This window comes from Silurus aristotelis (assembly GCF_946808225.1).
Source record: "Silurus aristotelis genome assembly, chromosome: 5".
NCBI lineage: Eukaryota > Metazoa > Chordata > Actinopteri > Siluriformes > Siluridae > Silurus > Silurus aristotelis.
Genome location: NC_139578.1, coordinates 33546424 through 33603315, shown reverse-complemented (window position 1 = coordinate 33603315; position 56892 = coordinate 33546424). Strand labels below are relative to the sequence as shown.

The following is a 56892-nucleotide window of genomic DNA, read 5'->3' as shown; positions in this document are numbered from 1 at the left end:
GGTGACAGGTTGCTGAGCGAAACATGAAGTCTGCAGTATAGATGATGAAGAGAAACAGGGCAGGAACAGTTCCCTGCGGGGCTCCAGTGTTGCAGACAATCATGTCAGACTCACAGTCACGAGTCCTCACATACTGTGGTCGGTCTGTGAGGTAGTCCAGTATCCAGGCTGACAGATGATGATCCACTCCCATGTACACCATCTTATCCCTCAGGAGCACAGGTTGGATGGTGTTAAAAGCACTAGAGAAGTCAAAAAACATGACTCTCACAGTGCTCCCAGCTTTTTCCAGGTGTGAAGTAGCCCAATTTAGGAGGAAGATGATTGCGTCTTCCACTCCAATGCCAGGTTGGTAGGCAAACTGAAGTGGATCCATTGATGGAATCACCAGAGGTCGGAGATGGCCGAGCACCAACCTCTCCAATGTCTTCATCAGATAGGAGGTCAGTGCTACTGGTCGGTAGTCCCCAAAGTCTTTTGGGTGCGACGTCTTTGGAACAGTCACCACGCAGGATGTTTTCCATAGCTGTGGCACCTTCCCTAGCTTCAGGCTCAGGTCAAACATGTACAGCAATATGCCAACATGTACAGCAATAAGCAATATGCCAGTTATGATCTCATCAATGTGGAGGCGGGATCAAATCATGCTATTTGAAATACTGGCATTTTAGTTTGATATCATTTACGTTCTCATTTCTGAGTGGTCTGTTTTTAAGGTGACTGGTGCCAAGCTCTTCTGTCACAAGACTGCATTGGAGAAAATGCAATGCGGGAAGGAGATAGCTGCACGTGAAAAAGGGTTGACTCCCATGATGCCAAAATAAGTGGTTCTCTGTAATGGGGAACCATTTTTTTTTTTGTGTTCAGCCAAAAGCCCAGCTCCTTCATGTGAGCAAGAACGACATTCCGATGCCAGATGCTAACTGCTCTAAATGAGTTAATATCAATCAATATTGTTTAAGAGCAGATGCCCTGAAGTCTCAGGGAAACCAGAGCCACATCCACACATTTTCTAAAGTTGCGGCGTGGAAGGGCAAGACCAAACGGAAGGACCCAATATTAATTCGCTTCAGCCCCAAAAGCTAACCTCAGGAACTTCCTGTAAAAAGGGAGAATGGATACATTAAAGTATGCATCCTTCAGACCTCGGATCAGACCTGAGACACGCACTGCATGAGGGTCAGCATCACGAACCTGAGTCTCATAAGTTCAGTTCAGCTGACGTCGATCTAAGATAGTATGCAACCCACAGTCCTTTTTCGGAACTATGAAGTACCGGATGTAGAACCCGGACTCTCTGTCTGATGGAGGGACCACCTTGATGGCCTCCTTCCCCAGTAGAGTGTCTACTTCTTGTTCTATGACCAGAGCCTACTCGGGCCCCACCAAGGTGGGACACACCCCGCCGTACTGGGGCGGGCGAGACCCGAACCTAATTGTGTAGCCTCTGTCTACAGTACGCAGGACCCACTAAGACATGTCTGGCAGAGCTTTCCAGGCTGCCAGGTAGTCTGCTAAAGGTATCAGTCTCTTGAGACTGACCTCTAGTATGCCTAGAGCTGGGGCTATGCCCTGATGCTGCTCTAGGAGCTTCGAAGAAGGCTGCGAGTTCTCCAAGTCTGCTACGATTCCGTGCGGAAATCAAGTGTGCTTGCTGGAGCTGGCAATGCCCTGAAGCACCGAGCATGGCAGAGTTAACAGACTAGGTCCCTGGGGGTGCTGGGGTGTGTGCTGGTGTGTTGTGGGCACCGTGTAATAAAGTGCAACATGCCCTTTCCCAGCAGGGTCCCCAGAACTTCCTATGCCAGGACTTTTTGGCTGAAGCCCTCTTATTGAAAATGACAGTCCTCAGATCTTCCATCTCTTGGGACTTCAGCTCTGTTTCTGTAGCTCCGAATGACAGGAGGTGCTGGGTTGTGGTTGTCTAATATAAGTGTAGCACAGTCATAATGAGCAGACATGCAGCGGTTTAACCCGCTGAGGCGTACGCTTATCCACCATCACCGACGATTTATGCAGGGGCTTGGTCTTAAGGGCCTTAAGGGATGATGCCACCCCTAGGGGAGAGATAGCTGGCCAGCGTCTGCTCAACCAGGGGCATCGACCCACGTTCTTTCAGACCTATGACGTTGGAGTACAATGTCACCTTGGGGCTAAAGAGGTGGGCTGAGTATAGTTTCTCCAGGACCTGGACACCTCATGATTTCGAAACTGAGACCTGGCAGAAGAGGCAGGAGAAAGGGACAAGTCCGTCTCGAGCCCTCTGCGAGGTCCATTTGCAAGCCCCAGGAACTAGGGCACCGCTCCGCCTTGGCAAGAGTTGGGTCAGAACTGCCGGGAGCAGGGGCACCCTCCTCGATATGTGCCCACCAGGAGCAGAGATTCCCCATTGACATGCGAGCACAATGTGTTTAGTCTTCTTAGAAGCTTTATTTTTTTTCTATTTGACAAACTATTGACAAACAATGACGGATTACACATGTGATTCAGAGCGTGGACAATGCACAAGTGTTTTCACACAGTGTTTCCCTTCAGGGGAATTCGCTGAAGGGAAACATCCAATGCTGGACCATTGAGTTAGTTCTGTATATAATTCTGTTCCTAAAAAGGTCATGTGTAAATTGTATAAAGTAAATCAGTACAGTTTATACAATTTATACAGTTTATACAGTATAGTAGATTGCAAAATTATTTATTTAATAGAAATCATTTAGTTCTATCAAGGTGTGGATGGAAAGAGAAATGGTGTAGGGGTGATCCTGAAGGAAGAGTACAGTAAGAATGTAGTGGAGGTGAAGAGAGTTTCTGATAGGGTGATGAACGTGAAGCTGGAAGATGAAGGGATGATGATAAATGTCACCAGTGCCTATGCTCCACAAGTGGGCTGTGAGATGGAGGAGAAGGAAAGATTCTGGAGCGAATTAGATAAAGTGGTGGATGGTGTACCTGGGAATGAAAGATTGGTGATTGGGGCAGATTTAAATGGGCATGTAGGTGAAGGGAACAGAGGTGATGAGGAGGTGATGGTAGGTATGGTTTTAAGGAGAGGAATGTGGAAGGGCAGATGGTGGTAGATTTCGCTAAAAGGATGGAAATGGCAGTGGTGAATAATTATTTTAAGAAGAAGGTGGATCATAGGTTGACTTACAAGAGTGGAGGAAGGTGCACACAGGTGGACTATGTTCTATGTAGGAGATGCATCCTGAAGGAAATTGGAGACTGTAAGGTGTTGGCAGGGGCCAGTGTAGCATTGGATAGTGGTCTGTAGGATGGTTTTGGAGGTGAAGAAGAAGAGGAGGAGAGTGAGGACTGAAAGAAAAATAAGATGGTGGAAACTGAAGGAGGAAGAGTGTAGTGTGAGGTTCAGGAAAGAGGTCAGACAGGAGCTCTGTGGTGGTGAAGAGGTGCTGGATGACAGGGTAACTACTGCAGGAGTGATAAGGGAGGCAGCTAAAAAAATGTACTTGGTGTGACATCTGGAAATAGAAAGTAGACAAAGAGACATGGTGGTGGAATTAGGAAGTGCAGGAAAGCATAAGGGGAAAGAGGTTGGCAAAACAGAAGTGGGATAGACAGAGTGATAAGCATAAGGGAGATGTTCAGACCTGCAGTAAGAAGTATAGATAAGGACAGAAGGAATTGCATTGTGTATTTGTAGATTTAGAGAAAGCATATGACAGGGTGGAGAGAGGAGTTAAGGTAATGTATGAGGAAGTCAGGTGTGTCAGAGAAGTATGTGAGGGTGGTGCAGGACATGTATGGGAACAGTGTGACAGCAGTGATGTGTGCAGTAGGAACGACAGACTGGTTCAAGGTGAAGGTTGGACTGCATCAAGGATCGGCCCCGAGCCCTTTCCTGTTTGCAGTGGTGATGGACAGGTTGACGGACGAGGTCAGACAGGAGTCTCCATGGACTATGATGTTTGCGGATGATATTGTTATTTGTGGTGAGAGTAGGGAGCAGGTGGAGAAGATCCTGGAGAGGTGGAGGTACACGCTGGAGAGAAGGGGAATGAAAGTCAGTAGTAGTAAGACACAGTACATGTGTGTGAATGAGAGGGAGGGCAGTGGAGTGGTGCAGTTGCAGGGGGAAGAGGTGAAGAAGGTGGAGGAGTTCAGGTACCTGGGGTCAACAGTGCAAAGTAATGGAGAGTGTGTTAGGGAAGTAAAGAAAAGAGTACAATGTTTTCTCCGTGATCATTTTAGTCTTAAGGGGAGCTCCATCATCTGGAGTATAATGTAACGCAGTTATTTTAACCAAAACCATTACAATCCCAGTTATTACACCCAAAACCATTACAATCCCTATTATCATTTTCAGGTTCAATGACAAAGCAAAACAAGGAAAAAGTTTACATTTTTATTTAAAATTAAGTAAGACACTTAAAAACAGAATAGAAATTGATTATACAAAAAATACAGTGGGATCAGTTCAGACATAGCACAGTGCTCATTTAGGAATGCACAGCTAAACAATATGCTAATTGTGGCCGTTAATGTTAAAATTATGCCAAGTTGTCCCAAATAAAACACTGCATGGGAAACGGCTTTGGCGTGTTAGTGTTAGCTGCAGTGCATTATGCTACAAGCTATTGTAAACAAGCTAACGTTAACTAGAAGTCATATTCTAATCACTAATAGAGCAGATTCATGGAAAATTACATCGCTAATCAGCATTTTTGCCGCAACTAATTTATGAATGAGTCTGCATCTACTACATTAAAGAGAATCGCTTTATTGAAAGTGAATAAAATACCCTAGTTAATGGAGTTGAACATTAATTGAGTAGCAGACACACACCTGACTCGTGTGTGTAGAATAGGTAAGATGAACTGGGAAAGCAGGCAGTAGGTCAAACCACTGTGAGGAAGGGGAGGGGGAACTCAACTGTTTCTAAATGCATTTTGTGTTTTTTTTTTTTTTTTCTCTACTTGCACAATTATTTAGGTACATACATATATTTTTCACAATAGAAAGTGCGAAATTTTTTTTTTAATTTTTGTCCCCTCCGTCCCCCCCGGGATTTACACCCATGTATGTAGATCTCGGAGGTCCCCTGGTGGTCTAGTGGTTAGGATGCGGCGCTCTCACCGTTGCGGCCCGGGTTCGATCCCCAGTCAGGGAACCGACCCCAGCCATTAGGGTTGCACAAGCCTTAGTGCCGGTCCCAAACCAGGATAAATGGGGAGGGTTGCGTTAGAAAGGGTATCCAGCGTAAAAACATGTACCAAATCAAACATGCGGATGGTCCGCTGTGGCGACCCCTAATGGGAGAAGCCGAAAGAAAGATCATGTAGAGATCTCGGAGGTCAAAGCTCTTCATCGAGTTGAGATGATTTCACATGTGTATGGTGTTTTACCGCCATCTACTTGCCTGGGTTTTAGGTAAAATGTTAAAGATCTACTCCACTTCCTTCTAATGTTCATGAAAACTGTTTAAAACGCTTCAGTTCCTGTTTCTCTGAGGCTTCATCTCTCTGCGTGATACTAAATCCATTTATTAACACACATTCCACCACAATCTCCTCTTTTAGATCATTCAAGAAGAAAATCACATTTTGTTCTCTCATTGCTATACCATGATGTTATTTTTGGGTCTTTCAAAATACCTTACACATGTTGTAGATTTTGTGATGGTGGAAACACATTGGTTAATGTGAGTGAAAGGAGCAGTCAATTAGATTTTGAGGGAAAGGTTCTACTGCTGGAACTTTAAGCAGGATGAGTAACTTTCAGCTTTTGTTGTAAATGTTACTGACCATAAATAAAAGTGTTTCTAAGAACTATGAATAAATGCTGTAAACTAAATCAGTATAAACTGCAGATTACAGAGAGAATGTTGGTGTGAAACTGGTTCTATAATCACTAGACTGGCGTTGATCTGAGAGTAATTCCATTAAAAGGTTCATGTTCTCTCAGTATAAATGCGCAGTTCCTGGAAGAACCCAGAGGTTGTGAGAGAACATCCCAGAACATCCCAACTATAGAAACAGTATTAAGAAGTGATTATTCAGAGACAAACCAAGAGGTCATGAGTTATGAATGTGCTTTCATTTGTCTGCAGTTACAGGTGTATTTTTTATATTTTTCATTTATTCTTCATTTCAATCATAAAAATTAAGAATTCTGGAAAAAAGGCTGATTCATGGAGAGACATTTTTGTATGTGTCGTCTGAGTCTATACTGTTATTTTCTTGTGTTTTTCATGATCTGCTTCACCCAATCCACCTCAGGATCTGCACATATCCTGAAGCCCTTTTTTGTTGTAAGACTGCAAAAGAAAGAAGATAAACATGAGGAGAGAACCAGAATCTGTAAATCTCCTCATTTAGATTATATTTTAAAATCATCTGAGAAAATTTAAAATTAATAAAAAAAATAAAGTAAGAATGATAAATCGTACATGACTCCAGGAAGTGGGCAGTCGAATCTGGTTTCCTTCACAGAGATGATGTTCACTGCAGGAACTGGTCTTCTATGAAACTCAAAACAGCACAATCCTGCTTTATTCACTCCTGTGATATTCAATGTCGTTATCTTCTCTTTTATTTCAGACTTACTGATGATCTGCTTCACCCAATCGTCCTCAGGATCTACACACATCCGTGATCCCTTTTTTGTTGTAAGACTGCAGGAGAAAGAAGATAAAGATCAGGAAAGAACCAGAATCTGTAAATCTCCTCGTTTAGATTATATTTTGAAATCCTCTGTTAAAATTATAAAACAAATCAAAAATAAGACAGGAATCACAAATCATACATGACTCCAGGAAGTGTGCAGTCAGATCTTGTTTGTTTCACAGAGACGACGTCCGCTGCAGGAATTGATGTTTTCTGGACCTCAAAACAGCACAAATCTGCTCCACCCACACCTGTGTCAGAACATTTTATTATCTTCTCTTTTATTTCAGAATGAAGGCTGGAGTAATACAGAAGTCATGAGGTATTTTTTAATGAACACTGATTATTTCAGACCTATTACTATTGATACTACTACTAATAATAATAATACCATTAATACCAACATCCTCAGGGTCCACACATATTTGATATCCTTGTTTTGTTGTAAGACTATAGAGAAAAGAAGCTCATGGTATATCTGTAATCTGTGAGTCACTTGATTCTAGTATCTAAACAAGAAGCAGGTTGTATATGACTCCAGGAAGTGTGCAGTCAGATCTTGTTTCTTTGAAAGCGACAATGTTTTCTGAGGGAAAGGGTTTTTTGTGAAACTCAAAACAGCACAATTCTGATCCATTTGTAGCTGTGACAGAACATGTGATTTAACATTTAAGACTGAAGACTGATGATACATTTAAGTCATGAGGCAATTTAGCATTTTTTACACAAAGCTGGTGTAACAGATCAATTTTACAGCAGACATTTGGTGGTAATCAGGGTTCCACTTCATTTAGATTTACGAGATCCAGGTTCCTGCTATTGCTCAAGGTCACACTGAATATTCTCCATGTATCCTATAGAAGCTCTTTTTTATTTGTTATACTGTATACAAATGACTTCATTCATAAATTGAATTATTGAATGAATTAATAATTATTGATTATTAAACTAATCCTTTTTTTTATTTAGAAATTTGATAGAATTAAAACATATGTGAAAAAAATGAATAAAATATCCTGACATGTTGACTTAATATACAATATACTAATGATTACAATTATTTAAATATTAATGATTATCCACCAATCAGTTCTGGGATATTTGAACATTTGAAATGATTAAATCAGGATTTTAATTTTATGTTTAAATGTTGTATGAAATCTCAAGGCAGTTATTCATATTTTTCAGAAAAAAAACCATGTTAGAGACCTGCTGATCTTAACAAACATCTGACTTCATGCCTGGGTTTGAACATGATAGATTTCATTTTATGAAAATGTAAAAAAGTAATAAATATATACACACACACACACACACACACACACACACACACACACACACACACACACACACACACACACATTTTTTAAATGATAATCTTCAATAAGTTAAAACAGAGTTAAATTTAGACATGATAATCGGTTAATCGCTAATTTCCTTTTAATAATAAAGAAAGAAAGAAATCAAGGGTGACCCTATGACAAGTAAGAACTAATACACTACCAGAGTCTTGCTGTTTTAGTAAAATAATCAATGGTAAGGTCGGCACTGTGTATCTGCAGTCATAAACATTCCTTTTGTACTATGACATGTCCACAAGGTGGCACTTTCACATTTAAGTATTTATATATTTTGGTTATTTTCTTGTTAGTTCAACTTGTTTATTTTTATAATTAATTTTTTTTTTATAATATGTATATTTGACTGTTTTTTTTTTTTATTTTTCAAGTTTTATGTGATATTTTTTTTGTCTTGGGTTATATTAATACATATCCCATCATACTTGGTGGTACAGGTCACTTCCTGTTCACCGCATGCAGGAGAAAGCCACGATGAGCATTGAAAAGCTGCTATGCTTATTGTAAAGAAGATATGTTTAATTAAAATATAAGTTTGTGCAAGAAGTTACCACTCTTAGTCTACAAGCAGGCAAAGTGGTATGTAAGTTTATTTTCTGTTTTATGTCTAAATTTGATGTTTTTCTTTGTAACTGAATGTATTTTGTATATTTATCCTTTTTATTCAGTTCTACGGTGTAAATTCTACGGTGTTGATGTCCGTATTGATGTCGGTGTTGATGTCAAGCTTAATAAACATCAGTAAAAGAACCTCGGCCTTCGGATTGTGACTAAGGGCGGCATACACTGGACTGAGACAAAGAATCGGCCTTGGCATTTTGGCCCAGACCGGCCCACCACATACGATCACAAAAACAACCCCTCTTTACATGTGCTTGAATATGTAGACCAACTCCTATTAAATAAAAGCAGTAAAGGTAGGAAAGAGTGAAAGTTGACTCATGAAAAACTTTCGCAGTGTCTGTCAGTAAGGCCCGTTTTTTTTTCTTCGCACATTTTTTCTGCCCCTCCTGAATATTTTTCACATTTTATGCAGTAATTATTGAACATGGAGTTGAGAATCATTTAGAAGCGTTATATTTTAAATGTACAATAATAACATAGATAAGATCTCCACACTGGGGGCACAAGCCAAAAAGTTTCCTCTTTGAGTAAGGAAGAACAAAACTGCCACCCTCACCCCCACCCACACCCCAACCACCACTTCTTCCATCTGAGTCAGAAACTCTTCATTCTACACCAATTTACACTGAAGGCAGACATCTTCACCCAGAGACATACAATACAGTGAAAGAACATGACATTTTACATTTAGACGTCCGAAGAGCTAAGTGAAAAGTTAGAACTTATGTTACTCCAATAAACATTACTCCATAAACCCCTCTTAGCAGTAGTCAACAAGTGTTTATTGTAGTCACATATCACATACCTGAAACTGAACCTCTAGGTGTTTGTAGAGTGTGTGGTTCTGTGTGATTCTGTTGATCTGGATTAGTTGTAGCTAAAATAGAGAAGGTTGTCCAGATTTCTTGACTTTGCACTGTTGAGGAATCCATGTATACAGGTGTTTCCGTGTTTAAACAAAAATCGGTCATGAGTTTATCTAAAAAAAACAAACAAAAAAAAACAAACAGAGAAAATGTATAATAATAATAATAATAATAATAATAATAATAATAAGTTCATTCTGTGGGTAAAATAGGAAAACACGTGAGCAGCTTTTGTTAAACTTACCATCACATTCTGCGTAGTAATGGAAGCAGGTGATCACCAGTAGAACCAGCAGAACCGAATGACTAGTGGAGAACATTGCTGATGCTGATAGTGGAAAATGACTGAGTAAATAAAGCCACCGGTGATGAAACAGTTTTATACAGGAAACTCGAAATAGGAGCACCAGTCATGATGTCATAAATGTGGAGGCGGAATCAAGTCATGCTAGGGCAGGCTGAAAACTCTGTTTGGAGAGTTGAACCTGCACACAACACACACACACACAGAATACAGTCACGGGGTCTCAAGGGTTTTAAAATTATGCTTGTTATTTTCTATGAGCGTGGAGAAATATGCTGATCAGCAGCACTAAAGGCTTTTCTGCAGCTCGGGAGATTTTCATTCCATGCTATTTAAAATACTGGCAATTTAGTTTGATACCATTTACGTTCTAATTTCTGAGTGGTCTGTTTTAAGGTCCGCATATGAGCAATATACCACAAATCTTTTTCTCTGTAATCATTTTAGATTAATGGATGCAGCAGAAACTTTGACTGGTGCCAATTTCTTCTTTCACAAGCATTGGGGAAAATGCAATACGGAAAGGAGATAGCTGTGCGTGAGGGTCGACTCCAATACAACGCCCAAATAAGTGGTTCTCTATACTGGGGAACCAATTTTTTTGCGTTCGGCTGAAAGCCCAGCTCTCGATGCCGGACTGCTAACTGCTTAGATCGAGCTAATATCAACCAATCGTCAATATTGTTTAAGAGCAGATGCCCTGAAGTCTCAGGGGAACCAGAGCCACATCCACACACTTCCTGATGGTGCGGGGTAAAAGGGCAAGACCAAACGGAAGGACCCATTATTAGTACGCTTGGGCCCCAAAAGTAAACCTCAAGTATGCATCCTTTATATGTATCATGACAAAGCAGACCTCGGATCAGATCTGAGACACACCCTGCTGGAGGGTCAGCATCTTGAACCTGAGTCTCATAAGTGAGTGGTTCAGCTGACATAGATCTAAAATAGGACGCAACCCACCGTCCTTAATGGGAACTATGAAGTACTGGCTGTAGAACCCGGACTCTCTGTCTGATGGAGGGAACACCTTGATTCCCCTTCTTGCTCAGGAGAGTGTCTACTTCTTGTTCTATGACCAGAGCCTGCTCAGGCCCCACCAGGGTGGGACACAACCCGCCGTACCGGGGCGCGCGAGCCCAGAACTAAATCAAGTAGCCTCTGTCTACAGTATGCAGGACCCACTAAGACACATCTGGCAGAGCTTTCCAAGACTGACCTCTGGTATGCCTAGAGCTGGGGCTATGCCCTGATGCAGCTCTAGGAGCTTCGAAGGACGCTACGATGTCGTGCAGTAATCGAGGAGTGTGCTCGCTGGAGCTGGCCATGCCCTGAAGCACTGAGCATGGTAGGATTAATAGACCAGGTGAAGTGGATATAACCCTGGGAGTGCTGGGGCGGGTGCTGGTGCTTGTGTGTCACAGGCTCAGTCTAATGCGAAACGCCCTTTCCCAGCAGGGTCCCCAGAATGTCTTATGTCAGGACTTTTTGACTGAAGCCCTCTTATTGAAAATAACAGTCCTTAGATCTGCCATCTCTCGGGACTGCGTCTAAGACTTCGGGACTTTGGTTCTGTTTCTGAACCTCCCAATGACAGGAGCTTCTAAGTTGTGGTTGCCTAATACAACTGTAGCACAGCCATTGTGAGCAGACATGCAAAGGCTTAACCCGCTAAGCCGTACGCTTGCCCACCAGGGCCTTAAGGGATGATTCCACCTCAGGGGCATCGACCCACATTCTTTCAGCCCTATGACATTGGAGTACAATACCACCTTAGGGCTAAAGAGGCGGGCTGAGTATGGCTTCGCCCAGGACCTCGACACCTCATGATTTCAAAGCTGGGACCTGGCAGGAGAGGCAGGAGAAAGGGATAAGTCCGTCTCGAAGACCTCTGCGAGGTCCATTTGCGAGCCCCAGGAACTAGGGCACCGCTCCGCCTTGGCGAGATTCCACATTGACATGCGAAAACAATGTTCACATTTGGCTCCCTCGAGAACCCGACTTCGCCTGCTCTGCTCCCGTTGGAAAAGTGTGCTTAGTCATTTTAGAAGATTAAATTAATTTTTTATTTGACAAACAATTGACAAACAATAGAAAAAAATACAGAGTGCTTCATGAACAGACTCATTATGAAAAAAAATAATGATTTAGTTCCATCTACTGGACTGGGTCTTTGGCAAAAATGTTAAAGATCTTTAAAATGTGTGTAGAAAATGTAAATAAATCAGTGCCTGCAGACACAGTTTTATTACATTAATATAACATCAATTTGCTTTAAGTAATGTGATACAAATGAAGCATTTATGAAAAAAACTTTCTTTCGGCTTCTCGCCACAGCGGATCATCTGCATGATTGATTTGGCACATGTTTTTTATGCTGAATGCCCTTCCTAATGCCCTCCCCATTTATCCAGGCTTGGGACCGGCACTAAGAGTGGCTGGGGTCGGTTCCCTGACCGGGGATCGAACCCAGGCCGCAGCGGTAAGAGTGCCGCATCCTAACCACTAGACCACCAGGGAAGCATTTATGAACAAATAAAAGCTAATTCATGGAAAATTTTTATTGTGTTGTATATTGTCTGTATTTTATTGTGTAAGTCCATTCTGATGGTTCACTTTTGCTTTCAATGATCTGCTTCAGCCAATCCACCTCAGGATCTGCACATATCCAGAATGCCTTTTTTGTTGTAAGACTGCAGAAGAAAGAAGATAAAGGTCAGGAGAGAACCAGAATCTGTGAATCTCCTCATTTAGATTATAATTTGAAATCCTCTGTTAGAATTATAAAACAAATAAAAAATATGACAAGAATCATAAATCGTACATGACTCCAGGAAGTGTGCAGTCAGATCTTGTTTCCTCCACAGAGATGATGTTCGCTGCAGGAATTGGTCTTTTATAAAACTATAAACAGCACAAATCTGCTCCACCCACACCTGTGTCAGAACATTTTATTATTTTCTCTTTTATTTCAGAATAAAGGCTGGAGTTATACAGAAGTCATGAGACATTTTTAATGATCTACATCAGGCATCTCCATGTTTTTTTTTTTTAGTTCTGCTCCCTGAAGTGGTTTATCATCACTGATTATTTTTACAACCTGATACTATTAAAACTACTACTAATAATAATAACAAGAAAAAAACATAACTAACAATAAGGTGAACTTTATCTTACTCTGAGCCATCGTGAAGGACTGAAGGCAGGCAAGAACCAGCAAAACCATCAGGAAAGAAGAAGAGGTCATGACTGCTGATGGTGAGAGTGATTAGAGAGTTGATGTTGATGATGGTGTTGATAACTGCAGCGGAAACTCAGAAAGAGGTTGATGACGATGATGAACACCGTGGTGAAAATTCACTAAGAAAAGAGATGAGAGGAACGAGACTTTATAATTCACACAAAATCAGAATCAGAATCACTTTATAAACAGAAAAGATAAACAGAAGTGTGATTTATTTACTCATGTTTTAGAGAAAACATCACACTCATCAAGAGTCAAGTCAAGTGGCTTTTATTGTCATTTCTACTACACATTGGTACACAGTACACAGCAAAAACGAGACAACCTTCCTCCGGAACCCTGGTGCTACACTAAACAACAACATAGAGCTACAACACAACACAAGCTTCATAAAGTGCATCGAATGCAACCTAGTACAGACAGTGCAGACAAAAAACAGTACAAACAGATTGTGCAGACAGACAGGCAACACAAGACAACACAACACTAAACACAAAACCTGAGATAGCGCCGACCAGTAAACCTAGTGCATACTTTAAATATACAGTACTGTGCGAGGAGAACTGTAAAAACTTTACCCGGGAGTGAATTTGAACAGAATAATGTAGTGCAAGCAGCAGTCAAGAGGTGCAAAAGACAGTATGTAAACAGTAAAGTATAATACAGTCAAAGGTGCAAAAAAACAGCAGTTAAAGAGTGTAGTACAGTCAAGTATAAATAATAATACATAGATGGTGGTGGAATGAATTGAGATGAGTAATGAGTGTGAAGGGAAGGGTTTTTTCTTAGCCTTTTCAGGAAGTAGAGACACTGCTGGGCAAAAAAAATGTGCTTTAATTTGTGTAGAAAATGTAAATCTAATGATTGGGTTCCGGTTGAAAGGGCATGCCGGGGCGTTTTGACTGCCACTCCTCTTTTTTCGTGATGTGGATTCATGCTTCGCATGTTGGATTACTTCTTTTATCTCTGAGTGCTGTTTACTGGACTTTACTGTTTTGTTGCCTGGTCCAGGACATACACTGCTTACACCGCTGTGAGGCTGCTGTTGGTGTGGACCCTCCCCGAATGGCTCTCAGGTACACTGCATACCAGCTGTTGAACCTGAACAGACATTTTGATTTGGCAAAAGATGTACGTGTGTTCTGCAGTCATGTTGCAAACCTGTCGCTTATCAGAGATTTCTGCGCAAACCCCATAGACTGCTGTTTATACCCACAGGGGTTAATTTTAATCATTTATCAGCTCTCAGGTGTGGGGAGGGTGCATCGGATTCATCTCCTCCCTCATGTCTGCTGAAATCAGCACTGTTTAACGCGCGCTCTGTCAACAACAAAGCTGTCATTTTATCTGACATTATTTTAAAACAAAAACTGGACCTTGTCTGATTAACTGAGATGTGGCACAAAGAATCTGACGGTCTTCTTTTTAATGAACTAACACCTGCTGACTATGAATTATTTGACCTTCTGCGTTTTTCTGGCAGAGGTGGGGTATCATTGTGTTACACAATCAACAGGTCAACATGCGTCTGGTGGCTGCCCCCAAATTTGACTCATCTGAGTGCCTTGTTTTGAGTGTTTCTGCCCCCCTTTCTACTGCAGTGGCTACAGTCTACAGGCCTCCTAAGTCAAATAAAGACTTTTCATTCATTCATTCATTTTCTCCCGCTTATCCGTAAGTCGGGTCGCGGGGGCAGCAGTCTAAGCAGGCCCCCGCCTTCGACTGCTGCCCAATCCTCACAGCACCGTCCCTTACAGTCCCTCCTGCAGGTGGTGAGCCTACGGGAAGGTGGCCCCACGTCACGGACCTCGATATTTCCCTCGTAAGGGACCCCCGGAGCATAGAGGGTTAAGGGCCTTGCTCAAGGGCCCAAGAGTGGCAGCTCAGAGATACCGGGGCTTGAACCCCAGACCTTCCGATCGGCAACCCAGCGCCCTAACCGCTGGAGCCACCACTCCCCCAAATAAAGACTTTTTATCTGAATTATCAGATATGTTGTTGTGACCGAATGAATGAGGCGCGGGTGGTGATTGACACTCCTGACCACCAATCAGTAGTGAGCAGGCACTATTTAGAGCGGGTTGGTTTGAGACTGGCATGCGTCACGTCCGTATCTTCCCCTTTTGTGGTTGCTATAGTGATTTCAGGTATGTGCTGTTAGTATGTAGCGTTGACTAATTAGTTTTTCTTTGCTCGTTGCACTAATGGCTCGTTTGTGTATCCTTAGCCTGTCTTTTCAGTGTGTGTCCCTGTTGGATGCTGTTTTGGATCTGTTTACTGCCCTCCCTGCAGGTAGGAGGAAGTTGTTTAGCTTTAACGTGGGTTGGGTGGCGTGAGTAATGTGCAGTCCATGAACTTCAGTTTAACAGCAGGTTATTTGAAGGCTGCGTATCCTGAGCGGTGAATTGATTCTCAGGAACTGATCTATCCGCGTTTGGTAAGTTGTTTGGGTTTGTTAGGGGGAATTACGGCATGTATGCGTGCAATTACTCGTATCATTTATATCTTTTATCATCGTTTGTATTATAGGATCCTCCCTTTTTCGTCCTGGGTGATTATTGCTGCGATTCGACTTTTCCCTCGCTGCGTGCCGAGTGAACAACCTCGGCTTACACCTATTTAAAAAGGGGACTTCTGCTGCTGCCGTTTGGATAATTAGTGCTGATCACTCCGGTGGGTAACCCCAGCCCTGTACTTCTATTTTGTTTTGCTTATTTGGAAATTGTGTAAATTGGTTGTTTTTAATATTTTGTGTCTGTTTATTTTTGTTATTTGTGTAAATTGTCATCGGACCGTTTTTCTTTTTGTTTTATTTTAAATCCAAGTTTTCAATAAACCATGTATTTTTATACGATGCCCACGTTTCCTGCCTACACTTACTGATAAGGGAATCGAACTTGTGATCTAATAAACTCTGGGGTTTACTTCTAATTCCTGGGTGTAACCCTCCCAGGTGGCGTAGTCGAATTGGTTAAGTAGATAAATTTGAGCTTGGGTGTGACGAGCTGTTCAGCTCTCCCCCCTAGGCCCCCACCCTCGCGCCACATTGTCTTTTCTCTGCCTCAGATTTGAAAGAATTATTCTCCTGGGTGTTTTCAACATCCATATAGATGTAAAAGACACAATAACTAAAGACTGTGTCCATATTGGAGTGCTTTGAATTAGACCAAATAATGGACTGTCCTAAGCATGACAAAGGCCACACCTTAGACCTTGTGATTTCCAACGGTTCATTTGTGTCTCATTTCTCAACTTCTCATTTAGGTCTGTCTGATCACCAGGCTGCCTTTTTTTTTAAAATAGTTACCTGACATGAACACTACCTCTTCTCGCATCATTAATTATCGCAAGTGGAGATCTATTGAGCCCACTGATTTTTCAGACTATATTGACTCTTCTTTGAGTTGTGATTCTCTATCTGATGATCTAGATGATAACATTTCTATGCTGAACTCCGTCCTCCTGTCTGGCCTGGACACATTGGCTCCCTTGAAGTCACGATCTGTTTCTTTTGCACGCTCTGCTTCGTGGTACAATGATGATTTGCGTACAATGAAGGCTTTGTGTCGCAAAATGGAGCATAGATGGCGCATTTCAGGTTTACCAGTTCATCACCAGGCCTGGAAAGTCAGCTTACTTGAATATAAGGCTGAAATAGTGTCAGCCAGATCTGTGTATTTTTCTTAGATAATTGTCATTAATCAGAAAAACCCTAAACAACTGTCTCACTCAAACAATAAGCTGCTTAAAAATCACAGCCTCTCTAATGTTCCAGCTTCAACACACCTATGTAATATGTTTTTTGGAGTTTTTTAGCACCAAAATTGAAAATATACGTAATCACATTGTTAACACTGCTACCTCATCCTTAGGTGTGTCTGCATTCTCTGTTATCTGTCTTTCTAACTTTGCTGTTCATGACTCCCAGTCATTACATAATATGGTTTCAAAACTGAAAGCCTCAACTTCCAGATTTGATCCGATACCATCTTGTCTTTTTAAATCTTGTTTTGATTCCCTCTCTCCTGTTGTTTTAAGAATTATCAATAACTCTCTGTATACCGGTGTTGTGTTATACTTAAAACTGCTGCTGTCACCCCAGTACCAAAATCTAACAACATGAACTTTGATAATTTTCATCCCATCTCCAATTTTCCATTCCTCACCAAAATTTTATAACAAACACTGGCTTCTCAACTACTTTTGGATCTCTCTACTAATGATCTTTTTGAGCCACTTCAGTCTGGTTTCCGTAAACTACACAGCACTGAAACAGCATTAGTTAAGGTCACTAATGACTTGTTAATGGCTTCTGATTCCGGCCGTCTATCTATATTGATTCTTCTTGATCTTAGTGCCGCTTTTGACACTATAGATCACGCAATTTTGATCAACCGCTTAGAGACTCTTTGGGTTTTCTGAATCTGCATTAGAGTGGTTTAAGTCCTACCTTTCTGACCGTAAGCAGTTCGTTGTGATGGGTAATTGCAAGTCTAAGGTTGGTGTGGTGCAATCTGGTGATCCTCAGGGATTGGTTTTGGGCCCATTACATTTTAGTATTTACAATTATCTATTTGGCCAGCTTTTAAGATCACTTGGTCTTAACTATCACTTTTATGCTGATGACACTCAGATCTACAGTGAGGAAAATAAGTATTTGAACACCCTGCTATTTTGCAAGTTCTCCCACTTAGAAATCATGGAGGGGTCTGAAATTGTCATCGTAGGTGCATGTCCACTGTGAGAGACATAATCTAAAAAAAAAAAAAATCCAGAAATCACAATGTATGATTTTTAAACTATTTATTTGTATGATACAGCTGCAAATAAGTATTTGAACACCTGTCTATCAGCTAGAATTCTGACCCTCAAAGACCTGTTAGTCTGCCTTTAACATGTCCACCTCCACTACATTTATTATCCTAAATTAGATGCACCTGTTTGAGGTCGTTAGCTGCATAAAGACACCTGTCCACCCCATACAATCAGTAAGAATCCAACTACTAACATGGCCAAGACCAAAGAGCTGTCCAAAGACACTAGAGACAAAATTGTACACCTCCACAAGGCTGGAAAGGGCTACGGGGAAATTGCCAAGCAGCTTGGTGAAAAAAGGTCCACTGTTGGAGCAATCATTAGAAAATGGAAGAAACTAAACATGACTGTCAATCTCCCTCGGACTGGGGCTCCATGCAAGATCTCACCTCGTAGGGTCTCAATGATCCTAAGGAAGGTAAGAAATCAGCCCAGAACTACACAGGAGGAGCTGGTCAATGACCTGAAAAGAGCTGGGACCACCGTTTCCAAGGTTACTGTTGGTAATACACTAAGATGTCATGGTTTGAAATCATGCATGGCACGGAAGGTTCCCCTGCTTAAACCAGCACATGTCCAGGCACGTCTTAAGTTTGCCAATGACCATTTGGATGATCCAGAGTAGTCATGGGAGAAAGTCATGTGGTCAGATGAGACCAAAATAGAACTTTTGGGTCATAATTCCACTAAACGTGTTTGGAGGAAGAAGAATGATGATTACCATCCCAAGAACACCATCCCTACTGTGAAGCATGGGGGTGGTAGCATCATGCTTTGGGGGTGTTTTTCTGCACATGGGACAGGGCGACTGCACTGTAATAAGGAGAGGATGACCGGGGCCATGTTTTGCGAGATTTTGGGGAACAACCTCCTTCCCTCAGTTAGAGCATTGAAGATGGGTCGAGGCTGGGTCTTCCAGCATGACAATGACCCGAAGCACACAGCCAGGATAACCAAGGAGTGGCTCTGTAAGAAGCATATCAAGGTTCTGGAATCTTTGTAGGGAGCTCAAACTCCATGTTTTTCAGCGACAGGCCAGGAACCTGACTGATCTAGAGAACATCTGTTTGGGGGAGTGGGCCAAAATCCCTCCTGCAGTGTGTGCAAACCTGGTGAAAAACTACAGGAAACGTTTGACCTCTGTAATTGCAAACAAAGGCTACTGTACCAAATATTAACATTGACTTTCTCAGGTGTTCAAATACTTATTTGCAGCTGTATCATACAAATAAATAGTTAATAAATCATACATTGTGATTTCTGGATTTTTTTTAGATTATGTCTCTCACAGTGGACATGTACCTACGATGACAATTTCAGACCCCTCCATGATTTCTAAGTGGGAGAACTTGCAAATTAGCAGGGTGTTCAAATACTTATTTTCCTCACTGTATATACATTCTAAACCTTATGTCAATATGCCTGTGTTTTTTCTCTCAATATTTTCAATATTTTACTGAGATAAAAAAATGTTGAAACATTGCCAAATTATGTCCCATGCTGACTCTCTCTGTGGCTGAAAAGTTGATCAACACTTTTGTATTTTCACGTCTTGACCACTGTAATGCTTTGCTGGCTGGAGTTCCTAAAGCTACCCTAAGTAAATTACAGTTGGTACAATATTCTGAATAGGACCAGTGCAAGGGAACACATCACACCTATCCTGGAAAAATTGCACTGGCTTCCTGTTAGTTTTCATTTCGATTTAAAAATTCTCATGCTCACTTATAAGGCCTTGACTAATTTGGCCCCTTAAATACTTGTGTGAGCTGTTAACCCCCTACACACCCTCACATGCTCTACGCTCTTCTGAAGCTGGTCTTCTAACTGCCCAAAAACCACATCTAAAAACAGTGGGTGATCGGGGTTTTTCTTCCCTGGCTCCCAAACTGTGGAATTCCCTCCCCTCAGAGATTAGGAATGCAGATTCCCTGGGTGTTTTTAAATCCCATCTTAAAACTTACTTTTTTAGGGTAGCTTTTATGTGACTTCTTTCTTTCTTTGTTATTTATTTATTTATTTTTTGTATGGTTAGTTTTATTGTCTCCATTATTATGTGTATCTTTTAATTTCAATTTTTATGTCAAGTGCTTTGAGAAACTTCTTTTAAAGGCGCTATACAAAATCAAGTTTATTATTGTTATTATTATTATTATTATTATTATTATTATTATTATTATTATTGTAAATAAATCAGTGCCTGCAGATACAGGTGTATTTTTAATATAACATCAATTTGCTTTGAGTAATGTGATACAAATGAAGCAAAAAAAGGGGGAGCATTCATGAAAAAATAAAAGCTAATTCATGGAGAATTTTATTGTGTTGTATATTGTCTGTATTGTATTGTGTAAGTCCATTCTGATGGTTCACTTTTGCTTTTAATGCTTTCTGCTTCACCCAATCCACCTCAGGATCTGCATTTATCCAGAATGCCTTTTTTGTTGTAAGACTGCAGAAGAAAGAAGATAAACATCAGGAGAGAACCAGAATCTGTGAATCTCCTCATTTAGATTATATTTTGAAATCCTCTGTTAGAATTATAAAACAAATACAAAATTAAACAGGAATCGCAAATCGTACATGACTCCAGGAAGTGTGCAGTCAGATCTTGTTTCTTCCACAGAGATGATGTTCGCTGCAGGAATTGGTCTTTTATAAAACTTTAAACAGCACAAATCTGCTCCACCCACACCTGTGTCAGAACATTTCATTATCTTCTCTTTTATTTCAGAATAAAGGCTGGAGTAATACAGAAGTCATGAGACATTTTTAATGATCTACATCAGGCATCTCCATGTTTTTTTTTAGTTCTGCTCCCTGAAGTGGTTTATCATCACTGATTATTTTTACAACCTGATACTATTAAAACTACTACTAATAATAATAACAAGGAAAAAACATTAACAATTAGATTTAAACTTTATCTTACTCTGAGCCATCGTGAAGGACTGAAGGCAGGCGAGAACCAGCAAAACCATCAGGAAAGAAGAAGAGGTCAAGACTGCTGATGGTGAGAGTGATTAGAGAGTTGATATTGATGATGGTGTTGATAACTGCAGCGGAAACTCAGAAAAAGGTTGATGACGATGATGAACACCGTGGTGAAAATTCACTAAGAAAAGAGATGAGAGGAACGAGACTTTATAATTCACACAAAATCAGAATCAGAATCACTTTATAAACAGAAAAGATTAACAGAAGTGTGTTTTATTAGCTCCTGTTTTAGAGAAAACATTAAACTTATCAAGAGTCAAGTCAAGTCAAGTGGCTTTTATTGTCATTTCTACTACACAGTGGTACACAGTACACAGCCAAAACGAGACAACCTTCCTCCGGAACCCTGGTGCTACACTAAACAACAACATAGAGCTACAACACAGATAGTGTCAATAGTACAGACAGACAGTGTTAAGTGTTAAGGCCAGGTTATACAATTCGGTAACACACATTTGAGACACATTTGAGACAGGTTGTTTGCTGCACACCAGGCAGTTAGCTGTTTCACCTCCTCTCTGTATGCTGACTTGTCGTTCTTGCTGATTAGACCCACCACGGTCATGTCATCGGCAAACTTGACAATGTGGCTGGAGCTTTGCATTGCTAAACAGTCGTGAGTCAGCAGAGTGAACAGCAGTGGGCTGAGCACACAGCCCTGAGGGGCCCCAGTGCTCAGTGTGGTGGTGCTGGAGATACTTTTCCCGATCCGGACTGACTGAGGTCTTCCAGTCAGGAAGTCCAGAATCCAGCAGAGGGAGGTGTTCAGGCCTAGTAGGCTCAACTTCTCGATCAGGTGCTGAGGGATGATTGTGTTGAATGCTGAGCTGAAGTCAATGAACAGCATTTGTACATATAAGTCCTTGTTGTCCAGGTGGGTGCGGTGAGGGTTGTGGAGATAGCATCGTTCGTGGAACGGTTTGAACGATACGCAAACTGCATGGGGTCCAGGGAGGGTGGAAGCTGGGTCTCAACGTGCCTCACGATGAGCCTCTAGAAGCACTTCATCACGATGGGTGTGAGCGCGACGGGACGATAGTCATTGAGGCAGGAGACAGTAGATTTCTTCGGCACGAGAACAATGGTCGTTGTCTTAAGGCATGTGGGAACAACTTTGCTGATCAGGGAGATGCTGAAGATGTCAGTGAAGACATCCGCTAGCTGTTCTGCACATTCCCTGAGCATTCTGCCAGGAATGTTGTCAGGTCCAGCAGACTTCCGTGGGTTAACTCTGCATAGAATGATGTTGTCTTGTAGTTAGTGATCGCCTGGATGCCCTGCCACATGCGCCGGGTGTCTCCGCTGTCTTGGAAGTGGTCGTGGATTTTCTTTGCGTGTGCACGCTTCGCCTCTCTAAAGGCACGGGACAGTTTGGCCCTTGCTGTTCTTAAGGTCGTCTTGTCCCCTGTTCTAAAGGCAGAGTCTCTTTGTTTCAGCAGCACACGCACATTTGCAGTCATCCACGGCTTCTGGTTGGAGCGTGTAGTGATGGTTTTGGAGATGGTGACATCATCAACGCACTTGCTGATGTAGCTGGTCACTGATGATGTGTACTCCTCCAAGTTGATGGAATCGCCGTTGGTTGCAGCCTTTCTAAACATGTCCCAGTCAGTGCACTCAAAACAGTCCTGAAGAGCAGAAGTAGCTCCTTCTGGCCAGGTGTTCACCTGTTTCTGAACCAGTTTAGAGCGTCTGATGAGCAGTCTGTTTGCTGGAATTCACATAACAGAGCAGTGGTCTGAGTATCCGAGATGGGGTCGTGTAAACAAGATCCAGCGTGTTCGCTCCTCTCGTTGCAAAGTCCACATGCTGATGGAGTTTAGGGAGCACAGTCCTAAGATTCACATGGTTGAAATCTCCAGCGATAATAAACAATCCGCTAATAGTGCCATAGAGTTCACACAGTGCCTCCTTAGCATTAGCACTGGGAGGAATGTACACTCTGAGCAACGTCTCCGTGAAAAGAATAATTTTTTTCTAAAAACAGCGCTTTCGACGTCCCCTCTCTGGGCCACCGGCATCAGGTCACACCGGGGGCTGGGGGCCTGGTTTTTGTGGTGGAGGTCGCAGCAAGCCGAGGTCGCAAAGGTTATTGATAACATCATAATGCAGATTATTGGTTGCATGATCCCTGTACCGTAGCAGTGTCTGATGGTCGTACACATGAACACAGCTGACTCTGGTGCCCATGTATCGTGAAAGGTTTAAATATGGGGAAAGCACCATTTTTTAATCCGGAGAAGCCGCTGCAAGCTACTGCCATGCCGCCATCTTGAATTAGTACTCACGATCACGAACACATTCATCTTCTATCAGCATTAAAATACTGACTGTTATCATTTTACAGCATTTCCATAAATCTTCTAGAAAAGCAGTTACATAAATATCATCATTGAACAATAATATAATTATTTACTAATGTTTATGAAATTTTTCTCCTCAGTCACAATGTAAAGAGAATTGTGTTAATGCAGGAATCAGCACATTTATCAGTTTATAAAGCTGTTAAGAGGAGGGGAGTGTGTGGTTTGGGTGTTTGGAGGTGACAAAAAAAGCCAATTTCTAAAGCTATGGATCTTATTTTCAACTATTTATATTATCAGAGTTTATCTTTTCCTTCCAGAGACTTCTCATTACTTCTTGCCAAGATTCACAGGGGGGGAAAGGACTGCAATACTCCATGGAGAGAACTAAAGAATTCTCTTGGCTTGGACTCTCATGGACCATCTGACTTTGCTTATGGTGGATGTTGAGATGATTATGTGAAACATGCTGCCTTCTTACCCCATTAATGGGAAGCAGGTGTTCCTGCTGATGTTCTACTACACACTTAAAACTGCAGCCTCATGCTGGATTTGTTTGTTCTTGTCCACAAACATGATCTCTACTCTCAGCAGTGCTTAGATGTATAGTGATAATACTCCTGATCAGATATAGATGTACTATGATACTGAACTTTATCACAAGCCCTATGCAGTCAGTACCATGGTGTTGCTCAGAAACCCAGGGGAGATTTACTAATGAACCCTATAATATTTTGAGAGGAATGGCTTGGTGGGAGAAACCATGCTCCTGCTTGAGGCTGATAGCACCATGCTCTCCCCATACCTAAAGCTGCCATCATATCCTCCTAGATCCTGCAACATGAGGTTGATTGCACATTTTCCCACAAAACAATAATGTTTTACTGCCATCTACTGGACTGAATCTTTGGCAAAAATGTTACAGATCTACTCCACTTCCATCTAATGTTCATGAAAACTGTTTAAAATGCTTCAGTTCCTGTTTCTTTGAGAATTATTTTCTCTGTGTGATAATAAATACATTTATTAATACACATTCCATTCAATTCATTTTTATTTATATTGCGCTTTTAACAATGAAGATTGTCTCAGAGCAGCTTTACACAAATAATGTGGTGATAAAAAAATTTATTTGTTTTTTATAAGTGTAAGTTCATCCCTGATGAACAAGCCGGTGGTGACTGGGGCAAGGAAAAACTCCCAGAGATGGCATAAGGAAGAAACCTTGAGAAGAACCAGACTCAACATCAAACCTATCCTGGGTTGCCCCGGATGTCCATTTATTGCAGATATACGAGGTTGTGGGGTACCGTGATGGTGATCAGAAACGAACTGTAGTCCTGAGTCAGTTTAGCAGACTGCTGACATTAACTACAGTCCAAATCCATCCTCAAAGCTCCCGTTCTTACTCCGGAACCACCCTAGGCTTTGATGAGAAACTGTCCATCACAGAGTGGCCTCCAATTGAAGAGAACACTTTTCAGATGCAGGCCTGGACGAAGTGGGAAGATCCCCCGAGGGAAGAGGGGCAGGACTCTCTATGGCAGCATAGGTAAAAGGGAGAACCAGAAGGTAACACCGACATGAGGGATCTCTGGGATAACAGACGACCCACCACACCAACATCAAACCCGAATGAACGTGTGAGAATGAGGAGACGACAGCATACAAGTATCCCAGTTCACCAAACACTCGATATTCATGATCCCTACAGATCTGCTTCTTTACCTAAGAAAAATATACTGACAAAAGACTTGACTAAATAAGTACGTTTTCAGCCTCGACTTGAACACTGAGACTTTGTCTGCATCCCGAAAACACTGATTGGAAGGTTGTTCCATAACTGTGGGGTTTATAAGAGAAAGATCTGCCCCCTGCTGTAGTCTTCATTATTCTAAGTACCAACAAATAGCCTGCACCTTTTGATCTAATTAGGCGTGGGGGATCATACTGGTACAGAAGTTCACTCAGATACTGTGGTGTAAGAGCATTAAGTGCTTTATACGTCAGTAGTAGTATTTTATAATAAATGCGAGATCTGATTGAAAGCAGTGTAGATGATAAAAACAGGGCTGGTGATCATATTTTCTCGATCTAGTGACGACTCTTGCTGCTGCATTCTGAACTAACTGAAGCTTATTTATGCACTTACTCGCACACCCAGACAGTAAAGCGTTACAGTAGTCTAAAGTCTAGATGTAACAAAAGCTTAAAGTAGTTTTTCTGCATCCTGTAAAGACATCATATTTCTAATTTTAGCAATATTTCTAACGTGAAAGAAGGAGATCCTAGTAATATTATTCATGTGAGCCTCAAAGGAAAGACTCGGGTCAATAATCACACCAAGGTCTTTGACTGCTGTACACACTGAAACAGAAACACCATCCAGAGATGCTACAGAATCGGAAAGTTTGCTTCTAGCTGCATGTGGTCCTAATAAAAATACTTCTGTCTTATCTGAGTTGAGCAGAAGGAAGTTATCAAGCATCCACTGTCTAATGTCCTTTACACACTCCTCAACATTGTTAAGCTGATCTCTCTCATTTGGCTTTGCTGAAATATACAGCTGTGTATCATCAGCATAGCAATGGAAGCGAATACCATGTTTATGTATAATTTTACCCAGAGGCAGCAGATATAAAGAGAAAAGCAGTGGGCCTAAGACAGGTCTTTGAGGAACACCAAACTTTACCTCAGAGAGTGTGGAGAACTCACCATTTACATCAACAAAGTGATAGTGATCAGTTAGATAAGACCTGAGCCAGGAGAGAGCTGTTAACTTTATTCCAACAATGTTCTCAAGTCTAGCAAGCAGTATAGTGTGATCAATGGTGTCAAAAACTGCACTGAGGTCGAGCAAAACAAGTAAAGAGACAAAACCCTGATCAAAGGCCAATAACAGTCATTTACCACCTTAACTAGCGCCGTCTCTGTGCTATGATGAAGCCTACCTCCTGAATGATACATTTAAATTTTTTTATTCCTCAGTAGATGTGAGCAGAACTGCTGTGCTACAACCTTTTCTAGAATCTTGGAGATAAAGGTGATGTTTGATATTGGACTGTAGTTAGACAGCTGACATGGTGATTGTCAGGTTTCTTAATTAGGGCTTTGATAACTGCAGTTTCAAGGATTTAGGTACATAACCAGTGCTAATGGAAGAGTTTATTAATTTAAAAACAGGTTCAGTTTCCTCTGGAATGATCTTTTTAAAGAAACTTGTGGGCAAGGGATCGAGAATGCAGGTTGATGATTTTGATGAGGAAATTAATGAAATTAAGTCATTCTCATGAATAGGAGTGAAACTTTGTAATTGATGGTCTGGTATAATTACACTGCTGTCTACAGGGTTACTTGTAAAATAGTTTGGATTTATTTTAACCGTCTGGATTTATTGCCTGATGTTTTCAACTTTATTATTAAAAAAGTTCATGAAATCATGCATGTGAGTGCAGTGCTTTTATTTTCTGTTCATTTTGCAAACCGTGCTGAATAAAAATCTAGGATTCTGCTTGTTATTTTCTATGAGGGTGGAGAAGTATGCTGATCAGCAGCACTAAGAGACTTTCTATTATTTAGGAGGCTCTCCTTCCATGCTATTTGAAATACTGTTAATTTTGTTTGACGCCATTTACGTTCTAATTTCCGAGTGGTCTGTCTTAAGGTGCGCGTATGATCATTATACCACTGTGCAAATTTTTTCTCCCTGATCATTTTGGTCTTAAGAGGAGCTCCATCATCTAGAGTATAACGTAACGCAGTTATTACACCCAAAACCATTACAATCCCAGTTATTACACCCAAAACCATTACAATCCACGTTATTACAACCGAAACCTTTAAAATTTCCAATTATAACCATTAAAACCATCACAACTCTCATTATAAACATTCAAACCATTACAATTCCCATTATAACATTAAAACCATTAACCAACACAATTTCAAACTTCTTCTTCTTCTTACCGCTACTCCCATTAGGGGGCACCACAGCGGATGATCCGTGTCCATACCCCCCTGTCCTCTACATCTGCTTCTTTCAAACCAACTACCTGCATGTCTTCCCTCACCACATCCATAAACCTCCTCCTTGGTCTTCCTCTTTTCCTCCTTCCTGGTCGCTTCATCCTCAGCATTCTCCTACTGATATACCCCAAGTCCCTCCTCTGCACATGTCCAAACCATCTCAATCTCGCCTCCCTCACTTTGTCTCCAAAACGTCCTACATGCGCTTTCTAATAAACTATGAGTGTTTCCTGCATCCTGTGTCACATCCTCGGCACCAGGGCCTTCCGTTCTTCCCCGACTTGCACTGGGAGACCCCGTATGCCATGCGTACTTTTTCTCAGCACTCTTTGCGAACGTGGTTGGGGCTAAGGAGTGCGGCTACGGGGTGACGCCGTGTGTAGAAGAGACACTAGCTAGCTACCTCTCCCCTAGCATAGCATCATCGCTAAAAGCCTCAGTGTTTCCTACTAAGCTGTTGCGTGCAACATCAGCCTTAGTAGGGAAGGCTTACACAGCAGCAGGCCAGGCTGCGGGTTGCCTCCACACCATGGGTGTGTTGCAGGCATACCAGGCTGACCTGCTACTCTCGCAAAGTGCCGTTGGCTGCGGGGCAATGCCCCAGCCGCTCTGAGCGGGTTAGAGACCAGCCCCGAGGGGCTGGTTCCCCTGAGGGACTTTCTGACAGCTTGGGAGGGGATGCCAGAGGTACCCCAGTGGGTCCTGCGGACTGTAGAGAAGGGCTACGCGATTCAGTTCACATCTTCTCCTCCTAGGTTCAGAGGGTTGTATCCCACCCTGGTGGGACCCAAGCAGGCTCTGGTCCTGGAACAGGACGTGCACACTCTTCTGGGGAAACGGGCGTTTGAGGTGGTTCCCCTCTTGGTTCGAAAGTCGGGCTACTACAGCCCGTACTTTGTTGTTCCGAAGAAGGATGGCGGGCTGCATCCTATTCTGGATCTTCGCTCCTTGAACCGCTCACTGATGAGGCTCAGGTTCAGGATGCTTACCCTCAAAGAGGTCGAGACTCAGATTAGGTCCGAGGACAGATTCATCACGATAGATCTGAAGGACGCATATTTAGCACTCTCGCCCTGTACCTTCACAAAATGTCTGACCCCGCTGCGGCTACAGGACATCCGCATTTTGAATTATATCTATGATTTGTTGATATTGGCTCATTCAGAGCACCAGGCAGTTTCGACATCGAGATGTCGTTCTCGCCTGCATGAAGGAACTGGGGATCAGACTGAACGCCGCGAAGAGTGCGCTTTCTCCAGTACAGAGAACCACTTTTTTGTGTGTGGTGTGGGCCTCGGCCAGGTTGCGGGCATGGTTGTCTCCCGCCCAGATCGAAGTGTGAGAGAGGTCCAGCCACTCACTGTAAAGCAGTTCCAGAGGCTGCTGGGTCTCATGGCGGCAGCGTCCAGTATAGTCCTGACTGAGGCTACGCCTGTATGCCTTTCCCCCTGTCGTGCTGCTCTCTGGAGTTGTGGAGAGAATTCGCCGGGAAGGAGTCCGTCTGCTCCTGGTTGCGCCTCGATGGCCGGGCAAGCCATGGTTTGCGGACCTGGTGTCCCTACTGTACAGTACGTACCTTAGGTGCCTATGGCTCCCACACAACCTGTCATGTTACAGGCATTCTGCCTTCCTCCATTTTAAACCAAGAGCGACAGAACCGGCTTACCTCCACAGGACGAGGCCGTGAAGGAAGTCGGAGCAGCTGTTCATCTGCTATGGCACCAATAGGAAGGGCTTTCTCTGGTCTCCCCGCACTGCTTGGGGTCAGGGCTCACTGAGTGTGGAGTGTGGAGTGTGGCGGCCTCTATGGCCTGGTTCGCTGGAGTGTCACTCCAGGACATCTGTGATGCTGAGGGTTGGTCCAACCCACTGACCTTGTCTGGTTTTATGACCTTGACCTTAGATCCAATCCGGGTTCCTCTGTCCTACATACAGGTGCTGAGGCCTCACACGCCAGGCAGGGTCTGGTTAGTGTGGCATGATTGGACACTTGTTCCCAAAGCGTTACACCGCAGCTCGAGTTCCTGAAGGGGAACGTCTCTAGGTTATGAATGTAACCCTATCTCCCAGATGGAACGAGATGCTGCAACACTACCTGCGTCCCTGCGGCGTTTACCTTCTCTCTTGCAGAAACTAGCGTCGCTACCATCTCGCAGCTATTTGTCGCTTCCTGGTTTACGCTACATCGCCCGCTGATGATGTCACGACTCGCCTATTGGTCAGATTTCACATGTGGTTCAGATCCCGGACAATGTGGGGGCATTCCCAAAGCGTTACAACGCAGCGTCTCGTTTTCTCTGAGAACTAGGATTACATTCGTAACCTCGAGCTCTTCATTGAGTTGAGATGATTTCAAAGATGTATGGTGTTTTACCGCCATCTACTGGCCTGAATTTTAGTTAAAGATTTTGAAGAGCCACTTTAAATTTCTTCTAATGTTCATGAAAACTGTTTAAAATGCTTCAGTTCCTGTTTCTCTGAGGCTTTATCTCTCTGTTTGATACTAAATCCATTTAATAATACACGTTCCACCACAATCTCCTCTTTTAGATCATTCAAGAAGAAAATCACATTATGTTTTCTCATTGCTTTACTAGGATGTTTTTTTTGAGTCTGTCATAATTTATTACACATGTTGTAGATGTTGTGATGGTGGAAACACATTGGTTAATGTGAGTGAAAGGAGCAGTCACTTAGCTTCTGAGTAAAAGATTCTACTGCTGGACCCTTGAGCAGGTTTAGCAACTTTCAGCTTTTGTTGTAAATGTTACTGACCCTGAATAAAAGTGTTTCTGAGAACTATGAATAAATCAGTATAAACTGCAGATTACAGAGAGAATGTTGGTGTGAAACTGGTTCTATAATCACTAGACTGGAGTTGATCTGAGAGTAATTCCATTAAAAGGTTCATGGTCTCTCAGTATAAATGCCCAGTTCCTGGAAGAACCCAGAGGTTGTGAGAGAACATCCCAGAACATACCAACAATAGAAACAGTATTAAGAAGTGATTATTCAGAGAAACAAACCAAGAGGTCATGAGTTATAAATGTGCTTTAATCTGTGTAGAAGATGTAAATAAATCAGTGCCTGCAGTTACAGGTGTCTTTTTAATATAACATCATGAAAGTATGAAGTAACATTTTGTGATTTTCATGATCTCCTTCACCCAATCCACCTTTAGAATCTACACATATCCGGTATCCCTTTTTTGTTGTAAGACTGCAGAAGAAAAAAGATAAACATCAGGAGAGAACCAGAATCTGTGAATCTCTTCTTATTTAGATTATATTTTAAAACCCTCTGAGAAAAAGTAAAATGATTAAAAAAATTAAGTAAGAATGATAAATCGTACATGACTCCAGGAAGTGTGCAGTCGAATCTCGTTTTTACCACAGAGACGATGTTCACTGCAGGAATTGGTCTTTGATGAAACTGAAAACAGCACAAAGCTGCTCCATTTACATCTGTAAGAGAAAATACTATCTTCTCTTTTATTTCAGACTTACTGATGATCTGCTTCACCCAATCCACCTCAGGATCTACACACACCCGTGATCCCTTTTTTGTTGTAAGACTGCAGAAGAAAGAAGATAAAGATCAGGAGAGATCCAGAATCTGTGAATCTCCTCATTTAGATTATATTTTTAAATCCTCTGTTAGAATTATAAAACAAATAAAAAAATTAGACAGGAATCACAAATGGTACATGACTCCAGGAAGTGTGCAGTCGTATCTCGTTTCTTCCACAGAGACGACGTTCGCTGCAGGAATTGGTCTTTTATGGAACTCAAAACAGCACAAACCCGCCGCTTCATTCACTCCTGTGATAGAACATTTCATTATCTTCTCTTTTATTTCAGACTAAAGGCTGAATTTATATTAAAGTCATGAGGTATTTTTAATGATCTACATCAGTCATCATTAAATGTTTTGTGAGTTTGGGTTAATGAACACTGATTATTTTTACAACCCATTACTATTGATTGATACTACTACTAATATCAAAAATAACTTTAATGACCACATCCTCAGGGTGCGAGCGAAACAGAAGCCGGAAGCCGGAGTACAGCTCGCTCGGGTTTTATTGACAAGTGTGAGGGAGAGAGATACACACAAGCACACACACACACACACACACACACACACACACACACACACACACACACACACACACACACACACACACACACACACACACACTCACACAAGCACACGGCAGTCCTACGGTTGAGAGTGTCTGACGTGAGCTTTAGGAGAAGTGTAGCTGACCCGGAAGGAGAAGCGCAGCCGGTACGGGATTGTGGAGTCTGAATGGAACGGATAAAAGAAGTCCTGTGCGAAAACCTGAACACGAACACATAGACCGCACGTAACGTCCAACACATACAATAACGAACAGGAAGTGAGTGTGAATGAGGGGTTTATGTAGGAGCGGGGTGGAGTGATGATGAGTCCCAGGTGTGCATAGTTAAGCCTGGGGCTCCAGAGAGAGCGAAGGCATGAGAGACAACGAGCCCCAGGTGTGCGTGGGTAGACCTGGAGTTCTAGGGAGAGCGGGGGCATGAGAGCCACAAAAGGGGGCGTGGCAGGTGGATCTTTGTTGTAAGACTATAACCTTTATTTTTTAACCTTTATTTTTTTTTACAGGCAAGTCATTAAGAACAGGTTCTTATTTACAATGGCGGCCTGACAAGTGGAAAAACCACTTAGGGAAAGGGAAATAGGGCTAAAATAATTACAAAACATTAAAAATACATACATGATTAACAATTACATAAATACATTTTAAAACAAAATTATGAAGAGAAGCAACTGCATATATCCGTGAACAAATATGATATAATATTTTTAAAGGTTGAAATTGGAATTAATTTATCCAGTTTGAGAGTATTTTGAAAAGCATTCCAGTCTCGAGCGGCAGCAGATTGAAAAGATGCAAGACCAAACGCAGAGTTGGTTTTAGGAATGCTTAATTGAAAATGAATTGAGGACCGGGTGTTATATGTGACAAGCTTAAGCTGCAGCAAGTGACCTAAGTAAGGAGGTGAGTGGCCGAGAAGGGTCTTATAAATGAAGGTGAACCAGTGAATTTTACGGCGATTGTGAAGGGAGGGCCAGTTAACAGATGAATATAAAGCACAATGGTGTGTATTGAAAGGAGCATTTGTGGCAAACCTGATAGCAGAATGGTAAAGAGCATCAAGTTTTAATAGGGTGGACTTGCAAGCAACCCTATATATAGTGTCTCCATAATCTAACATGGGTAGAATGGTCATTTCAATAACAATAAGTTTGGCAGAAGTGGTGAAGGAAGAGCGGTTTCTGTAAAAGAAACCAAGCTTGGCTTTGACCTTAGATTGCAGCTTTGATATGTGGATAGAGAAAGAGAGTGAAGTTTCCAACCAGATGCCCAAGTAGTTATAAGCAACGACTTGTTCTAAAATATCCCCCTTGCAGGTGGTGATGTTAAGGGCAGGAGGAGGCGTACTACCCGTACGGCCAAACTACATGCTTTTTGTTTTGGAGGTATTGAGAGTGAGTTTGATTTGTGTAAAAGACTGCTGTAGTTGGTAAAAGCTATGTTGCAGGGTAGCTTGAACAGCATCAGGGGAGGAACCTATGGCATAAAGGATTGTATCATCAGCATATAAGTGAATGAGTGAATTACCAACTGCCTGGGAAATGTTATTAATATAAATTGAGAAAAGGGTGGGACCAAGGATGGAGCCTTGGGGGACACCCCTGGTGACCGGAAGAGAATGGAAGAAAAGGTTTTCAAATCTTACACGTTGAACCCGGTGAGAAAGATAAATTGAGAACCAAACCAGTGAGTGATCAGTGAAACCAGTGCTGCTGAGTCTGTGGATAAGTGTGTTGTGGTCCACCGAGTCAAAAGCTTTTGCAAGATCAATGAATATAGCAGCACAGTTTTGTTTGTTATCTAATGCAGATGTAATGTCATTGAGCACTTTAGTGGTAGTTGTAACACAACCATACCCTGATCGGAAGCCAGACTGTGCCCCGGAGATTATACCGTTCACATTTAGATAATTGATTAGTTGTTTATTGACAAGGTTTTCCAGAATTTTAGACACACATGGCAAGATGGAAATCGGCCTGTAATTATTCAGGTCAGCCTGATCACGGCCCTTATACAGAGGAAGCACAAACGCTTTTTTCCAAGCAGGTGAAATCTCGGCTGTATAGAGGGAGAGGTTAATGGGGGCTGTTAGTGAAGCCGCAATGACAGGGGCAGCAATTTTAATAAAAAAAGCAGCAAGATCATCTGACCCAGCTGCTTAATTGGGGTCCAGAGCAGTCAGTTCGTGCAAGACTCCCCCCACTAAAACAGGCCGGATGGAAAAACTGTGAGGAGGTGCTAAAAGGTTGCAGGTATTAGAGGCTGCAGGGGCTGTAGAAATAGGGTTTAATGTCTTTGAAACAAAGCCAGCATTTATGAAGTGGTGATTGAATGCTTCAGCCATGGAGTTTTTATTAGTGACAACTATGTCATCCAATTTTAGGGACAATGGTATGGTCCGGGGTTTGTTTTCAAGTTTTTTTACTGTATTCCAAAAAGCTTTTGGATTCGACACCACAAAGTGTGAGCTGTTTTTTAAAAAAGCCAGCTTTAGCCTCCCTCACCGCTTGTGTGGCCTTGTTCCTGATTTGACGAAATAAAATGTTGTCTTTAACAGAATGTGTCTTGCATGCTCTGCGCCAGGCTGTATTTTTTTGCTGAAGCAGAACCACTAGATCACGATTAATCCATGGGCTGTTGCGGTTTTTTATACGCATATTTTTGTTTGGGGCATGTTTGTTGATCACAGCAGTTAAAAGACCTTTAAACAACAACCATGCATCATTCACTGTAGGAATCAGACTGACTCTATACCAACTTACATGATTCAAATCATGTAAGAAGGCTTGAGCATCAAAATTTTTTTTAGAATACGTTTAGTAGTGATTACGACAGGCTGTTTGACAGAAAGTTGTTTTCTAACACAGGCAATGAAACAGTGGTCGCTGAGATCCTTGCAAAAAACACCCGATAGGTACATGTGTGGGGCATTTGTAAACACAACATCTATCAATGTGGCGTTGTCACAATCTTTTGGGTTATATCTAGTAGGTAGGTTTATGATTTGATGAAGGTTTAAGCAATCAAATTGTTGTACAACTTTCTCTGGGGGCTTAAGCATGTCCCAGTTTAGATCACCAAGTATGATCAACTCGGACCTAGTGAAAGGCGCAAGAGCATTGCTCAAGGCCTCTAGGGTACATGCTGGTGCAGGAGGGCGATAGCAGCCAGCCACAGATAAAGAAAAACTGTTTGATAATTTCATGTTAAGAACAAGAAGATCATACTGTTTGGGTATAGACTTTGCCAGGGCTATACTACATTGAGGATATTCTTTAGTGAAAATTGCTACCCCCCCACCCTTAGATGACCTATCCTGCCGAAACAGGTTGTAACCAGATAAATACAGGTCAGGATAAGTGCGGAGAGAATGCAAAATAGTTTGAGTATATCCATGGTTCAACAGAGAACAAAGAAAGTCAAAAGGCCAACGAAAAGACCTTATTCCAGAGGGGCGTGCACTTACTTCGATGCAATGAACTGTCAATTTTCCCAGTAGAGCCACACAGCTAACCAGCTAGGCATCCATATTAGCACGCAGTTAGCTAATGTCCTTAGCTCCCATCAGCCCCCGAATATTGGCCTCAAACCAGGTGGAATAGGCCGAGATCCTCACAAAGCAAGCAGATAGGCAACGGACCAGGTGGAGTAGGCCGAGATCCTCTCAGAGTAGTTTGATGCAATGAACTGTCAATTTTCCAGGTAGAGCCACACAGCTAACCAGCTAGGCATCCATATTAGCCCGCAATTAGCTAATGACCTTATCTCCTGTCAGCCACCGAAATATTGGCCTCAAACCAGGTGGAGTAGGCCGAGATCCTCACACAACAAGCAGATAGGCAACGGACCAGGTGGAGTAGGCCGAGATCCTCACACAGCAAGCAGATAGGCAACGGACCAGGTGGGAGTGTGTTTCGATGCAACGAACTGTCAATTTTCCGGGTAGAGCCATCTCTTCTTTCAACTCTTGGAAGAACATTTCTCTGAACTCTGTGAAAGTGTTTTGTTTGTTGTATAGAGAAGACAAATATTGTTTCTTTGGAAGCAACAATGATTTCTGTGAGAGTTTTTTTTTTGTGGAACTCAAAACAGCACAATTCTGCTCCAACACACACACACACTTTTTTAAATCATAATCTTCAGTAAATTACAACAGAGTTAAATTTAGACACAGTAATAGGTTAATCGCTAATTTTATTTTATAATTAGATTAGATTAAACTTTGTCATTACACATGTACAAGTGCAAGGCAACGAAATGCAGTTTGGGTCTAACCAGAGTGCAATAACAGCAAGTACAGGATACAGTGTTTACATGATTTACATAAGTTAAATAGAATGGCAATATAGGACTATAAACAGTAATTTACAGATGTATATGTACTATTAATATAATATACAGATTATATATATATATATATATATATATATATATATATATATATATATATATGTACTATGAACAATAATATACAGATGAGTAAATATGTACTATGAACATGATTTACAGATGCCTTTTAATATAAACAGGAATTTACAGAGGATGTGAACGGTGAACATAATATATTGCTATTACTATAAACAGTAAACGGGTGTATATATATATATACACACACACACACACACACACACACACACACACACACACACACACATATATATATATATACACACATACATACATATATATATATATATATATATATATATATATATATATATATATATATATATACACACACACATACATACAGTGGCAATTAGGTAATGGGGAGCAGCAAGATAGCATTAGCAAAATAACGAAGTGTGAGGTGTGGGGGAAATGTAGTAGTGTATCAGCAAGGGGCAGAGTTCAGTAAAGAGACAGCTCTAGGAAAAAAAGCTGTTCTGGTCCAGAGGCACCTGAAACGCCTGCCGGAGGGCAGAAGAGAGAACAGTCTATGGGTGGGATGAGAGGGGTCCTTAAGAATGCTGCGAGCTCGACGCAGACAGTGTTTCTTCCGGATGTCCTCCATGGCTGGGAGTGGAGTCCTTGTGATGCGCTGGGCAGTTTACCACCCGCTGCGGTGCCTTGTGCTCTGCAACAGAGCAGCTCCCATACCAGACTGTGACACAGCGGTGCAGCGGTAGAAATTTACCAGGATATCCAAGGAGAGCTGAGTTTTCTTTAGCGTCCTCAGGAAAAAGAGGCGCTGGTGAGCCTTCTTAACCAGGGTGGAGTTGTTGATAGTCCAGGACAGGTCTGCCGAGATGTGGATCCCCAGGAACTTGAAACTGGCCATCCCAACTCAACAGCCATCCCATTGATGTGGGTGGTGTCGTGTGTGCCTCTTGTCTCCTTCCTGAAGTCAACAATGAGCTCTTTTGTCTTGGAGGTGTTAAGGAGCAGGTTATTGTTGTTGCACCATGTGGCTAGGTGCTGGCTCTCTTTTTCCTGTAGGCAGTCTCATCATTGTTGGTGATGAGACCGATCACGGTAGTGTCATCTGCAAACTTGAGGATGGAGTTAGATCCATTCACAGGCCTGAGGAGAGGGAGTAGAGGAAGGGGCTCAGCACACAGCCCTGTAATACACCGGTGTTGAGTGTGATGGTGTTGGAGCAGATAGAGCCAGATCGAACCTGCTGGGGTTTGTTGGTCAGAAAGTCCATGTTCCAGTTGCAGGTGGAGTGCAGTGCCACGGAAACTGCATCTTCTGTGCTCCTATTGCTTCGGTAGGCAAACTGGTGAGAGTCTAATGTGGATGGCAGAGAGTCCTTCAGGTGAGCCAGGACCAGCCGCTCATTGTGCCAGTTTTGGCACTGGCACAATGGAGGTGCATTTAAAGCAATTGGGAACAGCTGCTTGTGTGGTGCGAGGGTGGGGGCCTAAGGGGGAGAGCTGAACAGCTCGTCACACCCAAGCTCAAATTTATCTACTTAACCAATTCGACTACGCCACCTGGGAGGGTTACACCCAGGAATTAGAAGTAAACCCCAAAGTTCATTAGATCACACAAGTTCGATTCCCTTATCAGTAAGTGTAGGCAAGAAACGTGGGCATCGTATAAAAATACATGGTTTATTGAAAACTTGGATTTAAAATAAAACAAAAAGAAAAACGGTCCGATGACATTTACACAAAAAATAAACAGACAAAATATTAAAACAACCAATTTACACAATTTCCAAATTTCCAACAAAATAGAATCATTAAATACAGGGCTGGGGTTACCCACCGGAGTGATCAGCACTAATTATCAAAAAGCACACTTCCACACACAAGCACACCTCACCGTGAACTCAGAGCACCCACTCATACACGTCAAAAAATGTTGCACGGCAAACTTTGAAATAGCACCACCAAAGACCTTTCAGCTCCTGAAAGAAACCAAAAGCAGAATAAATCTCAGACAAAAATAAAGGAAAAAGCGAATTAAGGTCACAATTCCACCGTAATACGATGGACGGTCACCGAAGCACAATATCATTCACCATATACACCTCTTAAAAACAAAAACAATGAAAAACTTTATCAAAAGTTTGAGGGAAACAAAACTAAAAAAAGGAGCGGCCGCGTCGTCCTTAAACCAGCCCCGATACTTGCATGTTGCTCGACCCCACAGTAGGCCAGACAATACCAGTTAAAACAAATCACAAAAGCCAAACGGCAGCAGCAGAAGTCCCCTTTTTAAATAGTTGTAAGCTGAGGTTGTTTACTCGGCGCGCAGCGAGGGAAAAGTCGAATCGCAGCAATAATCACCCAGGACGAAAAAGAAGGATCCTATAATACAAACGATGATACAAGATATAAATGATATAAGTAATTGCATGCATACATGCCGTTATTCCACCTAACAAACCCAAACAACTTACCAAACGTGGATAGATCAGTTCCTGAGAATCAATTCACTGCTCAGGATACGCAGCCTGCTGTGAACTGAAGTTCAAGGACTGCACATTACTCACGCCACCCGACCCACGCTAAAGCTAAACATTGCTAAACAACTTCCTCATACCTGCAGGGAGGGCAGTAGACAGATCCAAAACAGCATCCAACAGAGACACACACTGAAAAGACAGGCTAAGGATACACAAACGAGCCATTAGTGCAACGAGCAAAGAAAAACTAATTAGTCAACGCTACATACTAACAGCACATACCTGAAATCACTATAGCAACCACAAAAGGGGAAGATACGGACGTGACGAATGCCAGTTTCAAACCAACCCACTCTAAATAGTGGCTGCTCACTACTGATTGGTGGTCAGGAGTGTCAATCACCACCCGCGCCTCATTCATTCGGTCACACTTGGGCAAGAGACAGGTTGAAGATGTCAGTAAAGACTCCAGCGAGCTGCTCAGCACATGCCCCGAGTACGCGCCCAGGGATGTTGTCTGGTCCAGCGGCTTTGTGTGCGCTCAGTGCATTGCAGACATCTGTGTGGGAGAGTGAAGGAGAGAGTTTTAGCTTGGTGGCAGTGTCTTTTTTGTCTCTCTCAAAGCATCATAAAAGTCATTAAGCTCATTCAAGAAGAAGGGTGTGAGAATTTGTAATCACTGATGGCCTGGTTGCTTTGCCACATGCGTCGAGGGTCAGAGTTCGAAAAATGCTCCTCTATCTTTTGCTTGTGTAACCGGTGGCTCGCGTCACCAGTTATGAATTCACTTTACTGCGTTGTGTAGTGTAGTAGAGACAGACACAGGACAACAGACGACGGTTTCACTGGCCTTTATCTGGTGTAAAACAAATAAAAGCAGCCTTTGAGCACATTCACCCTTATTTTGCTCTATAAAACCAAAATGTGATGTCAATTCAATTACCATGCGCCCCTCATCTCCACATACAAGCCAAAGACACAAATACAATTTAACTTGGGCAAAATGACAAAAATAGCCACACAGGTAAGTAAAACAACATAACACACATCATTTGCAATAAAGAAATATATATATAAAAACAACAATTAAAATAAAGATTGATGAGGATTAGCAGGAGCCAAAAAAACCCCACCTCTTCCATGCATTAACAATGCCAAGAGGAAGAGGAGGAGACAAAACAGGAAATTATGTAGGCTCATGACATCACAGCAATTAAAGGGGAAAGGTGCTCATTCAGGCAGGTACACCAGATATAATAAGAACTATTTTGTGAGAATTATACCATCCATCCATCAATACACATGTTTTTTACAGAACACTTTCTGTACCTGTTACACTCACCCCCCCAGAATTCACAGAGTACAACAAATAAAACACTGGTCACTTGAATTATATGGTCCACACTTTAAAAACAGTGAAGACTCCACATAGAAAGTTACCCAACCAAAAGGGATACAAATATGGAGAAAGTCGGCCAAACTTCTACATATTTTGTAGGCATACACAAAGTGCCCATTACACTTTGAAAAAAAAAACTCAGACCAGGTACATAAACAGGATTAATATACACAAAATAGAGGAGATTACACTTTGGTTGAGTAGTATTACCAGAGGCCGTGTAATACAATACACAAACCTACACATGAATAACAGGAGAAACAGATTCCACACCCAGTAAGGTTTGGAGTTGAACCATCGACTCATTCAGCCTACGAACAGGTCTGAGTACTCTACCAAACCTGGTAGTGTAACGATCGTCAGAGTTACGGTCAACCAAAGGATCATGTGAACCGTTAGGAACAGGAACAGTAGAAAAAGCACTAGCTACAGTGTCACGCTCAACAGAAAAAACATCTTGTGCTTCAGAAACGGTTTGAGAAGAATGGGTTGAGACCCAAGAAGCAGTACGATCATCAGCAATGTGAGAAATGACAGACATGGACTCTGCATGTGACAAATCATCAGTGACAGGTAAGGTTGACGCAACCACATCACATACAGATTGAGAAGATGTGGAACAAGGAACACCACAAGCACTTTCACCAACAGAAAAATCAGTTGAGGGCAAAGGAAGAAAGTTAACTGGCAACAATAGATTCCGATGTACCACTTTCTCATGACCAGATTTGTCACGGATCCTGTAAATGTGCAGTGAAGGTTTGGAGGCAACAACAGAATACATGGTGGGCTCCCATTTATCGGCAAGTTTCCATTTACCTCTACAGCCTCTGTTGGCAATGAGAACCTGATCAACAACCGACAGGGGCAATCCTTTGACTCTCTTATTGTACTGATCAGACTGATGTTTTTGTTCAGCAGTAGAGTTCTTTTGAGCCAGCACCATAGCAGACTGTAAATCACTGACAAGAGATTGGACATAGTCATTGTAATCACAGATTGACTCATCACGAAGCACGCTTTGAAACATAAGGTCAACAGGTAATCTCGGCACCCTCCCGAACATCAGGTAAAAAGGGGCAAACCCAGTTGTTTCAGGGGCAGTGCAGTTATACATGAAGGTCATTGTTTGTACCAACTGTGGCCACTTTTGCTTGGATCTGGGTGGAAGCGATCTCAGCATGTTACCTAACGTTCTGTTGAACCTCTCAGTCCCACCATTCCCCATTGGGTGGTACGGTGAAGTCTGTGACTTGTCAACGCCAGCAATATCAAGCAGCTCTGCTATCAGCTCACACTCAAAATTTGCACCCTGGTCTGAATGGATACGCTGGGGAAATCTATAGATACAAAAGAAGCCATCCCACAGTTTCTTAGCAACACTTTTAGCACACTGATTTCGGCAAGGAAAAGCGTGAGCTAACGGTGAAATGATCTGTAATTACCAAGACATCCACAGATTTATTGTGCCTATCTTCAGCAGACCAGAAATCAATACAGACAAGCTCCAATGGGGCAGTGGTCTTGATGCTCTCCAAGGGCGCTCTTGCTGCTGGCTCTGAAGTTTTACTCAGGACACAACGGGCACAAGTCTTGACGTAAATCACGCACATCACGTTCCATCCCAGGCCAATAGAACCTCTGGCGGGATAAAGACAGGGTACGTGGCTGACCTTGGTGACCGGGCCAAATCATGAACACCAGAGAGTGCTTGCTGTTTCAAGGAGCCAGGCAGGACGAACTGAAACTTTTTATGCCTAGTGAGCGGATCTTTGACAGCTCTATACAGAATGCCATGAAGCAAAAAGAGTTTTTCCCACTGCCTCAAAATCCTCAAGACTAGCAAATCCTCATTCGCACGCTCACGCCTGGTAGGTCTGCGCTTCCTGCTGACATAGAAAGCCACCCTCGAAATAACTGCATCTTTGTGCTGCTGACACTGCAGGTCAGACAATGAAAAGGCATGGGTTACGTCTTGACAGTCGGGAATCAAAGAAGACAAATGACCACCCACGGATGTTGCTCTGGACGCAGCTCCCGAATCCCAATCATCACAGACGGACAAGATAGACGAAACATCCTCAGAAGTCATGGAAAGGTTCACTTCAGAGCTTAGATTGAGTTCAGTGTCAACTGTCTGTGGCTGGCACGTGAGACGGAATGTCCTCTGCACAGAATCATCTCCCACACTGTGTACATACTTCAGTAGTTCAGAGTAAGGCTCAGACAGAAGTCGCTGACTCACTGGGTTGACGAATGGGTCACGACTGAGCGCGTCCGCCACGACATTCAATTGTCCAGGAACGTACTTGATTTTAAAGTTTTAAGGGGCAAGCTTTGAAACCCAGCGCTGCTCACAAGCATCCAATTTAGGTTTTGTCAAGATGTACGTGAGCGGATTATTGTCTGTCCACACGGTAAACTCATGACCTTTTAGCCAGTGACTGAACTTGTCGCACACTGCCCACTTGAGGGCCAAGAATTCTAGCCTGTGTGCAGTGTAATTGGCTTGGCTGCGGCTCAAAGACTTGCTGGCGAATGCTATGGGACGTGCTTTGTCCTCACCACTGGGAACTTGAGAAAGTACTGCACCTAGGCCGTCCAACGATGCATCAGTGCAGAGAATAAATGGACGCTCAAAGTCAGGGTGTGCCAGGACCACGCTCTCGACAAGGGCTCCCTTTAACTCCTCGAAGGCGACATCACAATCAGGAGTCCAGTCCTGGGGAGAAAACTCCCGATAAGTGCCAGATCGATTACGGCTACTTGTACCTTTCGCCAAACGTTTCTGACCGGCCTTCAAATTGAACAATGGCTTTGCGATACGTGTACAGCCAGGGATGAAGCTCTGGTAATATAGAACCATGCCCAGAAATGATCTTAGTTTCTTTGGCGAAGGTGTGACATTATCTTCCTTCATCAAGTCATTCTTTTGAAAGGCTGAAATGACTGCTACCTTGTCTTCATCCACAGAAACTCCAGATCCGCTGATCACATGGCCCAGAAATTTGATGGAGCGCCTGAGAAAGTGACACTTTTTGGAGCCAACTTCAAATTACTAGCTCTCAACCGTGGAAATACCACTTCCAAGCGTTTCAAAGCCTCCTCCTCAGAGCGGGTGTAAACCAGCAAATCATCTAGCTAGCAAAGGAGGCTGGAAAAATTTAGATCTCCAAACACACGGAGCATCATGCGCATAAAGGATGCTGGGCTGTTACACAGGCCTTGGGGAAGACGGTTGTATTCGTACAAGCCCATTGGTGTTGTAAATGCTGTGTAATGACGATCAGAAACATGGAGCGGGACGTTGTAAAACCCTGATGTCAAATCAATAGAGCTGAAGAGAAGATTGCCTCCTAGAGCAGCCAGGCAGTCTGCCTGATGAGGCAAAGGATGAGCATCCTTAATGGTCTTTGCATTAAGCCAGCGAAAGTCCGTACAGACTCTGAGAGATCCGTCCTTCTTCCATACCATTACCAAGGGAGACACATACTCGCTGACGGATTTGTTAATGATGCCTTTCTCCTCCATTTCAGAAAGTACCTCTCTCAACTTCTGGTAGTGGCAGGAGGGGTTCGGCGATATGGCAGACGAAACGGACGCTCATCGCTCAGATGAATTCGGTGTACAAAGTCTTTCACCTCTCCACAATCAAATCTGTCTCTGGAGAAAACATCACGATAGGACACGATAAGACTCGTCAACTCCTCCTTACATGACTTGGAGACCTCACACCCTTCGATATCAATGTCCTCCAAACCATACTCATGCAGTAACTGCACAGGATCCACAGTTGGAACAGACTTGGGGAAAGCTGCATCAGAAACTCGAGGTCTGCACACATCTTGTGAAACTGTAACATCCTCCACTGCCAAACAAGGAGACACATCAGCCAGCTTAGCATTACGTCGAAGAGTTATTGGAGACTGGGTGGGGTTCAAGATCTTCATCGGCACCCATCGATCACCCCACATAGGAGTCACTACACGGCCAACAAGAACATGACGCGGTGCTGAACGTGACGTAGTGGGCTCGACGATGACTGAGCTTCCTGGAGAAACACTAGTGTTAGCTGGTAGTTTTCCCCAGACAAGGTGCTCACATCTGGGAAGCAAAGTAACCGCCTGACAAAGCCTAACTGTGCCAAGCTTAGCGGGCTGTTGGGGACCAGACCAACGAGAAACACCGCTCAAGAGCTCAAGAAATTCTTCACACTCAGGGTTGCTGTTTTGGCAGGAAATTAGTTCCCAGTATCTCTTTTCGGCTTTCATCTTCTGAAGCACACATTTGATTACATTACTGCCGATAATGAACTCATCCTTCTGTCCAGGCACTACTAAGGTTGGCACAACAAACTTGAACCCGTAGACTACGATTTCCAGGTCATATGTGCACTTAGGCTGCGTAGTCAGACCACCGCAGCCCACCGGGACCACATTACCAGGAATCGCTGAGGGTTTAGGGAGAACTCCATCGGCACGCAACTTGGATTCACTTTCCATACTCAGTGTGCAAGCCATACTGCCAGAATCTAGCATACCGTTCAGCACGGACTGGCCACCGACAGTCACAGGAGCATAAAAGAGTTCACTAGCTCCATCAATTTTCTGAGATCCCACATACAGCACCGTTTTGTCGGTTGGCAACAGTTTGCAAATATTTATAAAAATCTAACGTGGGTCTGACTCATCTTTTAGGGGAAATACGCCACTGCCCATGTTATCCCCCTCCGCACATGGGCTACTTAGTTTAACTGAATGGCTGAAGGCAGCAGCTCAAGGCCTGTCGTCCTAGGACAATTGCTCTTAAAGTGTCCAGGTTTGAAGCAGTTACGACAAAGCCTCTGGCGCATACAATGAGTATGTGTAGTGTGCTCTTTAGATTGACATACCCTACATGCTGAGCTCAGACTGGACTTGGGGTCTGAAGTTCTGACAGGACAGTTTGGGGCAGACGAGGACAGTGAGGCAGTGCAGAGAGATAAGACTTTGTCCATCATGCCAACCAACTGCTGCATACTAGCATCAGGAGTAAAAGGAGCAGCGTTGGGGTTCAACTGACCAGTTAAGCTTGGTATCTGACTTGAGAGTTCAGGCTGTTTGGAAAAACTTGAAACAGAATTGTCACAGACAGTTACAGTGTTCTGATGGCAAGCAGACACAGGCAATGAGCGTGAAGTTCTAGCAAAAGCTCTCTTCAGAGTCCTGCGATGACTATCCAGTCGCTCTTGAACTTCAGCAGCACTCCACTGCTCAGCGGGCTTGAACTAAAAAGACAAAGCAAGGCCAGGATCTGGACAGTGTGAGATAAACATCATAACAGCTTCAGTAGCAGGGTCCTCAACACGCTTGTTCCGTCTACGCAAACACTCATCAGCCACATCAATCGCCTTATTGAGCCGTATCCAGTAGTCCATTGGGCACTCGTCCGCCCTAGGCAGGGTGTTATAAAAGTCAGACATAGGCATATTTGAATACATCAACTCACTGAAATTGCGCTTCAGTATATCGAACACGGTGGTGGGGAGCACTGCAGCAGTCGGCCCAGGGAAGCTGCGCAAGGACACTTTGACTACATCTCTCGCTTTTCCAGCTAACCTGCTCAAAATGAGATCAGAGGCAGTTTCATCAGTGCATTTCTTTCTGTTCAAATAACTGTACATCAAATCTTCCCATTCATGTACAGTAAATGAATCACTTTGATCACCTCTAAAGAACGGTGGAGGCGCAACATCATGTTGGACAATGACTTTCAAATTAGAAGCATCAAAACATTCGCCTGAATGCTGTACATTTGACTTAGATTGCACTTGGCTGGGTTGTTGCGTTAAGTTGAGACTGGCTGAAATGCCAAATCAGAAACAATACTCCCCAAAGACTCAAGGGTAGCTGCACGATCAGTGTTAGGGCGTGCAAAAGGAGTGGAACAAGCAGCGGGGCTCATAGAGGTACCGATTACTGAATCAGATGTAAGTGCATGGTCAATTTCCGCATTAAAGAATGTCCTCCCTCTCCCAAAACATCAAGGTGAAACTCCAGACATTGTCAGGATGATTAAGAACAGCCCCACTACCCCTGCCTACTGGGAACATGGCACTAGGCCGTTGCACAGGGCTATAATTATCCTGACTAACAGTGTCCTCAAACATGACAAAGTTTGAATAGAAAAATTAGAGAATTGTAAAAAAACTGTTTCAGAAAATGGAAGTAAAAACACTGAAATCACTTAATATGCAGATAAGTGTAGTTTGCAGAAATACTCATTTAGACTCTCAAAACAGTTCAGAGGAAAACAAAGTATGATCACGATCACAACTCAGTCATTCGGGTGTGCAGCTGCGCAAAAAAAAGTTCAATACAGCGTTGCACGGAGAAGAGAAAAGATAAAAAAAAATGTGTGACGATCACAGAAACACTGTCATTGATGTGCGTGTAGCAATGCAAAAAAAATAAAAAAAAATTTTTTTACACAAAGCCCATACGGCAATCGTCATTAATAAAAATCAAAACGGTTTTTCATCATACCTCGTAAAAGGTAACCGTTCAACCTTTACCGTCTGTGATATGAGCAACAGAAGATAGAACACTGATGACGAGATCGGACTGGATGAAATGAGCTGCGGTCTCCGCGATCAGCCAAACACTCTCACATCACGGCACACTGTCGTCTGTTGAAGCAGCAACTCCGGCGATCGGTAATCAGCCGAACATACGAAATCCGAATGTTCACTGCACCACGTGTAACCGGTGGCTCGCGTCACCAGTTATGAATTCACTTTACTGCGTTGTGTAGTGTAGTAGAGACAGACAAGGGACAACAGGCGGCGGTTTCACTGGCCTTTATCTGGTGTAAAACAAATAAAAGCAGCCTCTGAGCACATTCACCCTTATTTTGCTCTCTTCCATGCATTAACAATGCCAAAAGGAAAAATAGAGAAAACATACCTGGTGTAAAACAAATAAAAGCAGCCTCTGAGCACATTCACCCTTATTTTGCTCTATAAAACCAAAATGTGATGTCAATTCAATTACCATGCGCCCCTCATCTCCACATACAAGCCAAAGACACAAATACTTGGGCAAAATGACAAAAATAGCCACACAGGTAAGTAAAACAACATAACACACATCATTTGCAATAAAGAAATATATATATAAAAACAACAATTAAAATAAAGATTGATGAGGATTAGCAGGAGCCAAAAATAACCCACCTCTTCCATGCATTAACAATGCCAAGAGGAAGAGGAGGAGACAAAACAGGAAATTATGTAGGCTCATGACATCACAGCAATTAAAGGGGAAAGGTGCTCATTCAGGCAGGTACACCAGATATAATAAGAACCATTTTGTGAGAATTATAACATCCATCCATCAATACACATGTTTTTTACAGAACACTTTCTGTACCTGTTACACTTGTAGCAGTGCTTGGCCTTTTTATATTTCACCTCAAGCGGACACGGACACTGCAGTATAGGATTTACATGAGACACTAACTCTACACCAAACACAGCATCGGGACGCTGCGCTCATTGTGGTAGGAGTTTTTAACAGTGCCAACCAGCACTACCGAAATTTCAGCAGCACATCACCTGCCCCACCAGGGGCGAAAGGACACTGGACCACTGTTACACAACATTAAAGAACAGCTACAAGGCACAATCACGTCCACCGTCTGGGAAATCGGACCATGCCGCCATCTTCCTCATGCCTGTTTACAAACAATGGCTGAAACAGGAAGCTCTGGTTCAGAGGGAGGTCTCGCACAGGACTGACCAATCAGTAACCGCTCTGCAGGACGCTTTGGATGACACAGACTGGGACATGTTCAGGAGCAGCTCTGATGACGTCAACATGTTTACGGAAGCGGTTGTGGGATTCATCGGGAAACTAGCAGATGATACAGTGAAAAAAAACACTATCAGAACGTTTCCCAACCAGAAGTTGTGGGTGGATAAAACCATCACCAGCAGGACCAGATGGCATCACACGTCGGGTTCTGAAAGCCTGCGCTGACCAGCTAGCACCAGACCAAAGGAATGGGAATTATACAAAGATGCTGTTTGTGGACTACAGTTCAGCATTTAACACCATAATTCCCTCCACACTCACCTCTAAGTTGGAGGTCCTGAGACTCAGCCTGCCGCTGTGTCAATGGATCTCTAACTTCCTGACAGACAGACCACAAGCCGTATGGGTGGGAAAACACACTTCATCCACCCTCACCCTCAGCACTGGAGCTCCCCAGGGTTGTGTTCTGATCCCCCTGCTGTACTCACTGTACACATATGACTGTGTGGCCACTTCCAACTCCACCACCATCACCCCTGCTTTTCACAATATACATGCTTCCGTTAGGAAATAATATTAGAAGGCATGGAATTAGCTTCCATTGTTATGCTGATGATACCCAGCTATATATTTCATCCAAACCAGGCGATACAGCTCAATTAGCTCGCATAACTGAGTGTGTTGAAGAAATAAGAGATTGGATGACCTATAACTTTCTGCTATTAAATTCTGATAAAACGGAGATTTTGCTCATCGGCCCAAAAAATAGTACACAGAAGCTCCAGCATCTCAGCCTGCATTTAGACGGTTGTTCTGTAACTACTAGTTCAACGGTAAAAGACCTGGGAGTTATTTTAGACAGCAACTTATCTTTTAAAAATCACATCAATCAAGTTACAAAAACAGCCTTCTTTTACCTTAGAAATATTTCTAAGCTAAGAAATATGTTATCTATATCTGATGCAGAGAAGCTCGTCCATGCGTTTATGACCTCTAGAATAGACTACTGTAATGCATTACTAGGTGGATGTCCTGCATCATTAATAAACAAGCTTCAGTTAGTTCAGAATGCAGCAGCCAGAGTTCTTACTAGGTCAAGAAAATACGATCATATAACCCCAATCTTATCATCCCTACATTGGCTTCCTATTAAGTTTCGAATAGACTACAAACTACTGCTACTCACTTATAAAGCACTAAATGGTTTGGCTCCCATGTATCTATCCAGTCTTTTAACACGCTACAATCCGCCACGCTCCCTGAGATCTCAAAACTCTGGGCTTCTAGTAGTTCCTAGAATAGCAAAGTCCACTAAAGGCGGTAGAGCATTTTCACATTTAGCTCCTAAACTCTGGAATAGTCTTCCTGACAGTGTTCGGGGTTCAGATACACTCTCCCAGTTTAAGTGTAGATTAAAAACATATCTTTTTAGCAAAGCGTACACATAACACACATCACACACATCACATCACAACCTTGTGCTCCAGAATATATGATCACATGCACATTATCAACTTGTGCTGTTAATATCATGAACAGCAGCTACGCTAATTCCTCTCCACTGCTTCTCTTTCTCTCCCCATCCCAAAGCATCCTGAGGTTTGGTCAGCTCCAGTCACGTCCCACCTCGTGAAGATTATGGACCTATGGATGATCATGGAGAAGTAGATGCCGAGTGTTTAAAGGCCCTGGCATGGAGAAGCTGATGCTGGATCTATGATGACCACAAATTGTTCTGTATTGTTGAAAGATTTATGACCAAACTCTTGATGTCACCCATATGAGGATGGGTTCCCCTTTAAGCCTGGTTCCTCTCAAGGTTTCTTCCTCATATCATCTAAGGGAGTTTTTCCTTGCCACTGTCGCCACGGCTTGCTCATCAGGGACAAACGCACACCATTCACCTTCACTGTTGTTTTCTGTAAAGCTGCTTTGAGACAATGTCTATTGTGAAAAGCGCTATACAAATAAACTTGACTTGACTTGACTTGACCATCATCAATTTTGCTGACAACACCATTGTGGTGGGCCTGATCTCCAACAACGACGAGACGGCCTACCTACAGGAGTTTAAAAACCTGGAGAGATGGTGCCAGGAGAACAACCTTCTCCTGAACATCAGCAAGACTAATGAGTTGATCGTGGACTTCAGCACAAAGCAGGAGCGGTCATACCAACCGCTAAACATCAGCGGGACCCCAGTGGAAAGAGTGGACAGTTTCCGGTACCTAGGTGTTCACATCACACAGGACCTGTCATACCAACACCCTGGTGAAGAAGGCCCGGCAGCGTCTGTACCATCTGAGACGCTTAAGGGACTTTAAACTTCCGTCTCAGGTGCTAAAGACTTTCTACACCTGCACCATTAAGAGCGTTCTGACGGGTAGCATCACTTCCTGGTTCGGGAACAGCATCCTGGAGGACAGACGAGCCCTCCAGTGGGTGATGCCTTCAGCTGAACGTACCATCCACATCGAGCTCCCTAACCTGCAGGACATCTAGAGCTAGGAAGATTATGAAGGACCTCAGCCATCCCAATAATGGACTCTTTTCTCTGTTTCGTTCAGGGAAACGCTTCCGCTCCCTGAAAGCGCACACAGAGAGGATGAGGAGGAGCTTCTCCCCGCAGGCCATTCGCCGTTTAAACCAGGAAACACCAAGGATCTAAAAACTGGCCCACTCTCTCCATCATCACACTTCTTCTCTGTACATATCTCACCTTTCGCACCACGACACTTTAAACTCTGGACTCGCACAGCACAGTGCATTTTATATTTTATACCACAACATGCCACACACGGACACTTTATGAACATTTAACACCACACCATACCGCACACGGGCACACGGACACTTTACACCACACCATACCGCACATTGACATTTTATGGACATTTTACACCACACCATACAGCACACGGACACTTTACACCACACCATACCACACATTGACATTTTATGGACATTTTACACCACACCATACCGCACACGGACACTTTACGGCCATTTTACACCACACCATACCGCACATGGACACTTTATGGACATTTTACACCACACCATACCGCACATGGACACTTTATGGACACTTTACACCTTCAGCAGGAGGCGCACCTCCTTGTTCATCCATGGCTTCTGATTTGGGTATGTGATGATCTGTTTCTGAGTAGTAACACTGTCTATGGTGGAACTGATGTAATCCAGTACAGAGGAGGTGTAGCAGTCAATGTCTGTGTGAGTGTCACTGGTGGGCCGAAAAGCAAATTTTCCCCAGTCTGTGTGTAAAAACCTTTCCTGAAGTGTGAAATCTGCCTCTGTGGGCCACACCTTGATGGTTCTCACTGATGGCTTCACCCGGTTGATGAGGGGTGCATATTTGGGGGGAAGGAAGTTGTAATTCTATTGTAAAGAAGATATGTTTAATTAAAATATAAGTTTGTGCAAGAAGTTACCACTCTTAGTCTACAAGCAGGCAAAGTGGTATGTAAGTTTATTTTTTTTTGTTTTATGTCCAAATCTAATGTTTTTCTTTGTAACTGAATGTATTTTTTTATTTATCCTTTTATTCAGTTCTACGGTGTAAATTCTATGGTGTTGATGTCAAGCTTAATAAACATCAGTAAAAGAACCTCAGTCTTCGGATTGTGACTAAGGGCAGCATACACCAAGCTTTATTAACATAAATGCACAATCCACCGCCTCTGGTCTTACCGGAGCCATCTAATGTTCTATCCGCCCGGAGGGTGTGTCATCCCGCTAGCTCAATAGCATTGTCCGGAATGCCGCTGTGTAGCCATGTTTCCGTGAAGATCATGACATTACAGTTCAGAAGTGCTGAGTCGCTGAGTCGAATCTCCTCCATTTTGTTCACCAGTGACCGAACATTGGCGAGGAAGATGCTGGGTAAAGAGAGCCGGTGTGGTGTTAGCATTAGCTTAGCTTTCACTCCACCATGCTTCTCCCGCCTTTGTTTATGATCTCGACGCCGCCTGCGAGTACTTTCGCCCGGCCGGGTAGAGTAAGCTGCCTTGGGTGTTCTGTTGATCTCAGGGAGGAGATGAAGGTTGTCGATAAAACTGTCGGGAAGTCGTAAACAAATATTCAAAAGCTCACGTCGGGTGTACGATGTAAAAGCACAGCTGTTCTGCACGAACAGACCCGAGATAAGCAACAGAAATACTGCAAAATTGCAGATTCTGGAGAGACCCTGAGCCTCGCGATGTACTCGCGCCCGCCATCTTGGATCAAGGAAGGATTAATAAATGGATTCATAAATAAATAAAGAAATCAAGGGTGACTCTATGACAAGTACAAACTAATTTAGTGCCAGAAACTTGCTGTTTTAGTAAAATAATCAATGGTAAGGTCGGCACTGGACTGGGACAAAGAATCTGCCCTGGCATTTTGGCCCAGACCAGCCCACTACATATGATAACAAAAAAAAACCCTCTTTTTTTTTTTTTTTTTTGCTCATTTATTCTGCCCCTCTCTGAATATTTTTCAAATTTTATGCAAGAATTATTGAATATGGAGTTAATATTCATTTAGAAGCGTTATATTTTAAATAACATTAATTACAAGTACAATAATATTAGGAGGAGGAAGGAGAGTGTGTGGTGTCTTTGGAGGTTTGGAGGGCAGATTGAAGATAAGAAAACGTTTCCTCTTTGACTAAGAAAGGGCAAAACTGCCACCCTCACCCCCACCCCCACCCAACCACCACTTCTACCATCTAAGTCAGAAACTCTTCATACTTCACCAATTTACACTGGAGTCATTTAGCAGACATCTTCACCCAGAGACATACATTTAGACATTTTACATTTAGACGTCCGAGGAGCTAAGTGAAAAGTTAGAACTTAAGCTACTCCAATGACCAGTCTAATTCCTTACCCATTGAGCTATCACTGCCCATATGGCATTCCTCTGAACCCAGTTACCTACATTTAGTTTTATTAATGTACGGAACATTTAGAGAAGGAAATTGGGGAGCATCTAACCCAAAGGTAGAAGTGTTTATTGTAGTCAGATATCACATACCTGAACCTCTAGGTGTTTGTAGAGTGTGTAGATGTTCTGTGTGATCCTGTTGATCTGGATTAGTTGTGTAGAGAAGGTTGTCAAGATTTCTCGACGTTGCACTGTTGAGGAATCCATGTATACAGGTGTATCCGTGTTTAAACAAAAATCGGTCATGAGTTCATCTATGATTAAAAAAAACAAACAGAGAAAATGTATAATAATAATAATAATAATAATAATAATAATAATAATAATAATAATAAGTTCATTCTGTGTGGTAAAATAGAAAAATATGTGAGCAGGTTTTGTTGAACTTACCATCACATTCTGCATAGTAATGGAAGCAGGTGATCACCAGTAGAACCAGCAGAACCGAATGACTATTGCTGATTGCGGAGAACATTGCTGATGCTGATAGTGGAAAATGACTGAGTAAATAAAAGGAAGAGGTCTGCTGAGTAAATAAAGCCACTGGTGATGAAACAGTTTCATACAGGAAACTCGTATGTGACTTTTTACCATAGCAAAATCAGCTCAGAGGCTCTGGTACCAAGAACAAGCTGTAGCAGAAAACACCGTGCAACCCACAAGGACTGCAAAGAAACGGCATATACACAAATCCACAAACTAAACCTTGCTATTAGTTTACTATTATTTACTTTAAAAAAACCTTCATCATTGATGTGATCTTTTAAGGGTCACCTACGTAACATCACATTGTGTTTTCTTTCCAACCTGAGAAGATTGCTGGAGATGAAGAGGAAGTCTCCTGCAACACTTCCTTTAAAGGCAGAGAGGGTGGTGTCTACTGCAAAGCTCCAACCAGAACTTCTGTCTGACCTGACCTTTGCCTACCATACTTCTAACTTTCGTTCTTGCTTTGGTTGTTTACATTCAAAACCTGACAATCTGCTCGATTGTTCTTACCTGTTTTCCTGACCTAATACTTTGCAGAATGTTTATCTGTGTTGCGCTTTTAACAATGAACATTGTCAAAACTCCCCGAGATGCAGAAGGAAAAAACCTTGAGAGGAACCAGACTCAAGAGGGAACCTCATCCTCATCTGGATGGCACCGAATGTCCATTTATTACAGTTTATCGTTGTTGAGGTGCAGTGATGGAGATCAAATGTGAACTGTAGTTAGCACTGACTGTTCACACAGTGTGAACTTGTCCATGGAATTTTCACTAAATAAGGCTGAATTTTATTGTCTACTATTAATAATGATTTAAGCTGGCCTAAGCTGCACTTTTTAACTTGCACTTGCATGTTGTTTTGCAAGATAAGTCAAGGAGTGTCTTTAGCTCAGGTGTTTAACAATGCTGGCTGCAGATGTCTTCAAACAGCCTGTATCACTTTATGCAGACTCTCTCTCTTACCTCTAATACAATTTCCTGTATACTCATATATTATCATCAATAAACTGCTCTATTTTACTTACCGTAATTTCCGGACTATAAAACGCACCCATATATAAGCCGCACCAACTGAATTTTACAAAGATGTTTATTTTGAACATAAATAAGCCGCACCTGTCTATAAGCTGCAGGTGTCTACATTGAAACTAATGAACTTTACACAGGCTTTAATGAAAGAGTGTCTGTTACACGGTGTAACGGGTGAAATATGTTGTGGCTCCTTTAAGAGCATAGCGGTATTTTGGGAATAGCCTGTTGCCGCATTTTTTCCGGTATTACTGCATGTGTGCAAGACCGAGGAATATGTCCTTATTATTTTCTTATGCTCATTTCTAAGTTTCTTTGACTAACCCGTAACGCTGTTGCCAAGAAAAATAAAAAAAACATGAGTTTTGGAAGACCATCTCTAAGCCCTCTGTGAGGTCCATTTGCGAGCCCCAGGAACTAGGGCACCGCTCCGCCTTGGCAAAAGTGGGGCCAGAACCGCACCCTCCTCGATATGTGCCCACCCGGAACAGAGATTCCGCATTGACATGCAAGCACAATGTGCACATTCTGCTTCCTCGAGAACCCGACTTCACCTGCTCCGCTCCCGGGGGAAAAGTGTGCTTAGTCTTCTTAGAAGCTTTAATTTTTTCCATTTGACAAACCATTGACAAACAATGACGGATTACACACATGATTCAGAGCGTGGACAATGCACAAGTGTGTTTGGGAATTCCCTGAAAGGGAATTGGAAACCTCCAATGCTGGACCATTGAGCTAGTTCTATATATAAAATACTACGCTTAAAAAGGCCATGCGTAAATTGCATAAACTAAATCAGTATAGATTGCAAAATTATTCATTATAAATCATTAAGTATAAACACAGTTATTGTCTGATCAGATAATGTACTATGATACTGAACTTTATCACAAGCACTATGCAGTCAGTACCATGGTGTTGCTCAGAAACCCAGGGGAGAGTTGCATAAAGATGAATGAAGCCAATAATATTTTGAGAGGAATGGATTGGTGGGAGGAACCATGCTCCTGCTTGAGGTTGATAGCACAATGCTCTCCCCATACCTAAAGCTGCCATCATATCCTCCTAGATCCTGCAACATAAGGTTGAATGCACATTTTCCTACAAAAAAATAATGTTTTACTGTCATCTACTGGACTGAATCTTCTGCAAAAATGTTAAAGATCTTTTAAATGTTTGAATTTGTGTAGAAGATGCAAATACATCAGTGCCTGTAGTTACAGGTGTATTTTTAATATAACATTAAATTGCTTTGAGTAATGTGATACAAATTAAGCATTTATGAAAAAATAAAAGCTAATTCATGAAGAGAAAATTTTATTGTGTTGTTTGAGTCAATTCTGATGGTTCAGTTTTGCTTTCAACGATCTGCTTCACCCAATCCACCTCAGGATCTGCACACATCCGGAATTTCTTTTTTGTTGTAAGACTGCAGAAGAAAGAACCAGAATCTGTGGATCTCATCATTTAGATTAGATTTTGAAATCATCTGTTAGAATTATAAAATAAATAAAAATATGACAGGAATCACAAATCGTACATGACTCCAGGAAGTGTGCAGTCAGATCTGGTTTCCTCCACAGAGATGATGTTCGCTGCAGGAATTGGTCTTTTATGAAACTCAAAACAGCACAAATTTGCTCCACTCGCACCTGTGACAGAACATTTCATTATCTTCTCTTTTATTTTAGAATAAAGGCTGGAGTTATACTGAAGTCATGAGACATTTTTAATGATCTACATCAGGGTTTTCCATGTTTTTTTTTTGTTCACTGAAGTGGTTTATTATCACTGATTATTTTTACAACCTGATACTATTGAAACTACTACTAATAATAATAACAAGGAAAAACCATAACTAATAATAAGGTGAACTTTATCTTACTCTGAGCCATCGTGAAGGACTGAAAGCAGGTGAGAACCAGCAAAACCATCAGGAAAGAAGGAGAGAACATGACTGCTGATGGTGAGAGTGATTAGAGAGTTGATGATGATGATGATGATGATCACTGCAGTGGAAACTCAGAAGTTGTTGTTGATGATGATGATGATGATGATGAAGAACACTGTGGTGGAAATTCACTAAGAAAAGAAATTCCAATAAGGAGACTTAATAATCCACACAAAGTCAGAATCAGAATCTCTCCCTTCTCTCCTCTTCAGCAGCTTATATACAGATATTTAGCACAGAGAGGGAGGAGAAAGGAAAAGTCAGGATCAGGGGAGGATCAACAGAGTGTTTACTTCATACTTGTCTCTGCTTTTCCTCTGTAGATAAACAGAAGTGTGTTTTATTAACTCCTGGTTTAGAGAAAACATTACTCTCATCACGAACACATTCATCTTCTATCAGCATTAAAATACTGACTGTTCTCATTTTACAGCATTTCCATAAATCTTCTAGAAAAGCAGTTACATAAATATCATCATTGAACATTAATAAAATTATCTACTAATGTTTATAAAATTTTCCTCCTCAGTCACAATGTAAAGAGCAGTGTGTAAATGCAGAAATCAGCACATTTATCAGTTTATAAAGCTGTTAAGAGGAGGGGAGTGTGTGGTTTGGGGGTTTGGAAGTGACAAAACAAAGCTCATTTCTAAAGCTATGAATCTTATTATCAACAATTTATATTATCAGAGTTTATCTTTTCTATGTACTATGATACTGAACTTTATCACAAGCACTATGCAGTCAGTACCATGGTGTTGCTCAGAAACCCGGGGGAGAGTTGCATAAAGATGAATGAAGCCAATAATATTTTGAGAGGAATGGATTGGTGGGAGGAACCATGCTCCTGCTTGAGGTTGATAGCACAATGCTCTCCCCATACCTAAAGCTGGCATCATATCCTCCTAGATCCTGCAACATGAGTTTGATTGCACATTTCCCTGCAAAAAATAATGTTTTACTGCCATCTACTGGACTGGATCTTCGGCAAAAAATGTTAAAGATCTGCTCTAAATCATTCCATTGGAGAAGAAAAAAAAGTTTTGTAACCACGTTGCTTATGAGATTCTTCGGTCTGTCATATTTGATTACACTGATTGTGACTCCATGTGGTCGTTGGAGC

The 56892-nt window shown here is 42.4% G+C and overlaps 1 protein-coding gene and 2 long non-coding RNA genes across 6 annotated transcripts; 1 reads left to right on the top strand and 2 right to left on the bottom strand.

Moving 5' to 3' along the window:
• Positions 1 to 6077: 6077 nt before the first annotated feature.
• Positions 6078 to 9820, bottom strand: LOC310725909 (uncharacterized protein). The gene is made up of 5 exons (XM_083541035.1): positions 9713 to 9820; positions 9408 to 9581; positions 6760 to 6871; positions 6404 to 6628; positions 6078 to 6271 (listed from the first exon to the last, which is right to left on the bottom strand). The coding sequence occupies exons 1-5, from the start codon at positions 9786 to 9788 to the stop codon at positions 6187 to 6189; spliced, it is 672 nt and encodes a 223-aa protein (XP_083397161.1). The 5' UTR covers positions 9789 to 9820; the 3' UTR covers positions 6078 to 6186.
• Positions 9821 to 15130: 5310 nt separating this feature from the next.
• Positions 15131 to 15661, top strand: LOC310726986. 3 transcript variants are annotated; one of them, XR_014533906.1, is made up of 3 exons: positions 15131 to 15308; positions 15378 to 15453; positions 15546 to 15661. It is a non-coding gene; the product is annotated as an uncharacterized lncRNA (long non-coding RNA). The 3 variants fall into 3 exon arrangements; XR_014533907.1 differs by having other exon boundaries at positions 15378 to 15457; XR_014533908.1 differs by having other exon boundaries at positions 15378 to 15460.
• A 14654-nt stretch (positions 15662 to 30315) lies between these two features.
• LOC310725932 lies at positions 30316 to 55799 on the bottom strand. Of its 2 annotated transcripts, none has more exons than XR_014533565.1 (3): positions 55704 to 55799; positions 30864 to 30975; positions 30316 to 30376 (listed from the first exon to the last, which is right to left on the bottom strand). It is a non-coding gene; the product is annotated as an uncharacterized lncRNA (long non-coding RNA). The 2 variants fall into 2 exon arrangements; XR_014533566.1 differs by lacking the exons at positions 30316 to 30376; positions 30864 to 30975 and adding exons at positions 55031 to 55247; positions 55359 to 55470.
• Positions 55800 to 56892: the final 1093 nt, after the last annotated feature.

Coding starts and splice junctions, on each gene's coding strand:
- LOC310725909 (XM_083541035.1), bottom strand. CDS start 9,788: ATGTTCTCCACTAGTCATTCGGTTCTGCTGGTTCTACTGGTGATCACC. Junction 6,872..9,407: donor ACCTAGAGGTTCAGTTTCAG/GTATGTGATATG, acceptor GTTCTGACACAG/GTGTGGGTGGAGCAGATTTG. Junction 6,272..6,403: donor TGCCCACTTCCTGGAGTCAT/GTACGATTTATC, acceptor TTTCTTTTGCAG/TCTTACAACAAAAAAGGGCT.